This window comes from Solanum stenotomum, chromosome 10 (assembly GCF_019186545.1).
Source record: "Solanum stenotomum isolate F172 chromosome 10, ASM1918654v1, whole genome shotgun sequence".
NCBI lineage: Eukaryota > Viridiplantae > Streptophyta > Magnoliopsida > Solanales > Solanaceae > Solanum > Solanum stenotomum.
Window position 1 is genome coordinate 22,511,232 of NC_064291.1, and position 72,089 is coordinate 22,583,320.

Here is a 72,089-nt window from a genome sequence, read left to right on the forward strand (position 1 = left end):
GATTTAGGGATTATTATATATTTTTTCAGAGTCGCCACTTGGAATTGAGTTATGGTGTTCCTAGTCACCTTTCTGTTTAATCCCTAATAAAAAAGAAATGACTCTTTGTTTGGTCTGCGAACTAGAAATTCGGGTAAGGAATTTTGTTGACCGAGGGTAAGGTATTAGGCATCCCTCGAGTCCCGTGGTTCCAACATGGTCGTTTTTATTAACTTTTACTTATTTTAACGATTTTTTGTAGGCCATGATTTACTTATTTTTATTTGTTGAACTTTTACTTGGTCTCAACCTAGATGCGTAACCGCATTCTTGGTCTTGACATTTAGAGGAACAAATGCCTTCTTCCCATCACAGTTAATAATGTTGTCTCTGAGTCTCTACTTTAAATTAATGAAGTTAGTTATATTATTGGAAAAGGTACGTCACCGTATCCTTGAGTTTAATTTTTAATGTCTCAAAAAAAGATTTGTAACCACATTCTAAATTGAAACAAATATTTTTAACATGCTTAAAGTTCATTTAGTATGAAAGATGCTTACTCTTATTTTTGTGAATTCTAGATAACTAATCTTTTATTTCATTATTTTATTAATCGATGATATTTTTAATTCAATAGTCCTCATAACAAAGAATTTAATAAATTTGCAATAGAGTAAATTATAGTTTAACAACATAACATATTTGTGAGTGTATGTGGTAATGACCCTTTTATTATATGTAAATTAAATAGGCAATTGATATAAACATTAAGCTATGACAATGCTATAAAAAACAATAGCTTAGGCATGACAAAATTAAATAACAACAAAAATTCTTACATAATGATAGGATTTTATTCATCTTATAGGTATTTGCACATAGAAATAACATAAATATAACTCAAGATGTCAATATTCATTTCAATTAATTTATGAATGTAAAAAAAATATAAGAAAACATATCACATAGTTACATTAAATTGCATGAATAAATTAAATATTTAAGGAAAACTTATACCTCAAATGAAGAAGATAAGTACTGCAAAACCTTGATTGAAGCTCGATTGAAACACCCACAAATCTTTGTTTGTATGGATGTGTATTGTTTTTTCTTTTCTTTGGTTGCCGATGGTTGTGTATTTGGAGTATATGATTGTATGTTGTGGGTATTTTTTCCAAAATGTTGTGCATGTGTGTGTTGCTTTTTTCTGATTTTTCTTTTTCTTTCTTTTGTTGTGTGTCGTGTATATATGTTGTTCTTTGGTATTGTGTTAATATATATAGGGTATGTGGTACGTATTGGTAGTATATGGGTGTATGTGTGTGTTGTGTCTCTGGTCATCCCCCTGTGCATATATGATGGATGTAATTTATAGTGTAGAGGTATTCTTTTGTAGGCTTTTTCGTGGGTGTGTTGTTTCTAGTGAGTAGGAATGTGTTGTAGTAGTGGGTGCAGATGGTGTGTAGTGAGTGGAGTGGTGTGAGGGTAATTTGAGGTGAGTATGGGTATTGGGGTAAATGTGGGTGAAAATGGGTAGATTAATAAGCTTTATGGGTTAGTTTAAGTTAGTAATTGTTTTAAAATTAAATTATATAAAAAATATTAACTTACTTTCTTGAACTAATAGTTAAATATAAGATAAGTTAAATAGTTAATTAAAAATAATAAACACTAGCTTATTTGTTAAATTTAAATTAAATTAAAACATACAGTTTTTTTTGTAGTTATCAGATCTTTTAAAATAAACTTAATAAAATAAGATAAAAGTAAAAATATTTGATTTAAAATTTCAAAATATTTAAATTCTAAAAATGGTGTAAAGGTTTAGGTTCGGTAAAAAATTACATGTCTACAATGCATAAGTGTGTATATGAGAATAACCTATCCACAACACAAGAACTAGATCATGAGCATATTCATTTTACTCTAAAGCATGTACTAAACTTCATAAAACATGCATAATATCACATCTTACACTTTTTAAGGGTCAAAGCTCATATCAAATCAACACATCTAGAATGACAACATTATACATGGATATAATAATAATCATATCAAATCAACATATCTAGAATGACTACATTAGACATGGATATAATAATAATCATATCAAATCAACATATCTAGAATGACTACATTAGACAAGGATATATTCAAGTAGTTCAATTACTACAAGCATAATCTCATACTTCACCTCCTTGAGGTTCAAAGCTTACTTTCAATCATCACACCTAGGGTTCATGCACTAGATATGGACATCATCCTAACTCATACGATTCTATCACTTTACTCATTCAAACACTCATGAGGTAGATTAGGTGGGTAAAGTCCTTCCACAACAATTCTATCTATTAGTCTACCATCATCAAGTCAACTCTCCTCTTTGGGCCTTAACATACATAATTCATCATATTAGCTTTACCTTCAAATCCCTAGAAGTCAAAATACATAACTATGCGTCTTTACTCTTAATATCTCTACTCCTTAAAAGCATCCTATGAACCTAGATTACAAGGCATTCTAATCACATGTTTTATTATTAAGCAATTCTAGTCATAAATCATCATAAAGGTTCAACTTCAAGCTTTACTAGTCATGATCCATCATATATACTATGATATAATTCTATTCATGTCTACTTGCTTTTATTCTTGAACAATTACTATAGACATCATCAATTCTAGAAGATCATCTCTAAGTCTTCAATTTCCCTATTTAAGGCACAAACCCACATTACTTAAATATCATCAATTAAGCTAGGGTTAACAATGGAAAACATATAATATCATCATAATCACACGATTCAATACTAAATCAATCATAAACAAGTACTATCCACTCAATTGGAATCATACTCAACTTAACCCACTATATTGGAAGGAACCCAAACTTGAATTGGGGATTTCATCTTCACGATTGGGGGAAATATTGGGGGCTCCATGGATAAAATAATTTATGGATGAATAAGATATCATACCTTGATTATAAAGACCTCACAAAGCTTGCAACAATGGAGGAATTTGCCCTAACTTGCTTCTTCTTCTTCTTCCTCGTCTTCCTCTTCTTCCTCTTCTTCTTCTTCCTCTTCTTCCTCTTCCTCCTCTTCCTCCTCCTCCTCCTCTTCCTCCTCCTCTTCCTCCTCCTCCTCCTCTTCCTCCTCTTCCTCCTCCTCCTCCTCCTCCTCCTCCTCCTCTTCCTCCTCTTCTTCTCTTCCTCCTCCTCCTCCTCCTCCTCTTCTTCTTCTTCTTCTTCTTCCTCCTCCTCTTCTTCTTCTTCTTCTTCTTCTTCTTCTTCTTCTTCTAGAGAGAGAATTTCTTGGAGGGAATTGGGTTCTTTGGTGAATTGTATTTAATGATTAAGAATCCCTTAATGCTCTAATAGCTTCATATATGTGGTCTAATTACTAATAAAATTACACCACTTACTAACTAATTAATTCTATAATATTCCCTAACCCCAAAACTTAACCAACCTAAAGGAGTGCACTGCCTCACACATGAGACCCCGACCCACAGGCCGTGTTGGTCCTCCTTGGGTGGAGTACTGCAACACCACTTTTGGCGTCTCTTGACCCACAAACCCATCCAGGAGGCGTGGGTCCCCAATCGTGGGTGGCCCGTCCAAGGGGCAACTTTTGGGTACTTTTTAGGATCCTCCTCAAGGACCCTTGGTGGGTCCTTAGGGAGTCGTTCCTTGACGTGTAACCCCTAAACCCTTCATTCTAAGTACGGGAGGTCATTTCTACTACTCTAACCCCAACATCAAGCTCTAGAACCCTAACAGAAAGGTCTAGTTGACTTACTAAACTATGGGGTGTTACAACAAGGGAACCCTATACAATCTGACTATCTCATTGATATAGAATCTGGCCTAGTCCTCCACAGAATCTGTAGTCTTGACAGCTAAGAAGTGAGCTGAATTAGTAACTCTATCCACTATAACCCAAATGGAGTCATGTTGTCTGTGAGTATGAGGTAAACCAATAATGAAGTCCATGTTTATCAGCTCCCACTTTCACGTGGGAATGCTAATCTCTTGGGTCACACCTCCTGGTCTTTGATATTCTACTTTAACTTACTGTCAGTTAGGACACTTAGCTACAAAATCTGCGATATCCCTCTTCATGTTGTTCCATCAATAGACTTACAACAGATCACGGTACATCTTAGTGGAACCCGGATAAAAAGAGCGCATTCATGTCATAGTCTTTGAGAAATTCAAGTCATCTCCTCTGGCAAACATTCAACTCCTTCAGGGTGAACACAACATGAACAACATACAAGTAATGTGTCAAAATCTTTAGGGAAAACACTACGGCTGCAAGCTCGAGGTCATAAGTCGGGTAGTTATTTTCATGGACCTTCAGTTTCCTAGAAGCATAAGCTATGACCTTACCTTGTTGCATAAATACACAACCTAGGCCGACCTTGGATGCATCACAATAAACCACATAACCCTCTGAAACCTCTAGTACCGTCAAGACCAGAGTTGTAGTCAATATGGTTTTCAGTTATAAGAAGCTTTTCTCACACTCATCTGACCTTTGAAACTTGATCTTTTTCTGAGTTAACTTGTTTAATGGTGAGTCTATGGATGAAAATCCTTCAACGAACCTCATGTAGTAACCAGCCAAACCCAAGAAACTTCTGATATTAGTTGGAGAGGTTGGTCTTGACCAATGTTGTACTACCTCAATTATCTAAGAATAAGTTCGGATCCCTTCGTTGGATACCACATGACCAAGGAAAGCAATGGACTGTAACCAAAATTTACATTTGCTGAACTTAGTGAATATCGGGCGATCTTTGAGAGTTTGCATAACAAATCCTAAATGAGTCATATGTTATTCCTTACTCCGAGAATAAATGAGGATATCATCATTATAGACAATAAAGAATGAGTACAAATGTTGTTAGAATACCTTGTTCATTAAGTCCATGAAAGTTGCAGAAGCATTTGTTAGTCCAAAATACATAACTACAAATTCATAGTGGCCATACCGAGTCCTGAAGGTTGTATTTGGGATGTCACTATCTCTGACACTGAGTTGATGGTACCCGAATTTGAGGTCTGTCTTAGAAAAGCAACTAGCACCCTGAAGTTGGTCGATTATGTCATTAATCCTGATGATGCGATACTTATTCTTTATTGTGACTTTGTTTAACTAACGATAGTCGATGCACATCCTAAGAGTACCATCCACAAACAACAATGGAGCACCCTATAAAGAGATCTTGGGTCTTATGAAACCTTTATCTAGAAGGTCTTTCAAGTGTTCTATCAATTACTTTAGCTCAGCTGGAGCCATTCTGTAATGAGGAATTGAAATATGCTACGTATCAGGGAGATCTATTTCGTAGTCGATTTCCCTTTCGGAATGAACTTGATGAGTTTGGGATTTCGACTCATTTAGGGATAATTTATCATAGTATTAGTGTCCTTGATGCCTATTTTGTGCTCTAAACTGATGTTTTAATGCTAATTTACTATGATAAATTAAACCGAAATTATTCGCCGAGTGGTCTTGGCGATCGTCAGCTTTCCTTAACTTATGAATTTTGGTTGCATATGCAATTCTAGCTTAGTATTCTATGCTTGTTGATAAGAAGGTTGTAGAATTAAGGTTATCAATCGATGATTGTAGTGATTGGGTTGTTTTGGATTCAGCTTGAGAAAGTGTATCTTAATTTGGTCCTACCAATCTAGCTTGATAGAGTAGATTAATTGACATTTTGGGTTGTTCATAATTGGTATGCTTGTCGAGGTTCAAGAGAATTTGCTTGAATCATGATTGTTGATCGAGAGATTTCTATTGCATATAGAGTCTAGTCTACTCACTCAGATTAAATGGTTTTCAGTAATTAGTAATCACCAATATAGCAAAATGGGCAATTAATCAATCACATCCCGAAGGATCCTCTTCAACTTGATTACTCCCCTATTTTCGTAGTTGTTAATTTACAAACCTAATCCCCTCATTTAACATTTATTGTCAACCCCTGAAATTTACTTTAATTATTTTGACAAATTGTATTCCTACAATCGATTAGAACACGTCTTTCACTTCCGAATTAAAATCTCTACTGTATCACTCCTTGTGGGATTGACCCAACTCTTTGTTGGGTTTATACTAGATTGTGATTGCCTAAACTTAGAATTGGATGAATTGTAGTTAAGCGTTATCAAAAATGGTTCCCCTACCAGGGAGTGGTGTTTGTAATTCTTGTAGTGAAGTCTAGTTGTAATCTATTCTTTTTTTTAGTTGAATCAACTTACTTTGTTTTGTGTTTGTTGTTGGCTACTCTTAAACAGATGACGAGATGAGTGTGAATGGGAGAAACGGTAGCCAACTTGGACATCAAGATAACATTGGTAACTTGAACGATATGAATGAAGCTCAATTGAGCAGTGTGGGTGCTATTCGGTTGCCTCCGGTTGTGGGCAATGTCGTATTCCATGTGAGTAGCACGATGTTGCACTATTGCAAATAAAAGGCTTATTTGGAGGGCTGGCTCATGAGGATCCCCATGACCATATACAAAAAAATTTTGGACGTGTGTGGTCCATTTTTGTTCAAGAACATCTCCTAGGACTTAGTTCGACTTTGATTGTTCCCTTTTTCTCTAATGGGGGAGACAACTAAGTGTTTAGCCGACCTACCAAGGGACTCGACTACATCTTGGGAAGAGCATAATGAGGTGTTCTACATAAGATTTTTCCCACCTTTGAAGATGATGGCATTGGGAGATAACATTCAGTGTTTCAAACTTTAGATGGTGAACCAATCCATGAAACTGCTGAGGTTTCAGAAGTTGTTACTCCAGTGTCCAAGTCATGGACTCCCAAAAACCGTGTTGTTACAACATTTCTATCGAAGTTTAAATTCAGTCAACAAAGGTGTGGCTGATCAACTTGTCCAAGGAGGAATTATGAAGCAACCATTTGAAATGGTGTCAATTCTCCTTGATGGAATGACGAAGATCAACCGTACTTGGTACACTAGGGAAGATCAAGTGTCTCCCTTGACTTTTAGGATGACGAATGAGCAAATAAGAAAATACCAAGAGTGGGATGAAAACATGGCGAAAATGATGACCTAAATGGATCTTTTGTCAAAACATGACATGGGTAGTGGTTCCTAGGCTGTGAACGCAGATGGATTTAGTGAGGTGAACCACGATGCACACTTTGAGGCTATGTACAATGAGGAAGTAAATTTTCTAGCAAATCAAGGAGGAGGTTTTCGTCTAAACTATCCAAGGTTGGGAGGGAACCAAGGTTGGAATAGAGAGCGTGATAAAGGTTGGATAAACCACGATAGGGAATGACATGACCATGTAACTAACTGGAAGGAGCGAGATGATGACAAAGAGAGATATATACCTCCACATGAGCATCAAAAGACAAAAGAGCAAAGGGCTGACCCAGAGAATTTCCGCATTGAAGATATGCTTGCATGCATTCTCAGTAAAGTGGAAGGGCCGAATAAAGAGCTTACAAAAATGAAAGAGGACGTCTAAACTTAAAACCAAATGGTTACTTCTAACTCGGTTTCCATTAAGTAGATGGAAACACAAATGGGTCAAATCTTGACTCATTTAAACCCGAGGCCAAAAGGAGGATTATCGAGTGACACCATGGCCAACCCTAAAAATGAACTTTGAATGAGTATATTCATCGTGTCATGACATTAAATAAGGCGCTTCTTGGGAGGCAACCTATGTTTTTGAGCTGTTCTTATTGTTATTTAAATAACGGATATTGAATGTGTAGGTTGAAAAATCAAAATTTTGGGAAAATGAGCAATTAGGCAAGCCTAGGTACCAGTCGATGACTCGTCAAATAGGTTGGTGAGCCTAATCTGGATTGCCATTTGGACAAACTAGTTATCTATAGGTTCTGTAAAACTCGGCAGATAAAAGAACCATTCGACACATTGATGAATGGGTCGGCACCATAAGTGACCATCGCTGACTAGCGCGCGAAATGAAGGATCACGAAGGGCTAAATCGTTTTAACTTCAAAAACCTCCCTCATTTCATATTTTCCAACTTTTACACTTTCACAGCCGCATATTATATTTCTGTGCTAGATTTTCTTGCATTTGTGTGGGGGATCAATTACTCAGGGGAGTTTGTATTTTTTGCGTGTTTATTTTCTAGCCTATCGTCAGTTATCTGCTCTTGAGGTTAGTTTTCCGAATCCCATCATTAAAGGTTCATAGCCTTGAATGCAAGATCGTTGTCCTATTGTGTTGTTTGCATAATATTAGTGCTTGTTTGGAATGATTGTTGCTAATTTGTGCCTATGAGATCCCAAATTGTGTTTGTTGGCCTATATTTATGAGATCCCGTGTTTTTACTTGATTCAAATTGTGGGTTCTGTTGATTGGATTGTTGGGTCTAGTTTGGGTGAAGTCTGAGTAACCCTAATTGTGTCAATTCTCTAACTTTGCCCAATGATAGAGCGGTGACGTCATTCTTAAAGGCAAAAGACATCAATTGGTCAATTTTAGGCAAAATGGGGGAATTCTAAGTACCCTAAGGTCATGGGTAGTATGGGTCTGGGCTTAATTGCATAGAATAGGTGTAGAATTTTTTTATCATGGGTTGTGGGTTAGAAATTGATGATCGACGTTAAAATCTAGCACATTTGGCCGGCTCTGCGAGCTGGGTTGAGCTCGCCGAGTTTTTTGGCGCTTCACCTAAAGACCCTTGGATCGCCTTTTTATCCTTCAAAAATTGTAAAAATTATTCTCTAACATTTGACGATACTCTTGAGCTCTCTAAGTTCACTTCATGACTCATCGAATACCCCTTAAGATCTCCCTTTAGCGCCCAAAATTTTAGAAAATGTTTTGTAACATTCGGCGAGCTACTTTTAGTTTGTCAAATGGTGTCGACGATTCGCCGAAAGGCCCTGGACATCACCGACATATGCTGATTTTTGAGAAAATTTTATTCTGGAATATTCAGCGAGCCAGACATGGATCGCCAAATGGGTTCGGCGACTCAGCTTTCCTGCACATTCTTACAACTTTGAATTTTTTGAATTTAGTCTAACCTATTTGTTTGTGTTTTGTAGGAATGGCTAGAGCCAAGGTACAGGGAAGGAATCAACTTCCCCAAAAGTGTGCACGGGGCATTGTTATTAACGATGGTGTTGCATCCTTCCGGAATGCACAGACAAAACTTCCTCCAACATGGGGGAAAGGAAAGGGGAAGGGGCCCGTAAAATTGAGTCTGGCGGAGGAGAGCTCCGACAATATGGGTGTCTATGACACTCACCTCACCATATTTGAGTCAGATAGTGAGGGCAACTCAAGAGATAGATCACTGGTCTCTGCATCTAAGCTGGAAGATGATCAAACTTTCCAGACGAAGAGAGTGGAGCTACTCTCGAAATCTATGCATGATCCAACCAGGATCCCAGTGCCACCTACTCCTCATTTGAAGGGTTGGTTGGCGCCGTTGTTCACCGACATTACTCTGCGGTGGATTGAGGATAGTGTTCCTATAGAGAAGAAACTTGAACGTGGCTGCCACATATTTATTTGGGTTCATCAACAACACTTTGATGCTATCCCAGAATGAATCTATTATCAGGCATTCGAAGACTACATTATCTAGTTGTATCATGGATCAAGAGAGATTTAGTCTCAGTCTTATTATCGAGCAGGAGATGGTCATGAGGGCCAAGCAGAGTCAGACCTCTCTCCTATTTCCAATAATGTTTACGGAGTTGTGCAGGCGAGCCTGGGTACCATTGATTGAGCTGATGGATGTGGAAGTGACTCTCATTGCCTCTACTACCATCCGGAGGATAGAGTGGGAGTACATGACTGATGAGGCTGAGAAGAGGAGAGCTACACCTGTGGATACTTCTCCTGTAGTTGATGTGAAGATGTTGTCGACAGAGGCAATCCTTCCTACTCAGACTAGTGAGCCTACAAGTACCCCTGACACTTCTACTTCTGTCCTTTCTAGTTCTACTACTGCTCCCCCTCCAACTGCTGTTCTTGCTGCTGCTTCTTCTCGAACCCCGATCACCCGGGCTATGTTATATAAAATGGGCCACCTGGCCCAGTATGTTGATGCTCGTGCCTCCTAGGTAGAGGCCGATGTTCTTAGGCTTATTGAGAGGGTGATTGTTGTTGTCCTAGCCCCGATCGGGGTTGAGTTCAGAGAGCACAGAGATATGATTGATGCCTATAGACTGGCACTAGATGCCTTCACCGTACGAGTGGAGACTTATGAGGAGGGACAGGGTGCCTCCAAGGATGTGACGTCCTTAAAGGCCAATATTTTTGGGTTGAGCCGAGAAATGGATGAGCTAAAATTCACCGATGTCTCGATGTTATTCGGCACTGTGGATCTTCCGGAGGATCCGAGTATAGAGTACCCAGCCAGTTGTGAGATCCCTCGGCTACTACGACTGGAGATGTTATTAGGGATGATGCAGATATTGAGTCCGAGGCTGACACTGGTGAGGATGAGTTGGGTGTTCGTGATCCAGTTGTTTATGGAGATTTAGAAGACCTCGAGGGGGCTATGATACAGACAGTTGTGGAGGCATCATTGAGGGACGATTACTATGGGCTCCAGTAGAGCAAAAGATGTTATTGAGCCAGGCACTGATGCCCAGACTGAAGGAGTCACTGATATGTAGAGTTCACCGCCAACTTAGGTTGACAGAAGGATTTTGAATCTTTTCATTATCTTATTTAGACATGTTTTATTTATTTCATTGTATTTGAGGACAATTGCTAGATTAGTTTAGGGGGGTGAGGTATTTCCATACCTACCTCTTTCGGACTGATTTATGGATATAATTGTTGTTTGTGTTTTGTTTTAATTGCTTTCATGGATGCTGAATTTTGTTTGTCTATATATTGGTTTTTCATCCATTGTTTATAATGTGAATGTTGGCTTTGACCCGTATTAAAATGTTTAGCCACCTCTTGATGTTTGTGAATATGGTTGTTCTCTTACAATGTTGAGTATTGGTTGTGATCAATACTGATGACTTGAATACTGCTCTTGATTTCACGATATGAGTGTGCAAATCTGTTGTTTGCATAATCAAGGACACAACTTCCAATGCAAGTGTCTACGATCGTGCAATAGTATAATAACCCAACGAAGGGTTGGGATCATCCCAAGAGAGTGGTTTGAGAATTTATAGAAAAATAAAATTTCGTTCTAACTAGTCGTAGCTAAAGACATTAACGAGTAAAAAAATTTTAAATTAAAGGGGTGACACAAGAGTGTCAATTAACAATGGTGGGATTTTTGTCACAAGTAAGTAAAAAGAACAAAATAAACAAGGGTTTCTAAATAATGAGAGGGAATCCTTGGGATGTGACGGGAATACGGGTTAGGCTAAATTATTGGGTACATGCTTGTGATAGAAAATTTATAGAGTAATAGTGACTAGGCTAAGCTTTATGTGGGAATAAGTTTTCTCTCGAGCAACTTACTCCGTTTCGAATGGGTTCCTCTCGGACACCCACTTGCCGCAAGAAGATCAGCCTATGCCTTACCCCACTCACTCTCTCGAGCTGACTGTTAGGATATGGGACTAGGGTTCACTCTCTCAAGCTGAACCTCATGTCGACCCACTCCTTATGCCATCAATCTAGTAGTCTTGGTTTCGTGACTTCTCTCTCGAGCAAGACGAAAAGACATAAATAAACTTGTATTTACAACTACAAATTTGTTAAATTCATCCACAACTTCTAGACTAAATCACCATTAAACTACATCTAAACTATCATCAAGCAAGACCCAACAACATTCTTAACCCATATTCGGTAAATTATACCCCAAGAATGGGGGTTTTAACCACACATCAAGAGATAGAAATTTATACCTAAATGAGCTTGCATTCAAATGGGTATGAAGATTTAAGTCTTGTTGTAGGCAAGAATGAAGAAATCAAGAGACCCAAGTCCAACTCCTTGGAGATGAAACCCTCTTCTTCTTCAAGTTTCCAAAACCCTCTCAAACATAGAGAAACAATATCAAAAAGTACTATTATCTGGGTGAAAATTATAATAAAAGTTCCACAATAAAATTAAAACTCTAACTAGTATTTATAGTTATCACAGATTTGTGCTGCAACGGATCGTTCGGCGTCATTAGTCAAAATAGTCGATCAACTCTGTGATTCGCCCTTTGGTGTAGTTCATCGCCATATTGTACCAATCTTTAGCATCGTCATGCTGTAGGCCATTGGGCGGTATGGTACTACTTCACAGAACTGCTCGGTGATGCACCGACTGCTCCTTTTTTCCGCTGACTTGATCCTTTTCTTCAGGGCTCAGCACACTTGAACAAAAGGCGAAGTAAAACTCTTCGGCTACTCGCCAAGTGGACTCGGCTATCCTCAAGCCTTCATTTCTTCATTCTTTTCAGCCCTCTTCGTTCCTTTTTTGCGACATAGTGTCCATGCTCTCTTTCACTTCAAATACCTTAAACTTAAGGGTTTTCATCAGATATTGAGATAAAATAAGCATTTGAGGACACAATTTCTATTAAAATATGGCCCTGAATGAGTCCAATATATGGTTGTTGAGTTGACCTCTTGTGATGATCGTAGCATCTCATTGTGACTAAGCCGATTGTTGAGTTGACCTCTTGTGATGATCATTGCACGCAAGCTGAGAATTGTAGAGTCTTGTTTGATGATTGTCTTGAATGCCATGTGTGGTGAGATTTTCTTGAAATTTGTTCTTGGTAATACCTAGAACTTACCCCGTTAGTCCAATTGACTAATCTAAGGGAATGATAGAGATGATCTTAGGCACAATTTCTGAAAAGTGAACCAAAATTGGTTTACTTATTTTTTATTGCCTTGTGACAATGTGAACCTAGCTTGGCAACATTTGAGCCTACCCTTTTCATTGGATGAAACTTGAAAAACTTTTACCTCTTTGTCCCATCACTTATAACCTTCATGAAGCATTGGTTCGTTTGAATAGCCAACTTACGCAAAAAGCTTAAGTTGTGAGTATGGTAAAAAAGGAGGAAGGTCAAGAAGTTTGAGAAATTTGCCTTTGAAGGATAATGTTGAAAAAGAAAGAACCCCTTCATGTAAAAGCTGAAAAAGAGAGAAAATAGAAATGTGAAAGTAGAAAAAGATTGAAAAAGAAAAGAATTCTTGAGATAATGTTTGTGAAATGGATACAAGAAATGGGGTATCCAATGAGTCATGCTAAAAAAACATAGGGTGGATTGTGAAAATCATAAAGTGTGAAAGAGAAGGAGAAAGTTAAATGCGCACCATGCTTCATAAAGGTAGAAATCACTAAACCAAAATGATTATATTCCTACCCTCAGCCTCGTTACAAGCCTTGAAAGATCTTTGTAATCTTAAGTGAGCTGAAAGTGATGTTGGTTGGAAAATAAGGGCAAGCCTATTGGTAGAACCCTGCATGTGTTTATCATTCAGAGTGTGAGAGTTTCTTTTGATTCTGAAAATTCTAAATTGGAGATGAGTTTTGTGCGAGCATTGAATCATTCTTTGTGTGAGGGCATTGAATACTTTTGTTGAGCTTGAATTCTATTTGATAATGGCTAGTCAAAATTTCAAACTTAGAGTACACAATTGAACATTGCATGAGTAGTTTTGAACCTCTTGTGTACATTCATGTTGAGTCTTGAGTAGCACTGGTTGTAGACATCCTTGTTGAACTGATTGATCTTGTGTTTTACTTGAGGATAAGCAACAGTTTAAGTTGGGGGTGTTGATGAGTCTGGGATTTCGACTTATTTAGGGTGTATTATTCATAATATTGTGTTCTCGATGCATATTTTGTGCTCTAAACTGATGTTCTAATGTTAATTTGCAGCTATGAAGGAAAAAGAGCAAGGCAAGGACATACCGGGCAAAAAGCAGTGGAAAAGCTGAAAAAATTAAAGATAAGGAAAGTAGATGATCCCCAAGACCACTCGACGACTCACCGAGTGGTACTTCTGCTTGCCAAAAGTTACAGCATGCCAATCCTGGGGAAAAGCCAACTTCATGATGGAAATGGACCTTCGGCGAACCGTCGATTTGATCGACGACAGGGATTCTGATTTCCTAAAGTTAAAAGGTTTGAATGATTAAGAGGCAAGTCAGGATGGCGATGGAGAGAGACACTTAGTACATCACCGATCTAGTTGGTGATGCTCGACTAATACCGCCGATAGGTCCAAAAGCAGAAAATCTGGAAGAGTATAAATGCGAAATTATAAAAGATTTCAGGAGTTCTGAAATTTGGAGAGATTATTTTGAGTGTATGAGAGTTCTTACCTTATGTTTTTTTCCCAAACATTATTCTTAGAGTCTTTGATTATAATTTTAAGTGGGATTTGATTTCTAGTTGATTTGAAGTATTGTGAAGAATTGGAATTCATTACCCAGCTCATGGAGAACATAGTTGGTAATAGTTTTCTGCTTTTCATAATGTGTGGCTAAAACCTCCATTATTAGGGTTGTAATTATGTGATTAATTTTCTTAATTATCTTATGGGTGTAAGTAATTAATGAATTAATTGTTGTTTTGAAGTGGGTTCGATTGATAGTTGAGTTTTAACTCATGAATTGTATTGCAAATGCAATTCTAGGTTAGTATTTTATGCTTGCTTGAGAAAAAGGTTTTAGAATTAAGGTTATCAATTGATGATTGTAGTGATTGGGTTGTTGTGGATTTGGCTTGAGAAAGGTAATCTTAATTCGATCCTACCAATCTAGCTCAAGTGAGTAGATTAATTGAGGTTTTGAACTGTTCATAATTGGTATGCTTGTCGAGGTTCGAGAGAATTTGATTGAATTGTTATCGTTGATCGAGAGATGGATATTGAATCTAGAGTCTAGCCTACCCACTAAGATTAAACGATTTTCAGTAATTAGTAATCACCTGTATAGCAAAATTGGCAATTAATCGATCGCAACCCCAAGGATCCTCCTCTACTTGACTACTCCCCTGTTTTTTGTGTAACAACCTGAAAACTAGTAGGCTTAACTAGTGCTTGTCGTAGGGGTTAAATTCGTAAAATGTGCTTCTCGTACTTAGAATGAAGGGTTTAGGGTTTAAACGCCAAGGTTCAACTCCCCAAGGACCAACCAAGGGTCCTTGAGGGGGACCCTAGAATTACCCTTAAACCTGCCCAAAACAGTGACCCACGGATGGACCTACACCCCGTAGGGTGGTCCACGCTCCGTGGGAGAGGGTCTCGTGGGTCAAGGGAAAATTTTTAAAGTTCTAGACCCCAACCCATGCCCCACCAATACGGTATGTGGGTCAGTCCACTCCCCGTAGGTGGGGGTCGTTAATGGAGACATGTGAATTGTCTTAGGGGCGGTTAAGGTAGGGGTAGTTTAGGTAATTCCTATTTTAATTAGTATTAACTGAAGTCATATTGTATAGTTTTAATTCACCTATATAAGCCTTTTTAAGTTATTAACCAACCTATTCACTTCATAAAATCCCAAAACCCAAATCAATAACCAACATTTTCCCAAAATCCCCTCTCTAGAACTCCAAGGAAGAAGAAGAAGAAAGGTGAAGCTAGGGTTAAAAATGAAGCTTTTCACGTCAAATTCGTTGGAATTCTTCAATAAGGTATCGTAGGTCATCATCCATGGGTAGCTTTCACCCATGGAGCCCCTTCAAACCCCCCAATTTCAAAGCTAGAAAACCCAAAAGTTAGGGTTTGACTTGAATCTCATGGATTCCTTTCAAATTCGTTTTTAACGATTGATATGTTTTTTTATTGATATATTGATGATTTTACATGATTTTAAGTTGAATTCCTCAAGAATCCATGAATTACCCTATTTTCTCAAATTGGATCTTAAAGTGTTGGAATGGATTGATGCGAGTAGAATGTTATAGAATTATGAATGTAATGAATTGATTACTTGATTTATGTTATCATCTATGTCTAATGTAGTAATTCTAGTCCTTGAAGGGTAAAGTATGAGAATTATGCATGATTATGAGATTTACGTATATTCTTTATGAACACTTTGGGGGTAAAGTGAATATGACTATGATGTACTTGTGGTGTTGTTCAAATGCTATTCTCACACACACACACTTATGAATGAAGTTTTCATGATTATGATAATATGATGGGTTGATTGAAAGGCTATTCTCAATCATACACTTGTGAATGAAGATGACATGTTATGAAAGGTATTCTCACCGTATGGGAATTCTTAGGTTGAAAGGCTATTATCACCTATTGAATCTAGGAGCTATATTATGAATGAAGTTGGATTGAGTGTTGATACATTCTTCCATAATAATGTACTCAAGTAATGAAATGTTAAGTAATCCATGGGGAATAATGCTAAGCACCGAGTGGATATTGATTGAGATGGAAACGCATACCTGAGTTGAGGCGGGGTTTCTAGTAGCAATCTGTTGAGATGGATGCCCATACCTGAGTTGAGGCGGGGCATCTAGTAGCAATTTCATTATCCCATAACTATGTGCCTATATAGGTTATTCGTTAGTGGATCCACCTAAGTTAAAGTTACCGGTTTTACCTTAGGCAAGTAGACCAACCCTTTCGGTGTGGGAGACACCGGATTCCATGTTTAGATCATATGGTCTATGTCGGTTAAGGCTTACCCCCACAATGAATGATTATGAACTATGGGTTCTCAAGAAGCACTACTTGGTGTGGGTGGGAGTATGGGATCCCATTCATACACTGCACAAGTAGGATTTGAGAGTAGTTATGGTGTGTTCCTTTTATGTAATGATATATGCTTAATGTGGATTGTTTATATGAGTTTCTTTCCTTATATATGAGTATTACACTAAGGATGAAATGAAAGAATGGTAAGTATGATTATGGTGGCCTAAAAGTGATACTTTGTATAGATGGTATTATGGGATCTTATCTATGCATTGCACAAGTATAACTTAGGGTTACTTATGAGATGGTTCTATTATGCTATGATGATCTATATGTTAAATATGCTTATGACTTATGATTTTACACTAATGTGCATGATGATTCTCAAACTTGGTAAAGTGTATGCTTTTCAACTAAAATGTCCTTTTTAGCATGTTTTCAAGGTTTTTATGCTTGGCTATCATACTTCGTGCATTTTTGTACTAACCCATATTTTCATACATTTTCCCACAAGTGTAGGGTCCAATGTTTGAGGTGATCTTCATTTGGTCAAAGCTTGCATCGACTATTCTCCTAGCTTGTGGTGAGTCCTCATGATTCGAGGACGTATGAGTCATTTGTAGTTCCTTTCTAGTATTTTATTTTCAAACTATGTTGTAAGGGTTGTGTCCCTATTTTGATTCCAGTAATGTATTAGATGGCTATAATAAGACAAGTCTAGACTTCCTCTTGCTTTTATAAAAGACTTCAATTGTATGGATAAAATTTTAAAATTTTTTCATCATTTCTTTTATTCTATGTTATGATATGCTAAGGGGCTTGTATGAGACCTTTTGGGATTGAGTACACCTTGTCACATCTAGGGGGTACCCCTGGGTCATGACATTTTTTAGTTGTTAATTGACAAACCTAATCCCCCTATTTGACACTGTCACGACCTGAGGTTACCTCCTAGGAGCAACATGGCGTACTTGACCCCGAAGGGGTCTCATACAAGCCCTTAGTATAATCATAAACATAAAGTCATAGATTGATGCAGAAAATTTAAAACTTTTACAATCGAAGTTAACTTCTTTTTCATAAAGAAAATAAGAATCTAGACCTTGTCTCAATCACCATCTACTACAATAGAGAATACAAATAGGGTCAAAAGCCCTTTACAACAATAAAGTCTAAAAAGTAGAGAGTACAATAAAAGCTAGAAAGAATAACATCTTGTCCTCCAACTTGAGGACTCACCAAGCCTAGGGAATAGTCAACCCAAGCTTCACTTGAAAGAAGTAGTACGTCTCAACGATCGGAACCTACACTCATAGAATGTAGAAAATATGTGTTAGCACAAATAATGTACTAAGTATGGAAGCCATGCATAAAAATCCTTAAAACAAAAGGGACATTTAGTTGAAATCATGCCTTTATCAAGTTTAAAAGCCAAAATGTACATTTATAAAGACAAACCAATATACAAGCAACCCAAAGCCATACTAGTTCAATGCCAAGGTAAGGTCTCATAACCCTACCAAATGCTAAGTATCATATTTAGGCTAATAACAACATACATATCTTACTTTTGCCTCATCTATAACCAACATACATAAGTAAGGAGTCATTAATGTTCATAGATTGTAAAAAGTAAAGTCAACCTTAACATTCATACATATCTTTCATACATAATCCATAAGTCTTCATTACATAAGAGAACCTCACCATAACCCCTCTTAAAAAATACTTGTGCAATGCATAAGTGAAGTCCCATACCCTCACTCATACTAAGTAGTACCTCTTAAGAAGTAATAATAAAGTCCATGTTCTTATCATAGTTCATATTCATATCATATAGGGAAAATTTCATTAACCAACATAGACCACATGAGCGACATGGAATCTGGTGTTTTACCCCGACACCAAAAGGAGGTGTCCTATTTGCCTAAGGTAGAATGTACATATTAGCTTTCAGGTGGATCCACTAGCTAAAGACCTATGTGGGCACATAGTTATGGGATAAGGAGATTGCTTCTAGTAACCCTAACTACTAACGTGGAGGTTTCCATCTAATGAGATAACCATATTGGAAGCCCAACTACTAGCATGAAGAAACCCATCTCATACTCATATCCACTCGGTGCTAAGCATAATTTCCTTTAGAATTCATATTGTTCTTTACTTAAGTTCATGGTCATAAGAGAATGCACTAGGCACTCAACCAACATATACAAACCCTACGTATTGACCTTCAAGGCTAGGAATCACGATCAACCCTAACTTCTATAATTATCACATTAGATAGAGTGATTTCATGATTCAGTAACTTAATAAATGTAAATATAATCAATTGTCAAGCTTCCATGATCAATCAAGTCACTCCTCAGTTCACAATTTAAGAAGAAGGAAAAATCATGGATCCAAGGGAGATTTTCATCAAAATCCAATAATACTACATTAATCTAACCATAAATCATCATAATCAATCATAATTAAACAATAGAAATTGTTTTGGAAGAAGACCCATGACTTGAGTGAAACCCTAGGTTTTTTGGAAGTCTTAAAACATAGTTTGAAGGGGCTCCTAGGGTGATAGCTACCCAAGAATGAAAGGCATCCATACCTTGGCTTGATTTCCACACTAAATTGGACAAGAAAGGCTTGTTCTTGAACCCCTATCTTGACCTTGACCTTGCTCTTCAATGGAGTCCTAGAGAGAGAAATTTTGGGATAGGGAAGTTGGTTTCTAATTTGAGTCTTGTGAGTTATGAAGTGTTAAGTGGGGTTTAATGACTTAGAAGAATTTATATAGGTCTAAAATAACTAATAATAACCGTCCCCGCCCTTAATTAATTGATTAAGAATTTACGAAACTACCCATCACTTGGCCAAATTATGGAAGCTTTGGCAGACCCCATCCACGACCCCCCACCTACGGGGCATGGATGGTTCCACGGACTATACTGGTCACTTATGGGTTAGGTATGTGGTTTACCTTTTGGACTTGGTCCAGGCCTCACTCACAAGCCCCCACCTACGGGGTGTGATTTGGTCCACGGATCGTACTGCATGGTCGTAGTTTCCTTCAGAGATTAGGAAATTTGGGGTTGTTTGGGGAAGACTAAGTCTTGACTCACCACCACCTACGGGGAGTAAGTCCTCCCACGAGGCATGGGTGCCCATTTCGTGAGTCAAGCTGTTTTGCCAGCTTTTTGGGGCAGTCCCTTGGCCCTCTTCAAGGACCCTTTAGGGGTCCTTGGGGGGGGGGCATGTCTTGACGTTTAGGCACTACGACCTTAGTACTAACTTAGGGAATTTATATTAGGACACAAATCTTCATGTTAATCCTATTTAGGACACTAGACTACAAGTTAGGCTCTAACTTAGGTCATTAGATCTCGGGGTGTTACAGACACATGTTGTCAACCCCTGAAATCTAATTTAATTATTTTGACAAATTCTATTCCTACAATTGATTAGAACACCCCTTTCACTTCCTAATTGAATTCTCTACTGTATCACTCTCTATGGGATCGACCCCAACTCTTTGTTGGGTTTATACTAGATTGTGATCTCCTACACATAAAATTGGATGAAGTTTAGTTGTGTGTTATCAAAACTCTGGGAAGATCTTCTGGGAATACTTCTGGAAAATCATTTACTACTGGGACTGACTCAAGAGTTGGAGTTTCAAATTTTTAATCCTTAACCTGAATAAGATGATAGATATACCCTTTGGAAATCATTTTCTTTGCCTTAAGGTATGAGATAAATCACCCCATAGGCACTAGGCTACTACCTTTCCATTCTAAGACTAGCTCGTTTGGAAATTGAAACCGAACAATCTTAGATCTACAATCGACTGAGGCATAAAATAAATGTAACTAGTCCATTCCTAGAATCATATCGAAATCTACCATTTCTAACTGTAATACCCCGAGGCTACCCCCTTGATGTAAACACAGGACCTAGGATCACGAGTGACCCCAAGCTAACCCTGAGTTGGTATATCATAAGCATACTAAAACAACTGAATATAGAGATACTATATGAAAGCTTAAATTAGTAGATAACTGAAAATGGGGTATACACAAAATTGATCTGAATATATATAATACTATGTGTTTAGTGATACTAAACAATCACTAATAAACTAAGGCTGAATCTAATACTATGTCTAGAAAAGCCTCTAACTGACTAAAGTTGTTTGGACATGCCCCCAACTAACTCTAGCAAAACTCAAACTGAAATAAAAGACTCAATCTGAAGAAAAAAAACATGTCTATTGTCCTCGAAGTATGAAGACTCACCATTGAAGCTGCTAAATATGGAACAGGAACCGATCTATGCGTGATTTAGATTCTTAGTACTAGAACCTACATCATGAAAGAATTTAGTGCAGAGTATGCGTCAGTACTTGAAATGTAACTGAGCAATGATATAACTGAATATGAATGTAAATACTGCAAGGAAAAGAACTGAACTGAATGCATTGACCAAGTACATAACATGCTAAGACTGAATACTGAAGTATATTTTAAAACCTGGTCAAATGCACTAGAGTCTGACTATGGGAGCTACTATTGACCGACATAAAACCATGTGAGCTAAACATGGATTCTATTCTATACTCCCCATCGAGAAGACCCAATATACCTTGCCAGGGGTATAAAGGCATGATTGTTCGATGTATATGCCTCGTCGTGAGGACCTAATATACCTTACCAAGGGTATAGATGCATCAATGACGTGATCACTAAAGCTGATTCCCAATAGAGGGGACTTATAAAACTATGGGGCACGTAGTTTTAAGACTGTATGGGTACGCTGAACCCTAGTCCAACTCGGTGTTAAGTCTACTCCTAACTGAATAAGTATATGACACATTATGACTCAAATACTGAAATGTTGAATAGCTCAAAATACTAACATGCAAAATCTGAGAATGCAACATTTAAATAGTGACGATAAAACATTCAAAATTCGAGCATGTATATCTGTTTAACTGACCTAGCAAGTGTAGTTCATGAACTAAGAGAATCTACACAACTAGGGTTCTGAATTTCATGTAAAGAACTAAGCAACGATTTCACGAAAAGATGATAATCTTATAAGGAATACTATAACATCTAATTCACAACAAATCTCTAAAGTTCTAGAAACCCTAGGAGTAAACAATATATAGGGAATCAAGAATCTAACTGAATTTTAGGGACCTAGTGGACGAAAGGAACCCACTAGTGAAATCCCACATACCTCGTGACGAATCTACTGGAGAAATCCTTCAATTTTGGGGCTGGAACTGAAGAAAACTTGTTGTGTGTTCTTGAGAAAGCTATCGCCAATTTTCTTTTCTTTTTGTTCTATGTTCTGGTGAATAAAGGTTTTGGTTATGTTGTGACAAATTTATTAGGCTTAAACTGAGTAAAATGATGTAGTTGAGGTGTAAAATGACGTAGTTTAAGGGCTCCAACGCATAGTAAAAAGACCTAAATAACCCGAACTTAAAGGCTGACGAAGGCCACCAACGGAGGGACCTATGGTCCATGGGTTGACCTACCAACTGTAGGTAAGGGTCGTCGGTGAAATCTGCCCGACAAGATTTACTAAAACGAGTATAACCTTTTACTCGGAGATGGGATTTTAGCTAACTTGGTGGCGTTGGAAAGATGATTCAATTATCTTTAATTTGATAGGTTATGGGCCACATAATTCTTTTTGTGCTAAACAATAGGACCTTTTGAAGTTGACCCAAAAGAAATTTCCCTCTAACTGCCTGCTGACCCACACCTAAGGTCACAGCTACAGTCCGTAGGTCCAACCACAGACCATACTGGTTGACCATGGGTGGCATCAGAGACTATAAATATTTGGGCCTTAACGACAGAACCCTACCTATGGTCCGTAGTCCTACCTACGGTCCGTGGGTGGTTCCATTGGTACTGGCACAAGCTTTTCTGAAAACTCAGATTTTCTTCATTTTGAGACCTGAGGTGTTACATTATCTCCTCCTTGGGAATATTCATCCTCGAATGTAGTCTAAACAAGCTGAGTATGGAGGGAAGGAGCTGTAATCCCTACCACTGAGTACTAGAAATTGATATCTAACTGAACTGAGTTCCAAGAACATGCAAATATGTAGAAATGCAAGTACGACTGAAGGAACAAGGTAATAAGATTAAATTTACAAACGAGTAAACTGAGAAACTTAAGAGGAAACTATTATCTTAAGCTGAAATGGAATCGGAAGAAACGAGATGAGGGTACTTGGCCATCATGGCTTCTTCTGCTTCCCAAGTATCTCCCTCTATGGACTAACTTGTTCGAGTTTGTCAAATATCATCACCCCTTTCGTAGGTGATACTTTGAGGAATGTAACTAATCCATGCCTAGAATGATATCTAAATCTACCATTTCTAACTTTACAAGATGCGCTAAGGTGACTTTCTGAGAGACTGTGACAGGGCAATTTCTGAATACCCGTCTAGCTATAACTAGGTCACCAACTGGAGTAAATTCTGAGAAGGGTTCTCGAAGAGTTTCTGGAATGACACCTAAGATTACTGCTATAAAGGGAGTTACAAAAGAAAGAGTAGCCCCTAGATCTAACAATGCATAAACATCTAAATGGAAGACTCATAATGTACTAGTGTTCACATCAGGAGAATCTTCCTGGTCCTGGCGAGCCCAGAGAGCATACAACCTGTTCTGGCACTGACCGCCACTTGTACCAGATAACACACCCTACTGAGTTGGGCAACCTGTTAATACTGTTAGAGTTGTAGAGTAAGCCCCTATGTTGTTAACTCCTTGCCCCTGCCCAGCAGAAGTGTAATTCTTCAACCTATGACCAGACTGACCACATACAAAGCATCTTTCCTTTCCTGCAAGACACTTGCTCGGATGGTTTTTACCACACTTTGGACAAGTTGGGTAGGTCTTATTTCCTGAAACACTCCCCTGAGACTTAGAGCCTACTGCCCTACTATTTTTATCCTGTCGAAACTATGAGTTATTTCCACCACCCGATTTCTGCTAAGAGTACTCATAGTTCCATGTTCTAGCTTTCTTGTAGTCCTTAGCTATTTCCTTATGCTTATATACCTCAACCTGCTAAGCATGCATCATGAGCCTAGAGATATTCATATCCTCTAACAACATAGCATTTCTACACTCTGTCTTCACTAAGTCAGATACTCCAAATAGAAACTTACTCATTTGTGCCCTTGGATCAGCACCCATATGTGGAGCATACCTGGAGAGTTGGGTGAACTTAAGTCCATACTCTTGAACTGAAATTGTACCTTGTCTCCAATTCATGAACTCTTATGTTTTAGCTTCTCTCAACTCCGTTAGGAAGAACTTGTCCAGAAAAGCTCCTGTAAAACACTCCTAACTCAGTGGAACTGAATCTGTACCCCTGTTTTCTTTCCACTGAGCAAACCAAATGTGAGCTACATCCTTAAGCTGGTAGGATGCCAACTCTACCCTATTAGTACCAGTCACTTCCATCACTTCAAATATTTTATTACCCTCATCAATGAAGTTATGTGGGTCCTTACCAACTTGCGACCCAAGAAACTCAGGCGGATTCATCCTACCAAAATCTCTAACTCTAGCTGCCACTGATCTACCATTTCTATTAGTAGGATCTGAAACCTGTTGATTGTTCTGGTTAGTCATACACTGAGCCAAAAGCTGAATCACATTACGGAACTCTTCATTTGAAACCTCATGGTCTGGGACTAGAGGGACTGTGTTAGCATTGCATGCATTAGCACTCCATGAGTAAGCTCTACGAGGAGGCATGATCTGAAATGCTTAACGTCAAACTAGAAACAAGAAGTTGGATCATACTTTACGCACGATAAGAGTAGCAAAGAAAGTGAAGTTTTCCTAATACACTTTGTAGCCTCCCTCCGATTAAATGTGGTGCACTTCACACCCATGAATATGACTCTACTTAGTGCGACTTCCATACATACTAGGACGCTTAAATCTAATGCTATGATACCAAGTTTGTCACGCCTCGCGGCTACCCCCTTGACGTAAACACGGGACCTAGGATAACGAGTGACCTCAAACCAACCCTGAGCTAGAATATCATAAGCATACTAAAACAGCTAAATACATAGATACTATGCGGAAGCTTAAAATAGCAGATAACTGAAGGTGGGGAATACTCAAAATTGATCTGAATATATATAATACTATGAGTTTAGTGATACTAAACATTCACTCAAAAACTAAGGCTGAATCTAATACTATGTCTAGAAAAGCCTCTAACTCACTAAAGTTGTGAGGATATGCCCCAGCTAACTCTAGTAAAATTGAAACTGAAATAAAAGACAAAATCTTAAAAAAAACATGTCTATTGTCCTCAAAATATGAAGACTCACCACTCAAGCTGCAGAATACGGATCAGAAACTGATCTATGAATGAATTGGATGCTAAGTACATGAACCTACATCATTAATGGATGTAGCGCATAGTATGCGTCAGTACGTAGAATGTACTGAGCATGCAGGTTATGGAATATAGCTAAACAAACATATAAACTGAACAAAGCATAACTAAGCAATGATATAACTAAATATGAATGTAAATACCGCAATAGACTGAAAAGAACTGAACTGAATGTAATGAACAAGTACATAACATGTTGAGATTGAATACTGAAGTATAACTTAAAACCTGGTCAAATGCATTAGAGTCTGACTATGGGAGCTACTATTGATTGACATAAAACCACGTGAGCTAAAGGTGGAGTCCGATGTATACGCCCCATCGAGAGAACCTAATATACCTTGACAGAGTTATAAAGGCATGACTGGTCGATGTATACACCCTATTGAATAGACCCTATACACCTTGCCAGGGGTATAAAGGCATGAATGAAGTGATCACTAAATCTGATGCCCAACAAAAGGGACTTATAAACCTACAGGGGCACGTAGTTCTGGGACTCTACGGGTACCTAAACCTTAGTCCAACTCAGTTTTATGTCTACTCCAAATTGAATATATATGTGACACATTATGACTCAAATGCTGAAATGTTGAATAGTTCAAAATACTGACATGCAAAATTTGAGATTGCAACATTTAAATACTGGCAATGTTACATTCAAAATTGGAGCATGTATATTTGTTTAACTGACCTAGCAAGTGTAATTCATGAACTAAGAGAATCTACACAACTAGGGTTCTGAAGTTCATGCAAAGAACTATGCAATGATTTCACGAAAACATGATAATCTGATTTGGAATACTATAATAGCTAATTCACAACAGTTCTCTAAATTTCTAGAAACCCTAGGTTTCAAAAATATATAAGGAATCAAGAATCTGCTGAATTCTAGGGACCTAGTGGACGAAAGGAACCCACTAGTGAAATCCCACATACCTTGTGATGAATCTCTTGGAGAAATCTTTCAATTTTGGGGCTAAAACTGAAGAAAACTTGTTGCGTATTCTTGAGAAAGCTATCGCCAATTTTTTCTTCTTTTTGTTCTAAGTTCTGGTGAATTTTGGTGAATAAAGGTTTTGGTTATCTTCTGACTTCGTTATTAGACTTAAACTGAGTAAAACGGCGTAGTTTAGATGTAAAACGTCGTAGTTTAAGGGCCCCAACGCATAAGGAAAAGACCTAAATGACCCTAACTTAAAAGTTGACGAACACCACCCACGGAAGGACCTATGGTCTGTGGGTCAACTGATTTAATGTTTCAAGCACACCTCATCCAATTCTAGGTGTTCAACGATCGTAAATCAATATAAAACCCAACTAAATGAGTTGGAGTCAGTCCCACAGAGAGTAGTTTTATCTCAAGTTCGACTATGAACTTATAACGGTGACGATTGCAGCTAAAATAATAAATGTTTTAGGAAATTGTGATCAAGTTCGAAGATGCAATCACTATTCTGAGCAAGTAGATCTTCAACTACAAAACCACTTCAACAACTAACAAGGAACAATCAAATAAAGAGATAATGCTTGGGGTATTGACTAACCAACTGAAGAGTTCAACTCAACGGGTGTACATCATTACCAACAATGTTAATTCGTCATGGGTAGAATGGACTATAGGTAAGGCACTTTTCTCTCGAACAATTACCTTCTTTTCACTGAGTTCTCTCAAACCTCAATGCTATCCATAAGAAGACTAGCCCAAAATCTCATCAAATCTACTCTTTCGAGCTAGATAAAAAGAATGAATCTCAAGTTTCACTTTCTCAAGCTGAAACCATCAAGAACCACTAGCTATGGATGCCAAATTAATACCTTAGCTCTATACTTCTCTCTCGAGAAAGCATAAAAATCTAAAGTATATTACATTAAACATGCAATATTGGAGTTAAAACCACACTAATAACTCAGACCCACTTAAAATTAACACTAAAAGTCACTAATTAATAACGCCCATTAAGTCAAACGCAACAATTGGTCACATTGTCAAACCCCAATGTTGGAGTTTTAGCCAATTATAGTAAAAAGACGAAATTCGATACTTGCCGAATTATCCATAGCTGGGTAAATGTAATTCGAAGGTCAAAAGTAAATAATATCTTTTGTATTACAAAACCCAATTGAAAAACCTTGCTAAAATTACTTGAAATCAACAAAAGCTATGGTTTTGTTTTCTATCTCTTGTTCCTCATAATTTTTGAATGCTTTCTCTCTCCTCCAAAAATCAATTTATACTAATATGAGGTGTAGCTTTTTGGGGTCGATCGGTGAGGAAAGTCGGGCTTCGCCGACCATTCAGCGACTCGCCGATCATCCTTTCTTCTTGCCTTTGTTCTTCACGATTTCCTCGTCCAACCACTGTAATTTTAGGCGATCCAGATTGTGATCACCATTCTATTCCATGATATGCCCTTTAGTATTTTAGCTCGTCAATTTGAATTTACCTAGATCTCCATCAGTACTTTTAGTGACATAGTCATCCTTCGCTGATGCAGTCGGGGAATCACCGATAGGAAATACAGTTCGCCAAAGTACTTCCTATTTCAGGCTAAGTGTTTTTTAAATTTAGGTGATCCAGGAGTAACTTAGCAATCTGCCGAGTTCTCTCGGTGATCCGCTGAGTTCTCTCGGCAATCCGCTGAGTTCTTTCGGCGATCATCAGGCTTGTTTTTCTTCTCTCTTTTTCAGCTTGTGTTGTCCTTCTTGCCTATTAATGTTCTAGCTTTGTTCCTCAACCCATGTACCTAAAAATCAAGGATTTAACTTCAGTTATTGTCACAATTTGAGCATTTGGGGACATTAAATCTCTATAAACAAGGCCCTAAATGAGTTCAAATCTCGGACTCATCAACACCCCCAACTTAAACTTTGCTTGTCCTTAAGTAAAACTCAAGTTCAGCAGCTCAAAAAGGATGTCTCAAACAGTGCTACAAAAGACTCAATCATGAATGCACACAACAAGACTCAACTTACTCATGCAAGGATCAATTGTGCACTTAAAGATTCAAGTTGTGACTCACCATTATCAAAGATTCTCAAGTTCACAATACTTGCTTCAAATGCAAGTTCAAGCTCCGCAAAGGTACTCAAATGCCCTCACTATAAATATTATTCCATATTCACACACAATTCTTCAACAATTTATAGTTCTGGAATTACATACAACTCTTACACTCACAAAGATGAACACATGCATGACTTCACCCATAGGTTTTCCCTTATTTTCCAATCAACATTCTTTTCAGCTCACTCAAGATCAAAATGGTCTTTTCAAGTCTTGTAACTGGGCTGAGTGTAAAGGTATGGTCATTTAGGCTTAATGGTTGCTATCCTCATGAAATGTGGTATGAAGAACACTTTTCTTCCTTTTCTTCAGAATTTTTACTCATGCTCAAAATTCACCCCATTATTCAATTTCCAATGGAATACCGGATACCCCATTTATTTCGCAACTTTCACAACTTTTTCATTCCTTTTCTTTGCTTTCTTCTTTTCTTTTCTTTTTTATATGGAGGGGTTCCATCTTTTTCAAGACAATTGCTGGAAGGGGTTTTTTTCACACTTCTTGATTTACCTTCTCTTTTCACCACACCCCCAACTTAGGATTTTGGCCTAAGTTGGCTATTCAATCAAAACAAACTTCATGATGATTATGGGTGAATGGATAAAGAGGGGTCACAATTGATCAAGTTTCTTCTAAGAAAAGGATAAGGCTTAAATGGGGTTTAAACAAGGTTCACACGTCTCACAAGGTTGGCTACAAAAGAGGTATATTGTCAAATTGTTTCACCCTTCAAAATTGTTGCCTAAGATCATTTCAAGTGCTTGCATCATTTAGGAAACCGGACCAATAGGGAAAATTCTAGGTGTCATCACACAAGGTTCAAAGTAAGATCATCACACAAGTCATTGGCACCAATATCAAACGAGACTCCACACTTTCGCTAGTGTGCAATATTCATCACAAGAGACTCCATTCGATAATAGGTTAGTCACAACGAGATGCAAAAAATCCACATATTATCTATGCAACTTCATTTGGACTCATCATAGCCGCACATTCATTTTTGTTCGATTAAGAGCACTATTCAAGTTATTTGTATTTATAATAATCGATACTCAAATAACTTTCGAAGGAACACATGACTCGATGATCAAACACCTACCACCCCCACCAAAAGCATCTGACATTGTACCCAATGTGAGTAGAGAACAACGAATAACAAAAAGAAAGGTAAATTACTGGCACTTAAACACATAGAGTAGGGTGATAAGAAATCTTCACTAGGTGCCCAGTTGGCCAAAACTTGTTGGAGTCGCCAAACTTCTTGGCGAGTTGCCCAATAGTGTGGAGCTCGCCAAAGTTTCCAGTGTGCAATCAGTCCGTGAAGAGGAAAAAAGGCGAACATGAGGGTTCGCCGAATACATCGGCGCATCACCTAAAGGAATTGAAACCTCACTGCATGATCCAATAGGCTGAACTATCAGAGCTATTGCAAAAAGCTGGTGAAAGTCAGGTCACCCAATCACCTCGACGGGTTGCCGAGTGGTGCGAGAATTCTAACTAATGTTCCAGTGTCTCAGCCCATTGTAAACGCCAGAAAGGCGAACAACTTCATAAGCGCCGAACAAACTCGATGACTCACCGATGGAGTCTTACCTCACAAAATTACCTACACCTGCACATTCAGCACACATTATTCAAATACTAGCACATGGGTTGCCTCCCAATAACTGCCTTATTTAATATCGTGGCTCGATGGTGAAATGCTCTCAAGCATCTTCCAGATACACCACTTCAATCAGAGAAATTTCGTGGCACTCTCCAAGGTATAGTTTCAAGCGTTGCCAATTCACTTTTAAGGTAGGGTCTTGTTTACCTTCGACTTCAATTGATCCATTAGTGAACACCCGAGTCACTCTAAATGGGCCTGACTATTTGGACTTTAGCTTTCTTAGAAAGAGTCTTAGTCGAGAATTGTACAGCAACACCCAATCTCCAACTCGGAATTCCCTCTAAAGGATTCTAGAATGATGCCACTTCTTCATCTTTTCTTTGTAAGGTGCTGAACTTTCATAGGTTCTAAACCTGACTTCCTCCAATTCTTTGAGCTAATCTACTCTCCCTTTTGAACTCTTAGCCTAGTCTACATTCAGAGCCTTCAAATCCCACAATGCTTTGTGTTCTAATTCAATCGCTAAATGGAAAGATTTCCCAAAGACTAGTTAATATGGAGACATATCGATTAGGGTCTTATAGGTGGTGTGACATGCCCACAGAGCATCATCTAACTTTCGAGACCAATCAGTCCTATTTGCATTTACTGTCTTAGCCAAGATATTCTTGATCTCCAGATTTGAAACTTCTACTTGGCCACTCGTTTGAGGATGATATGGTGTTGCTACTTTATGCCTCACCCCATATTTTCTCAATGCGGATGCAAACATCCTATTGCAAAAATGGGATCGGCCATCACTAATAATAACCCTAGGAGTACCGAACCTAGCAAAGATATAGTGTTCAATAATTGAACAACGCTTCTCCATTCATTGTTTGGTAGTGCCACGACTTCTACCCATTTAGAAACATAATCTATTGCCACCAAATTGTACTTATTACCAAACAAACTCACAAATGGAACCATCAAATTTATTCCCCAAACATCAAATAGCTCAACTTCCAAAATAGGTTTTAGAGGAAGTTCATGTCTCCTGGATACTCCACCTTGTCTTTGACATTGTGTACACTTCTTAACAAATTCAAGGGCATATTTGTAAAGGGATGGCCAGTAGTAACCACTTTGGAGGATTTTGGCAGTTGTACGCACTCCACCATGATGACCCCCAACCAGTGAAGAATGACAAGCATGGAGAATTCCATTGAATTCCTCTTTTAGTACACATATCTGAATGATATGGTCTGCACACTCTCTGAACAAGTATTGTTCATCCCAAAAGTATTTCTTGACATCGAACAAAAACCTCATTTGTTAATTGAAGTTCAGTTCTTCTGGTATCAGCCCACACACTACATAGTTAGCAAAATCAGCATACCAAGAAGTTTGTTGTAGAGTCACCGTGAATACTTGTTCATTGGGAAAGGCATCATTTATGTCTACCTCTAGCTCATCATTTTCCTTGCTTTCTAATCTTGATAAGTGGTCAGCCACCTGATTTTCACAACCTCTTGTATCTTTGACTTCAAAGTTAAATTCTTGCAATAATAGCACCCACCTTATCAACCTTAGCTTGGCATCCTTCTTTGCCATCAAATAACACAGAGCAGCATGATCAGTGTGAACAACCACTTTAGTTCCTAGAAAGTATGCCCGAAATTTCTCAAACGCATATACCACCGCAAGTAATTCTTGTTATGTAACTGTATAGTTATGTTGAGCACCATTCAGTGTTTTTCTTGCGTAGTAAATGGGGTGAAATAGTTTGTTGTATTTTTTCCCCAGCGCAACACCTAATGTCGTAGCACTTGCATCACACATCACTTCAAAGGGTTCTGACAAATCGAGACTAATGATAATCGGAGTGGAGATCATTTTTTCTTTCAAACACTTGAAGGCCACCATACACGCATCATCAAAGTTGAATTTCACCTCCTTCTCCAAAAGTTTGCATAGAGGGTGTGTAATTTTTGAGAAGTCTTTGATGAACCTCCGGTAGAAGCCGGCATGCCCCAAGAAACTATGAATACCTTTCACCGAAATTGGTGGTGGTAACTTCTCAATCACTTCAATATTTACTTTATCAACCTCCAGCCCTTTTTGTGACACTTTGTGACAAGAATTATACCTTCCCTAACCATGAAATGGCATTTTTCCCAATTTGGGACCAAATTTGTCTCAACACATCTTTGAAGGACTTGTCCCAAGTGTGCTAAACATGATTCAAAAGTATCTCCCATGGCCAAGAAGTCATCCATGAAGACTTCTATTGAATATTCCACCATGTCAGCGAATATAGATAGCATGCAACGTTGAAACGTTGCTGGAGAATTACATAACCTGAACGACATTCGTTTGAAAGCAAAAGTTCCATATGGGCAGGTGAAGGTAGTTTTCTCTTGGTCTTCCGGAGCAATAGAGATTTGATTATAACCAGAGTACCCATCCAAAAAACAATACCATCCCTTTTTTGAAAGTCGATCAAGCATTTGATCCATGAAAGGTGTGGGAAAGTGATCGTTTTCATTTCATGAGTTTAACTTTCGGTAATCCATGCATACTCGCCATCTGGTTACCGGTTTAATAGACACGAGATCCCCCTTTTCATTTGGGACTACCGTGATGCCTCATTTTTTTTGTACACATCGTACCATACTTACCCACTTGGTATCCGCAATAGGGTTGGTCACACTTGCATCCAACCACTTTATTATCTCCTTTTTTACCACCTCTTGCATCGGTGGGTTCAATCTCTGTTGATGTTCAACACTCAGTTTACATTCACTATGCAACTGGATCTTGTGAGTGCAAATGCTGGGAGGAATGCACATTATGTCAGCGATAGTCCATCCTATAGCTTTGATATGTCTTATTAACACCTTAAAAAGTAATTTTACTTGACATTCAAGAAAATCAGTTGCAATGATTACAGGTAAGGTGTTGTTTGTCCCCAAGAAAGCATATCGGAGATGGGAATGAAGCACTTTCAACTCAAGCTTCGGTGGTTCCTCCATTGATGACTTTACGGGAGGACTCTCTTGATTTTTTAGATCAATGTCCAGCTTCGATGGAGGTTTTGAATATTCCCTCAAACCCGAGAGAGCAGCTACTACCTCTTCGTAGCCTTGAACATCGAACTCATTATAGTTTGCAATCACCTTCTCAATTGGTTCACTCATACACATCAAATGGATCACACTAGCCACCGTCTCATCAATAACATCAATAGTAGAGACCATGCGAATATCGCTTGGCTGCTTCATTGACTTACACACATTAAGGGTTACTTCATCTTTATTCACCCGAAACTTCAATTCCCCACTTTCAACATCCACCAACGCTCTTCCGGTTTCCAAGAATGGTCTTCCCATAATAATAGAAATTTCAGCATTGATCTCGCAATCAAGAATGACAAAATCAGCTGGGAAAATGAATTGGTCAACCTTTACCAAGATGTCTTAAAGTATCCCCACAAGGTGTTTAATTGATTGGTCTGTCATCAAGAGTCTCATTGTTGTGGATTTTGGTTCACCCAACCCAAGTTATTTGTAGATTGTGTATGGCATTAGGTTGATGCTTGCTCCTAAATAACATAGGGCCTTGGCAAATTGGAGCATGCCGATGGTGCAAGGGATGGTGAAAGCTCTGGGATATTCTTTCTGTTTTATCATCTCATTAGTCATAATTATGCTACAACAATGAGAAACTTCGATTGTCTCAAAGTTCAAGCTTCTTTTTTTTGTGACTATCTCCTTCATAAACATGCATAACCTGGCATCTGAAACAATGCCTCCACTAGAGGGAGATTAATCGATAATGTCTTGAACATCGATAAAAACTTCTTGAACTTCTCATCCTCGCTCTTCTTCTTGAGGCGTTGGGGAAATGGAGGAGGTGTTTTGCGTAGAGGTTACACCATTTTTTAGATTAGTTTGCTTTTCTCCAGCTCTTTTTGTGACACTTTAGCAAGGCTTTTGCCACGGTCCAGGGGTACCTCTTGATGTAACACAATGAACTTGACCTCGAAGGGGTCTCATACAAGCCCTTAGCATATCATAAACATAAGTAATAGAAATGATCGGAGTTAAAACTCTTTACAATCGAAGTCTTTTCATAAAATCAAATGGAAGTCCAGGCATTGTCTCATTAAACTATGTAATACAATCAAATATCAATAAGGGTCACAGCCCTTTACAACATAGTCTCAAAGATAAAGTAAGAAGAAACTAGAAATGAATAACTCTCGTCCTCGAAACAGGAGGACTCACCAAAAGCATGGAGAATAGTTGATCCAAGCTTTGATCAAGAAAGAAGCACACCTCAACAACCGGGACCTACACTTATAGTAAAATGTAGAAAATATGGGTTAGCACAAAATTGCACAAAGTATGGAAGCCATGCATAAAATTCCTTAAAACATGCAAAAAGGGACAATTTAGTCGAAACCATACATATTCTCTACTTTAAGAGTCATCCTGCACATTAGTGTAAATACATAAGTCAAACCAATTCATAAGCAGCCCTAAGCTATACTTGTGCAATGCATAGGCAAGATCCCATAATCCTATCTAATACTAAGTATCACTTTTGGGCCACCATAATCATACATATCATACGTTGACCTCATCCATAGCCAATACTCATAAACACGGAAATATTCATGTTCATTGAATTGTGACAAAGAAAGTCTCATAGCCACAATCCATTTCATACATGCATAAATTCATATATCTTCATAGCATAAGAAAACCACACCATAACCCCTTTCCAAAGCCTACATGTGCAATACATAAGTGAAGTTCCATACCCCCACTCACACTAAGTAGAACTCCTTGAGAAGTCATAAGCATAGTTCATGTTCATGTTCTCGTCATAATTCATAATCTTGTAATGTAGGAAAAATAACCTTAACTGACATAGAGCATGTGATCTACATGGAATCCGGTGTCATGTCCCACACTAAAAAGAGATGACCTACTTTCCTAATCTAGAACTAAATGTATTAGCTTTTAGGTGGATCCACTAGCTAAAGACCTATGTGGGCACATAGTTACGGGAAAGGGAGATTGCTTTTAGAAACCCCAAACCTATTGAATTGACGGGGGAGCTTCCATCTCATAAGGCTACTTTAGATGACCCGGCCTTTTGAATTAATGGCGGGTCCTCTACCTCATATTCCATATCCACTCAGTGCTAAGCATTATTTCCCAAAATTTCATGTTTAGTCTTGAATTGAATTTACATGCATGAAGGAGTATCTTACCCTTTATTCAACACAACCCATAAAATAGCTCACAGTTTCAAATAGGTGAGAATGGACTTTCAACCTTAGAATCATCATTAATATGTGAGAAAACTTTCACATTATGATCACGTTTTTTCATGAGAATCACCTTTCAATCAACATAACAATATTATCATAATCATGGACATTACATGCATAGTCATGTGTAAGGGTATAGGGAGAATGATCTTTCAACAATACCACAATTACACCATAGTCATAGAATCTTCACTTTCTAAGTGAATCATAAGCTCATACACAATTTTCATCAACATGTACGAACCCTCATAATTTACCCTTCAAATACAATGAATCACATTCAACCCAAACATCTAGATTTACTACATTAGATATGGAGAATATCATGATTCAATAAACTCAATAAATATAGACATAATCTATTCACATGCTACTATAATCAATCAACCCACATCATGAAGTCACAATTTAGTAATATGGGGAATTCATGGGTTCTTGGGGAGATTTCATCATAAATCATCAATTCAATCATACCCCAACATAAATCAGTCATTGAAAATGTTTCAGAAAGGAACCCATGACTTAGAGTTAAACCCTAGGTTTTTGAGGAAATTGAAAGCTTTGAAATAAAGTTTTGAAGGGACTCTATCAGTGAAAGCTAACCATAGATGAAAAGCCACCATACCTTAGGATGATTCTTTAAATAAATTGAGGAAGAAGCTTTGATTTCTTTTAAATCGTAGCTCCATTTCTTCTCTTCTTCTTCTTTGGGTTATAGAGAGAGAAATATTGTGAGAAAGATGAACTTTTGATTTGATTTGTGTGTTTGTGAAAAATGACTTAGTTTAGGGAAATTTGACCTAAAAACAACTTATATAGTACCCCTAAAAATACCCAAAACGACTCCACTTTAATTGGACTAAAAAAGGAACAGACTTAACTATCCTTCATTAAGTGACCACCCCCAGGTGTCACGAGACACCTTCACAAGCTATGGTGAGCACCACGATCCGTGGTCCCACTCATGAAGTTGGGGCAATAGCGAGGCACTTGGTGCCACAAGCTCACAAGCCCAAGGAATTCCCACGGGGGACTCCATAAGCCGTGGTCAAGATCACGAGTCGTGGTCAAGACCACGAGCTGTAGTCAAGATCACAAGTTGTGGTCCCTCTCGTGGTTGATGTTTGCTTAATCAAGACACAACTTCCAATGCAATTGTCTACGATCGTACAATAGTAAAGTAACTCAACCAAGGGTTGGGGTCGAATCCCAAGGGATTGGGCTTGAGAATTAATAGAAAAATAAAATTAAGTTGTAATTAGTCATAGTTAAAAACATTATCGAATGTAAACATGTTAAATCTAAGGGGTGACGCAGGGTCAACTATCAATGGGGCTTTGTGACAAATAAACAAAAACAGCAAAAATGCAAAGAGTACTAATCAAGGAGATGGGATTCTTGGGATGTGATAGTAATACGGGATACTCTAACTATTGGGTACATGCTTTTGATAATAAATTCGTTGAATATTTGTGACTAGACTAGACTATAGTGGGGTAAATTCTCTCTCGAGAAACTTACCCCGAATCAAATGGATTCCTCTCGGACACCCACTTGCCACATGAAGAACAGCCTCCGCCTTAGCCCACTCACTCTCTCGAACTGAGTGTGTGGGAGAAGGACTAGGGTTCACTCTCTCGAGATGAACCTCAGGTCGACCCAATCCCACCAACCATCAATTTAGTAGTCTTAGTTTTACGACCTCTCTCTCGAGCAAGTAAAAAACACAAAGGTGAAATCATATTTGCAACTAAAATTTCATTAAGTTCCACCACAACTACTAAACGAAATCACATTTACACAAAAAATAAACCATCAACAAGCAAGACCTAACAGATAATATAACCCATATTCACAAAATCACACCCTAAGAATTGGGGGTTTAGCCAGACATGTAAAATAGATAGAAATTTATACCAAAATGAGTTTGCATTCAAATGGGTATGAAGATTTAAGCCTCAAAACAAGCAAAGAAAGAAGAATCCATAAGACCCAAGTCCAAATTCTTGGAGTTGAAACCCTTTGAATCTTCAAGTTCTTCAAAACCCTCTCCAAACTTAGAACTCAAAAGTCTATGTTAAAAATCTATATTAAAAATCTGATATTAAGCTACAACTCTCAACGAGTATTTATAGTTTTCATATATTTGTGTTGCAGCAAATCACTCTGCGACATTAGTCGGAATCCCCGATCAACTCAGCGATTTGCCCTTTGGTGTAGTTCATCACCGCCTTGCGTTAGCCTTTAGCATCGTCGTGTTTTGGATCATTAGGCAACCTAGTACTGCTTTGCGGAACTACTAGGTGACACGTCGACTGCTCCTTTTCACCACCAATTTGATCCTTTCCTTCAGGGCTCAGCACATTGGAACAAAAGGCAAGGTGAGATAATTTGGCAACACGTCGAATAGTTTCGGCGATCCGCATATCTTGATTTTTCCGTTCTTTCAGCTTCCTTTGTTTCTTTTTGCTCAATTATGTCTATTCCTTTGTCTCCAAGTCTAAATACCTGAAACTTAAGGTATTTTATTAGTTTTTGAGACAAAACATGCATTTGAGGACACTAGACTTATTAAAACATTGCCCCAAATGAGTCCAATTTGTGGACTCATCAGTGGTCCTTCAGGCAGTAGCTATGCTACTTGGGGACTTAATCTCACTCACCCAAGGCATTTTCACGAGGGGCTCCATGAGTCGTGGTCCCTCTCATGGACCTTGAGGCAGTAGCTAAGCCACTTGGTGGCTACTCCTCAATGGACAAGGCAACTCCACAACACCACTGGCTGTGGTGATGGCCATGAAGTTGGGGCAGTGTTCTCTAAGATAGGGCCACCCTTGGCCTTTGCCTTTGGCTCGGACCCTTTGCCTTGGAACTTGCCCTTTGGCCTTGACTCATATAGCCTCTGTTCAAGTATAGATGGTCTACTAATCTACTGGGAGTCATTTTTTTTAACCCTTACTTTTATGCTCTAGTTTAATCTATTATTTTCCAGAGTGTTACATTATCTTCCCCTACGGAACATACATCCTCGAATGACGACTTAGACATCTTATGCAAGTAAAGACTCAAGACTAGCAGCCCATCATACATGCAACATTAAAATAGTGAACAATTCAAAGGAGGAAACATCAAGTCCATCTCAAGACGTAATCCATGCAACACAAGGAAGTAGGAGCTACATCCACAACCCATTATGCACAAAACTCATTATTTCACATAATCATAGAAGGAACTACCTTCTCCAACTAAAAGCAAGATCAACACAACATTATGGAACCAATATGTCATTTCATCAAAAGCATAACTAAGCATGTTCATCAAATCATCTCATGAACTCAAATATACAATCATCATACTAAAATGCACAACAACATGAAGAATATATAAATCATGAAAACTCATTTTATCCTAAACATGAATTCTCACAAGAACATGCATATCATAAGGAAAATCATGAAGAACAAATAGCACACATGACTCCCAAAACATCAAACTCAGGAGAACTACTTACCTCAAACTTGGATAAGAGTAGAAGGAAAAAGATGAGGATAGCGGGACTTCATATCGGCCTCGACCTCCCATGTAGCACCCTCAACTAAATGATTCCTCCATAAAATCTTCACAGAAGCTATTTCCTTATTGCTCTACCTTTTGACTTGCTGGTCTAAGATCTCTACCGGAACCTCTTCATAAGAAAGATTCTCATCAACTCCCAAACCTTCTAAAGGAATGATGGATACCGGCTCACCAATACACTTTTTAAGCATAGAATCATGAAATACCGGGTGAACTGGAACCAATTCATTTGGCAAGTCTAACTCATAGGCAACTTTCCCAACATGTTTCAGATTTGATATAGGCCTACATACCGGGGACTAAGTTTCCCTTTCTTGCCAAACCTCATCACACACTTCATAGGTGAGATTTTAAAATAGACCCAATCATTAACTTCAAATTCTAGATCCATCCTTCTAACATTGGTATGAGACTTTTGCCCACTTTGGGCCATCCTTAACCTCTCTTTAATGAGTTGGACTTTCTCAATGGCCTCATAAACTAGTTTGGGACCAATCAGAGCAATTTCACCTACTTCAAACCAACCAACCGGAGATCTATATCTGCTACCATATAGGGCATCAAAGGGAGCCATGGCAATACTAGAGTAGTAACTATTGTTGTAGGCAAACTCTACTAACGGTAGATGGTCATCCCAATTACCTTTGAAGTTTATAACACATTCGCTCAACATATCCTCTAAGGTTTGGATGGTGTGCTCCGCTTGACCATCCATTTGAAGGTCAGAAGTCGTTAGTGCCAAGCCCCTTTTGGAATGCCTTCAAAAAGTGTGAAGTAAATTGAGTACCCGGATTTGAAATAATAGATAAAGGAACCCCATGCAACTTCACTATCTCCTTGATGTACATCTTGGCAAAGTCTTCCACCAAAAATGAAATTTTGACGGGAATAAAGTAGGTGGATTTTGTGATTCTATCCACAATTACCCAAATAGAATCATGTTTCCTTCGAACGAGGCAAACCCATAATAAAATCCATATTCACATCCTCCCACTTCCAAGTGGGGATATCAATATCTTGGGACAAGCCTCCCAGCCTTTGGTGCTCGGCCTTAACTTGTTGACAATTCGGGCATATGGCTATAAAACCCGCTATATCCTTCTTCATACCATTCCATCAATAGACTTCACGTAGATCACAGTACATATTTGTGGATCCCAAATTAAAAGCATACTGTGAACCATGAGCTTCTTCTAGAATTTTCTCTCTGAAGCCATCCACATCCGGAACACATATCCGACCTTGGTACCTAAGCATCCCGTCTCCCGCTTGGGAGAAAGCCTCAACGGACTTGTTGAGTACCAACTCTTTCAACTCAAATAATATAGGATCAAGGTCTTGCTTAGACTTTACGTCCATCACAAAGGATGATTCAGAACCATTATGGACCATGACACCACCCTTGGTGGAATCCACTAGTTGAACACCTAACTGGGCCAACCTATGTTCATCATGAACTAACTCCTTCCTCTCATCCTCTACATGGGCCACAATACCCATGGACAATCGACTAAGGGCATCCGCAACTACATTGGCTTTGCCGTGGTGGTAAAGGACACTCATGTCATAATCCTTCAAAGTTCTAACCACCTTCTTTGTCGGAGATTCAAGTCTCTTTGGCAAAACACATATTGGAGACTCTTGTGATCGGTGAACACATCCACATACACCTCATATAGATAATGTCTCCATATTTTTAAGGCAAATACTACCACAGCTAATTCGAGACCATGGGTTGGATAATTCTTCTCATGGATCTTGAGTTGCCTTGAAGCATAGGCAATCACTTTACCATGTTGCATAAGCACACATCCCAAACCCACTCTAGAGGCGTCACAATATACAACAAAACCATCGGTACCCTCCGGTAAGGTCAACATCAGAGCAGAAGTAAGTCTATCTTTCAACTCTTGGAAGTTTTTCTCACATGCCTCCGACCACACAAACTTAGCTTTCTTTTGAGTGAAAGGCGTCAACGGAAAAGCAATGGAGGAGAAACCATCAACAAACCTCCTATAGTAACCGGCCAAACCCAAAAAGCTTCTAATATCAATAAGAGTTAGAGGTCTAGGCCAACCCTTGACCACATCCGTCTTCTTAGGATCTACCTCAATACCGTTGCTCGACACAATATGACCAAGGAAGGCTACAGACCTTAGCCAAAACTCACACTTACTAAACTTCGCATATAATTGGTGGTCTTTAAGGACTTGTAATACAATCCTCAAATGGTTCATATGATCATTTTCACTCCTTGAATATATCAAAATATCATCGATAAACACGATCACAAAACATGTCAAAGTAGTGTCTAAACACTCTATTCATTAGGTCCATAAATGCTACTGGGGAATTTGTCAACCCATATGACATAACCAAAAATTCATAGTTGCCATACCGGGTCCTAAAGGTCATCTTAGGAATGTCAACCCCTCTCACCCTTAGTTGATGGTAACCTGAACGAAGATCTATTTTGGAGAAATAGTTAAACATTGAAGTTGATCAAACAAATCATCAATTCTTGGAAGAGGATACTTATTCTTTATTGTCACTCTGTTCAATTGACGATAGTCGATACACATTCTAAGAGACCCATCCTTCTTTCTAACAAACAATACCGGAGCACCCCATGGTGAGATACTCAGTTGAATAAAGCCTGTGTCTAACAAATCCTTTAGTTGCTCCTTCAACTCTTTCAACTCAGCCGGAGCCATTCTATAAGGAGGAATGGAGATAGGTTGCGTATTCGGTAAAAGATTAATGCCAAAGTCTATTTCCCTCTCGGGAGGAATACCTGGCAAATCATCGAGAAAAACATCCAGAACCAACTATAGAGAAGGGGTTTCGAACTCAACATCCATAACCCTAACAAGATGAAGATCATTTTCCTAGCTTTAAAACAAGAGACAAATTGACCTCTATGGATCGAATTTCCCCCCTTCCACCCTAAAATAGACTTATTTGGAAATTGAAACTTTACTCTCTGAGTCCTACAATCAATAGAGGCATAACATGCATGAAACCAATTCATACCCAAAATTACATCAAAATCTAACATGTCTAACTCCACCAAATCCACCAAGGTAACTTTATGGGACAAATAAATAGGACAACTCCTATAGACTCTTTTTGCCACTACCGGGTCACCAACTAGGGTAGAAACCGAAAAATTCTCTATTAACACTTCCGGGAGTATTTCAAATTTCATGGCTACCAAAGGTGTCACAAAGGACAAAGTGGCACCGGGATCTAACAATGCATATAAATCAATAGAAAAGACTTGTAACATACCGGTCACCACATCTGTGGAGCTCTCTTTTTCACCTAGGGATTGAATAGCATAAAAGTGGTTTTTCTTGCGAGCATCAGAATTTGAACCGTTAGGAGGAGTTTGCTTATCTTCTCTCCCCTTGGCCGCAAGTGTTGGCAATTCTTCAATTGATGACCACTCTTACCATAACCATAGCAAACACTCATGTCGGCAAGACATTTACCATCATGTTTCTTACCGCACTTAGCACAAGTAGGCCTCACCATGGAAGATCCACCACTATTGCCTCTTTGAGGCTTAGGGTTAGAGACCCTATCTTTGTTGACCCTTGGATTACTAGAGAAGCCTTGGTTGGAGAACCTTCTCTTGAACCTTGTCGACCTTCACCCTCAGATTTACCCTTGGAAGAATTCCCATCATCTGTCACGACTTGAGCCTACACCCCGGAAGCGACACGGCGTATAAGACTCTGAAAAGTCTCATACAAGCCTCATAGCATTCATAACATTCGATATAAGGAAACTGGTATGAAATTAAAACTTTCTTTAAAACTATACAATCAAAATACTCATTTAAAAGATTCAAAAATAGCGGAAGTCTATTGTCTCACATGGCCATCTAAAACAACATCTTGAAAACTATAGTAGGGACACGCCCCTTTACAATCAACAGTCTAACAATAGTCTTTTACATGAAAGAAAATGAAACATCAAGTACTTGTCCTCGATCTATGAGGACATACCACTTAGTATTGAGAATCTCAAATCCAAGATTCAAATAGGGAGAATCAAATCGAGTACCAATCCCTACACTTCATAAAGGTAAAGAAAATGGGTTAGCACAATTAAGTACTAAGTATGATAGCCATGCAAAAACATGCTTAAAACAGACATTTCATTTGAAAGTCAGGATATATGCCATTTTGAGAAAACTTCATGAACATAAGCATAAGAGGCATAATACAAAACATAATCAACATACAAGTCATTTCTTCACATTATGGCATAATTAACATATAAGACATTTCATTAACTTAAGCTTCCACCTCAAGTAACCCTCAAGCTATACTTTGTGCAATGTAAGAATAGCGTTCCATACCACTATTCACACTAAGTACCACCTCAAGGTCACCAAAAGTGAACTTACCATTCAACCTTTTCATCTTTACACAATAATCATACACAATAGACATAAATTACATAAGTCATATCATCACATTAGGACCATCTTCTAGGGAAACCCTAAGTCATACTTGTGCAATGTATAAGTAGAATCTCATACTACTACTCACACTAAGTACTCCTTTAGAGTCACCATAGACAAGGCACATTCATACTCAATAAGTCATGACAAGGAAGTGACTAATAATACAATCTAAGTATAGCATGCATCATTACATTAAATACATAAGTCAACATTCCCCATTAGCTTCATTAAGAATACCTTCATTCATTAGACATTAAACCAACATTCTCATTACCATCAACATAAGAGAACATTCATTCATTTAACATTATAAAGGAACACACCATGACTACTCTCAAAGTCTACTTGTACAATGCATAGATGGCATCCTATACTACCACCCATACTAAGTAGTACATTCTTGAGAAGCCATAGTTCATTAACATTCTTTGTAGGGGTAAGCCTTAACTGACATAAACCATGTGAGCAATTCATGGAATCCCGGTGTTACCCTCACCGGATAAGGGATTCCTACTTGCCTAAGGTAGGACCATTGTTTTCATCTTAAGTGGATCCATTAGCTAGACCTATGTGGGCTCATAGTTATGGGATATAGAGATTGCTACTAGATACCCTACCTCAGCTCAACGATGAGCATCCATCTCAAGAGATTGTTACTAGATACCCCGCCTCAACTCCCGGATGAGCATCCATCTCAATTCATATCCACTCGGTGCTTAGCATTATTCCCATGGAGTACTTAACATTCATTACATTAGTCATCATTATGGGATAAGAGATTATTACTAGATACCTTGCCTCAACTCTTGGATGAGCATCCATCTCAAACCCAACATTCATTCATTAGATAGCTCATAGATTCAAAGATGAGAATAGCCTTTCAACTAAGAATCCCATATTGTGATAAAGTCCTTTCACAACATGTCAATATCATTCATTAGAGTACAATTGAGAATAGTCTTTCAATCAACCCACCATCATTGACATAACTATAGAAACTTCATTCAATAGTTATTCATGTGTGTGTATGTGAGAATAACCTTTCACATAAACCATCATCATTCATAAGCTTTCAATACTAACATAATTCCATTCTAAGCATGATCATAATACCTTTATTGAGGTCACACATATACTTCATATCATAATCATACATAAGCCTTCATGAAATTTCCCATTAGGGCTATGAACCAATATCAACCAATATATCTAAGATACTATAATAGATAAGGAAATTGACATGATTCAATAACTAATCAAATATAAACATAAAAAATTCAACATACTTACGTAATCAACCAATTCCCAATCTCAATTCACAACTTAAGAATTTGGGGGAAAACATGGGTTCTAGGAAGAAATAATATTAATTCATCTTTAAAACCACAATTCATTCATAATTCAATGCAATAAATCCATTGAAATTTTTTTGGAATCGAACCCATACCAAGATTGAAAACTAAGGTTTTGGGGAAACATTGGAGACTTGTAATCACTTTTGAAATTGGCTCCTTGAAAGAAACTAAGTGAAGGATGAAGACTACCATACCTTTAATGGAAGAATCCCACGAAAATCCCTTGAAAAACTTGAAGTCTTGACCTTGGAAACTTGAATCCTTCACCTCCAATGAAGGTTTCTAGAAAGAGACCTTTTAAGAATAGAGGTTTCTAACTTTGGGGTGATTTGAAATAATGAGTTGAAAATATGTTTTAATACTTTAAAAACCCTTATAATATCTTAATTAACCTAAAATAACCATCCATTAACTAAACTACCCTTGCTTAAGCCGAACCGAGACAGCTTTTACAGGTGGTGACTCACGACCACCACCCACGAACCGTGGGTGGGACCACGATCCATCTTGGCTGTCTGTGGTCTGGGTCAGAGAGTGGTCACTTGGGGCCCTAACCTACAAAGCCCATCCATGGAGCGTGGATGGACCTACAGGGCATGGACCCCATCCATAGGTCACCCTTATTTTGGCAACTTGGTTTTTTTTTGGGGTCTTGGGGGTTAGGCTTAGGGTCCTCCTCAAGGACCCCTAGGGTGGTCCTCGGGGATTCATACCTTGACGTTTAACCCCAAAACCACTCAACCATGGTTTGGGACAACATTTTACACCCTCAAACCTCACATCAACTCAAACACACACTAGTTAGGCTCTAGTTTCACCTATTCATTTTACGGGTCGTTACATCGTCGGTCCTTGCTCTCTTCACCTCCCTATTTACATGCTTGAGCTTTTGTTCCTTAATTTTATCGGCATGGACCATGAGACATGAAATATTCATACTTTGGATGAGCATTGCCGAACGACATTCATTCACTACCAAGTCGGATACCCCCATCACAAATTTGTTCATCTTGGCCCTCGAATTCGCCACTAAGGTTGCAGCATACTTGTACAATTGAGTGAATTTAAGGGCATACTCTTTCACACTCAAACTCCCTTGTCGAAGATTTATGAACTCTTGCATTTTTCGTTCCCTCAACTCAAGCAGAAATAACCTATCAAGAAATACCGACTTGAACAATTTTGAATCTACTGGGCCCACTCCTATGGATCTCTCACCCTTCCATTGCTCATACCATACTTGAGACACATCCTTTAATTGGTAGGCGGCTAATTCCGCCTTCTTTTGGAGACACTCCCACATTATCAAGCACATTATAGACCTTATCAACGAACTCTTGTGAATCCTCTTCAACTTTGGAGCCATGGAACACAAGATGGTTCATCCTAGTAAAGTCCCTTATCCTTGAAGCGGTCGTACTCACATTGGGGTTCACATGAGTCCTAGTATCCCTATTGACTTGGGCCGTCATGGTTTGGGTCAATACTTGGAGAATCGGCCTTATTTCCACATTTGTCATAACCCTCACATCAATAGGAGCTTGAGGATATTAGGTACCTTGGGGAGGAACTCCCAAATTCACATTCTCCTCGTCCATCCTTCTTGTGTTCGCCCTTCTTGTATTCATATCCTAAAGACACAAGAGAAGGGTTAGGAAAAGTATTTCATAGAGTTAAAACAATAAGGCACGACTAAAGAGTAATAAAAGAAGTGAAATTTCCTAAGCATCTTATAGACTCTCATTCATAAGTGTGGCATGATTCATACTCATGAACTAGACTCTATTAGATGTGGTTTATGAGACATCATCCTAGAATCATTCTAAAACCTTGTGCTCTGATTCCAAGTTTTTCACGACCCAAGGGTACCCCCTAGATGTAACACAACATACTTGACCCCGAAGGGGTCTCATACTAGCCCTTAGCATATCATAAACATAAGTAATAGAAATGATGTGGAATTAAAAAAATTTACAATCAAAGTCGTTTCATAAAATCAAATGGAAGTCTAGATATTGTCTCATTAAAACATCTAATACAATCGAATATCAATAAGGGTCACAGCCCTTTACAACATAGTCTTAAAGAGAAAGTAAGAAGAAACTAGAAATGAATAACTCTCGTACTCGAACCATGAGGACTCACCAAAAGCGTGGAGATTAGTCGATCCAAGCTTTGATCAAGAAGGAAGCACACCTCAACAACCGGGACCTACACTTATAGAAGAATGAAGAAAATATGTGTTAGCACAAAATTGTAATAAGTATTGAAGCCATGCATAAAAATCCTTAAAACATGCAAAAAGGGATAATTTAGTTGAAACCATGCATTTTATCAACTTTAAGATTCATTATGCACATTAGTGTAAATACATAAGTCAAACCAACTAATAAGCAACCCTAAGTTATACTTGTGCAATGCATTGACAAGATCCCATAATCATATATAATACTAAGTATAAATTTTGGGCCACCATAATCATACATATCATAAGTTGACCTCATCCAAAGCCAATACCTTTTTTTTCTTTTATTTTTAATTTCTTTCCTTTTTTTTAGCCAATACTCATAAACAAGGAAACATTCATGTTCATTAACTTGTGACAAGGAAAGTCTCTCATAGCCACAATCCATATCATACATGCATAAAATCATATATCTTCATAGCATATGAAAACCACACCATAAACCTTTTTCAAATCCTATTTGTGCAATGCATAAGTGAAGTCCCATACCCCCACTCACACTAAGTAGAACTCCTTGATAAGTCATAAGTATAGTCCATGCTCATGTTCTTGTCATAATTCATAATCATATAATGTAGGGAAAATAGCCTTAACCGACATAGACCATGTGAGCTACATGGAATCTGGTATCATGTCCCACATCGAAAAGAGATGTCCTACTTGCCTAAGGAACAACTAAATGTATTAGCTTTTAGGTGGATCCACTAGCTAAAGACCTATGTGGGCACATAGTTACGGGATAGGGAGATTGCTTCTAGAATCCCCAAACCTATTGAATTGATAGAGGAGCTTCCATTTCATGAGACTACTTTAGATGGACCGGCCTTTTGAATTGACAGGAGGGCCTCTACCTCATATTCCATATCCACTCGGTGCTAAGCACTATTTCCCTAAATTGGATGTATAGTCTTGAATTGAATTTACATGCATGAAGGAGTATCTTACCCTTCATTCAACACAACTCATAAAGTAGCTCATAGATTAAATAGGTGAGAATGGACTTTCAACCTTAGAATTATCTTTAATATGTGAGGAAAACTTTCACATTATGATAATGTGTTTTTATGAGAATCGTCTTTCAATCAACATAACAATATTATCATAATCATACACATTACATGCATAGTCGTGTGTAAGGGTATAAGGAGAATGATCTTTAAAAAATACCACTATTACACCATAGTCATAGAATCATCACTTTCGAAGTGAATCACAAGCTCATACACAATTTTCATCAACATGTACAAACCCTCATAATTTGCCCTTTAAGGACCATGAATCACATTCAACTCAAACATATAGAATTACTACATTAGATGTGGAGAATATCATGATTCAATAAACTAATCAATATACACATAATCTATTCACATGCTACTATAATCAATCAACCCACATCATGAAGTCACAATTTAGTAATATGGGGAATTCATGGGTTCTTGGGGGGGATTTCATCATAAATCATCAATTCCATCATAACCCAACACAAATCAATCATTGAAAATGTTTTAGAAAGGAACCCATGACTTAGAATGAAACCCTAGGTTTTTGGGGAAATTGAAAGCTTTGAAATCAAGTTTTGAAGGGACTCTATAGGTGAAAGCTACCCATAGATGAAAAGCCACCATACCTTAGGATGATTCTTCAAAGAAATTGAGGAAGAAGCTTCGATTTCCTTCAAACCCTAGCTCCAATTCTTCTTTTCTTCTTCTTTGGGTTTTAAAGAGAGACATATTAGAGGAACATAAACTTTTGATTTGATTTGGGTGTTTGTGAAAAATGACTTAGTTTAGGGAAGTTTTTACTTAAAAAAAACTTATATGGTACCCCTAAAATTACCCAAAATGACCCCAGTTTTATTGGACTTTAAAAGGAAAAGACTTAACTATCCTTCATTAAGTAACCACGCCCAAGTGTCACGAGCCGTGGTGAGGACCAGGATCCGTGGTCCCACTCGTGAAGTTGGGGCAGTAGCTAGGCACTTGGTGATAGAAGCTCACAAGCCCAAGACATTCCCATGAGGGGCTCCACAAGTCGTGGTCCCTCTCGTGGTCCTTGAGGCAACAGCTATTCTACTTGGGGCCTTAAGCTCACTCGCCCAAGGCATTTTCACGAGGGGCTTCACGAGTCGTGGTCACTCTCTTGGACCTTGAGGCAGTAGCTAGGCCACTTGGTGGCCACTCCTCAATGGCCAAGGCAACTCCATGAGGCCTTTCACGAGCTGTGGTCAAGATCACTGGTTGTGGTGATGGCCGTGATGTTGGGGCAGTGTGCTCCAAGCTAAAAGCAGCCTTGGCCTTTGGCTTTGGCTTTAGCTTTGCCCCTTTTCCTTGGCACTTTCCATTTGTCCTTGACTCCTATAGCCTCCATTTCAAGTCTAGATGATCTACTAATCTACAGAGAGTCATTTTTTTATTTTTAACCCTTACGTTTAGGCTCTAGTTTAACCTACTATTTTCTAGAGTGTTATAGCTTTGTTGGATGAGTATTTCTTCTTCCTCAATACCTTTGTCTTATTCATGTGCCTGAGCTTCGTCATTGCACGTCACATCACCCACCACTACCTTTATACTAGGCGTAACCATAACTAGACCTCTATCACCATTTTCCTTTGTCAAATTTGGTTCCAATTGTGCTAAAAGTAAACTCAACCAACCTTCAAGTAGTTTGATTGCATCCGCGTGAGAGTTCACTCTATTGTTCAATGACAAAAAATCAGATTTCATCCCTTTTAACAAATCATCCGAACTTTCAACTATGTTGAGGATGTGCGACAATAAATTTTCCACTCGGGAACTACTTGCACTCCCTTTCGACTTTGGGCTCTCACACGATTGAGTGTGGTCTTCTTCATGCTCATACTCTCTTTTCCCATAATCACTTTATTCAGCCCATTCTTGATAGTATCTTCTTTGTGAGAGTTCCAACCTTGATTCCCACCCTGCTATAAATAACGTGGGTGGAAACCCTCCTCATATCTATTTGAATTCCAACCTTGATTATACCCTAGCTTTGAATAGCCTAAGGAAGAACCCTCCTCAACTCTAAACACTCCACTTGTTCCCTTGGGCTTTTTCACATTCTCTGACACATGTGCTTGCAGTAGTTCCATTTCGGCTATCATCTTTTTGATGTTCTCATCCCTTTCTCTTTCCTTATGGAGTTGCTTATGAGTCATTCTAAAAACAAAAAGGTAAAACTTGGTCTTCTTGAGTGTACCAAGATTGATTTATTTTCGTCATGTCATCAAGAAGAAATAAAGTCACATCAAATGATTGCAACATTATTCCCCTTCGAACCAATTGGTCAGTCACTCCTTTATTTACCGAATCAAACTTTGGTAAAAATATTGAAGTAGCAAATAGTTTAATAGCCCGTGAGTTGGGCATTGAAGTAGGAGTTTCATGGATAAGTTCACCCTCCAATCGCTTAAAACCTTGAATGTTATCTTTGAGTTTCATCATCCTCGATAGAGTAAAGAATCTCACATAAAATGTCGCGGTGAGCTCATCCCACGATGTCATAAAATTCTTTGGTAACTCATCCAACCATTTGCTAGCCACCCCCATCAGAGATAGTGGAAATAACATGAGCCAAATTTATTCTTGCGACACATTCTTGAATGAAAACGGGTTGCAAATATCTATAAAATTTCTCATATGCTCATGCGGGTCTTCATGAGTCAACCCTCCATAGAGTCCCTACATTTGGAGGAGATGAAGAGTTGTGCTCATGACATCAAACATAGCATCCTGTTAAGCTAACGGTAGGCAGATTGCACCAATTCCACCCAATTGGATTAGATTGTGCACACTATTAACATCATCAACATCATCTTGGTGACCTGCCTGGCTACCATTCATCTTTATCTCACTAATTATATCTTATGCTCAGCACAACCAACAAAAACACAAGACAACCTAAATTGAATCAACTACAGTTGACAAATTCACAAATTAAACTTTGATAAAAGAACTCTAAGCAACGCTACTCCTCGGCAGCGGCGCCATTTTGATTTAACGTTTCAAGCACACCTCATCCAATTCTAGGTGTTCAACAATCGTAAATCAGTATGAAATCCAACTAAATGAGTTGGGGTAGATCCCATAGAGAGTAGTTCTATCTCGAGTTAGACTATGAAGTTATAACGGTGACCATTGCAGCTGAAGGAATAAACGTTTTAGGAAATTATGAATCAAGTTCAAAGATGCAATCCCTATTCTAAGCAAGTACATATTCAACTACAAAATCAATTCAACAACTAACAAGGAACAATCAAATAAAGAGATAACGCTTGGGGGATGTCTAACCAACTGCAGAGTTCAACTCAACGGGTGTACATCATTACCAACAATGTTAATTTGTCATGGGTAGAATGGACTAATGCACTTTTATCTCAAATAATTACCTTATTTCCACTGAGTTCTCTCGAACCTCAACACTATCCATAAGAAGACTAGCCCAAAATCTAATCAAATCTACTTTTCTGAGATAGATACAATTGCTGAATCTCAAGTTTAACTTTCTCAAGTTGAAACTGTCATGACCCACTAGCTATGGATGCCAAATTACTACTTTAGCTCTATACTTCTCTCTCGAACAAGAATAAAACTCTAAAGTATATTACATTAAACATACAATATTGGAGTTAAACCATAGTAATAACTCAGACCCACTTCAAATTAACACTAAAAGTCACTAATTAATAACACTCATTAAGTCAAATGCAACAATTGGTCACATTGTCAAACCCCCAAGGTTGGGGTTTTTCCCAATCATAGTAAAAAGATGAAATTAGATACCTGCCGCATTTTCCATAGCTGGGTAAATGAAATATGAAGGTCAAGAGTGAATAATATCTTCTCTATTACAAAACCCAATTGAAAGACCTTGCTAAAATTACTTGAAATCAACAATAGCAGTGTTTTTACTCTCTATCTTTTGTTCCTCAAATTTCTGAATTCTTTCTCTCTCCCCCAAAAAATCAATTTATACTAATCTGAGGTGTAGATTTTTGGGGTCGATCGGCGAGGAAAGTTAGGCTTCGCCGATCATTCGACAACTCGCTGATCATCCTTTCATCTCGCCTTTGTTCTTCACATTTTCCTCGTCCAACCACAATAATTTCAGGCGATCCAGATCATGATCTTCGTTCCAATCCGCGATGCGCCCTTTAGTACTTTAGCTCACCAATCTGCATTCACCTGGATCTCCATCAATATTTCGCAAACATAGTCATCATTCACTGATACAGTTGGTGAATCACCGATGGGAAATGTAGTTTGTCGAAGTTTTTCCTATTTCAGGCTCAGTGTTTTGTTAATTTAGGCAATCCAGGAGTAACTTGGTGATCCGCCAAGTTCTCTCGACGATCATCATTCTTGTTTTTTCTCTCCTTTTTAGCTTGTGTTGTACTTCATGCCTATTAATGTCCTAGCTTTGTTCCTCAACCCATGTACCTGAAAATCAAGGATTTAACATCAGTTATTGTCACAATTTGAGCATTTGGAGACATTAAATCTATAAACAAGGCTCTAAATGAGTCCAAATCTCTGACTCATCATTGACCTACCAACCGTAGGTAGGGGTCGTCGGTCAAGTCAGTCAGACAGGGCTTCACTAAAACAAGAAAAACTTTTTACTCATGGATGGGATTATTGCAAACTTGATGGTGTTGAAAAGATGATTCAATTATCTTTAATTTGATAGTTCATGGATCACCTAATTTCTTTATGCTAAACGATATGACCGTTTGAAGTTGACCCAACATAAATTTCCCTCTAACTAGCTACTGACCATCACCTATGGTCAAACCTACGGTTCGTAGGTCCAACCTGGGATCAGAGACTATAAAGATTTGTGCCTTAATGATGAAACCCCACCTATGGTCTGTGGTCCTACCTACGTTCCATTGGTACTGGCACTAGCTTTTCTGAAAACTTGAACTTTCTTAATTTTCAGACCAGAGGTGTTACACTAACTCTACAAGGGCTGATAAGGTGACTTTCTGGGAAACTTTGACAGGGCAATTTATAAATACCCGTATAGGTATAATTGGGTCAACAACTGGAGTAGAGACTGAGAGAGTTCTGAGAGAGTTTGTGTACTGACAACGAAGATTACTACTATATAGGGAGTTACAAAAGATAGTGTAGCCCTTGGATCTAGCAATGCATAAACATCTAAATGAAAGACTTGTAACGTACTAGTGACCACATCAGGAGAATCTTCCTAGTCCTGGCGAGCCTTGAGAGCATACAACCTATTCTGGCACTAACTACCACCTTTACCAAATAGGGCACCTTGCTGAGTGAGGCTACGTGCTGGTGCTGCTAAAGTTGTAGACTGAGCCCTACTACCTCCCTGTCCTTGCCTGGTAGAAGGGAAATCCTTCAACCTATGACCAGACTGGCCATACCCTAAACACCCCTCTCTGCTAGCAAGACACTCACTCGGATGGTTCTTACCACACTTTGGGCAAGTTGGAAATGTATGGTTACCTGAAATACTCCCCTGTGATTTAGAGCATGATGCTCTCCCTTTCTGATCCTGTTGAAACCTGGGGGATGGAGCGCTAGCTGAGGAAGGTGCTGGGGTTGTAGACCTCTGTTGAAACTAGGAGTTATTTCCACCGCCCGACCACTGGTAAGAGTATTTATAGTTACCCATCCTAACCTTTTTGGTATCCTTTTCCATTTCCCTAATCTTATCTCCCTCAACCTGCATGGCATGAGTCATTAGCCTAAATATATCCATGTTTCCTAATAGCATAGTATTCCTGAACTTGGTCTTAACCAGATCGGATACTCCCAACAAGAACTTTCTTATTTGTAACCTTGAATCAGCAATCGAATGTTGAGCATAGATGGAAAGTTGAGTGAACTGCAACCCGTATTCTTGGACTGACATTCAACCCTTCTTCAAGTTCATAAACTCCTGAGCCTTTGCCTCCCTTAACTCTCTCGGGAAAACCCTGTCTAGAAAATTTCCAGTAAAATAGTTCCATGTCACAGGAGATGCATTCTCGCCCCTGTTTTCATTCCACTGCGTGAAGCAAATATGAGTCCTATCCTTGAGTTGATTGGATGCTAACTCAACACTCACATCACCAGTCACTTGCATTACTCCAAGAATCTTCTTAACCTCATTAATTAAGTTTTGTGGGTCCTCACCAACCTTTAACCCTAGAAATTTCAGCGGATTCATAAGAACAAAGTCTTAAACCCTACCTGCAGCTGATCCACCAGTGGGGTTTGCAGGAGCTTAGTCCTGGTGATTGATTTGATTAGGTACGGTCTGAGCCAAAGTTGGATCGCATTGCGGAACTCTACATTCGTAACCTCATGGTTCGGGACTAGAGAAAATATATTAGCATTACGAGCATTAGAATTCTGTGTAGTATGATCCAAAATGTATAACGATGGATTAGGATGGAGAAGTTGAATCACACCTCACGCACGATAAGATTGGAAAAAGAAGCGAAGTTTTTCTTAGAACACTTTGTAGACTCCCCCTTATAGATGTGGCATGTTTCACACCCATAAAAGAGACTCTACTTAGTGCGGCTTTTAGACACCCTAGGACTATTGAACCTAATTCTCTGATACCAAGTTTGTCACGCCCCGACGCTACCCCTAGAAATAACACAGGACCTAAAATCATGAGTAACCCTAAGCTAACCCTAAATCTAGCATATCACAAGCATACTGAATAGATAAAAAAGATAAGCAGAAGCATAACTAATAACTGAGTCAAAACTAAGGACTTCAAATGAGAATAAATTTGAACGTATCAAGGGGAAACAACCCAAAAAAATTGAATACTGATTCTATGTCTCAAAGCCTCTACTACTGATCAGTTGTTGGGACAAGTCCTCAGCTAACTCTAAAAATACTGAAAAGAATGAAAGTAACTAAATAAATCAAGCATAACGAAATGTCCTCGAACTATGAGGACTCACCACTTAAGTTAATAAATATAAGCTGAGAGTCGAACTAAGCGTGATTTGGATGTTGAGTGCTTGGAACGACATCATAAAATGATGTAACACAAAGTATGTGTTATTACTTGGAATGTACTAAGCATGCAGGATATAGATACTAATTTGAACAAGGATATAACTGAGCAATATAATAATGAATATGGAAATAGACTATACGGAAGTGTAACTGAAATCTAAGCTAAATGCAATGACCAAGTTCTAATCATGTAACTAATATGCTAAATTGAATACTGAAGTGAATGTTGATAACATGGTCAATGCAATAAGAGTACGACTGTGGGAGCTACTATTAACCGACATAAACCACATGAGCTAAACGTGGAGTCCGATGTATACGCTCCATTGAAAGGACCCAATATACATTGTCAGGGGTATAGAGGCATGACTGTGGCGTGATCACTAAAATTGATCCCCAACAGAGGGGACTTCTAAACTTATGTTTGGTACGTAGTTTTGGGACTGTGAGGGTACGCTGAACCCTAATCCAACTCGGTGCTAAGTCTATTCCCAACTGAATGAAAAGATAAAATGCACTGAACTATTGAGTAGATCAAAATGTTGAAATTTCATCTGGGAATGCACATAAATATACTAAAAGTTATGGCATTCAATTTCTAAAGCATGATTTTCTAATTGATCTGCCTAGCAAGTATAATTCATGAGTTGATAATTGATACAAGCTATGGTTCTGAATTATATACATGCAAATTACACTAAATCACCAAGAATCATGTTATTTAGATCATGGTAACATTAATAGCTAAAATCACAATAAATCTTCAAAATCTAGAAACCCTAGGTACGAACAGTTTATGAGGAATAGAATAACTGATTGAATTCTAGGGAGCTAATGGGTGAAAGGAACCCACTAGTGAAATCTCACATACCTAGTGATGAAATCTATGGAGAAACCCTTTGGATTTTGGGGCTGAACTTGAAGAAGACCTCTTCCTGTTCTTGGGAAAACTGTTGCTTCTTTTCTCTTTTTTTTTTTGTTCTATGTTAGGTGATTTTAGGAGAATGAGGGTTTTAGGTAGTTTTTGACTAGTTTACTATGCTTAGACTGAGTAAAAAGACGTAGTTTAAGAATTAAACGATATAGTTTAATTACCAAATGCATGGGGAAAAGGACTAATGTGACCCTAACTTAAATGCTGCCAAACTGGATTTTAGATAGGCTTCACAAGCCGTCATGATAACCAAGGCCCGTCTAGCAGTTCGTGAAGATGCGCTGCCTGACAGATCTTCCCTAAATGAGCATAACTTTTTATTTCGGGCTCAGAACTAGGAAAACTTGGTGGCGTTGGAAAGAGGACTCAGAGACCTTTAATTTGATAGGTCGTGGACCACATAATTCATTTTGTGCTGAAAGATATGGTTGTTTGAAGTTGACCCAAACCTCAAAGTGTTTTAAGCCTTTTTAACAAGCCACTTCACAGCTCTTGTGAACCTCCACATACCATCTAGTGTTTTGTGGTCCTTCACAGTAGCCATGGTGGTTTTGTGTCCATCTCACGTTCCACTTCACGGCCCGTGTGGAGCTCCATGGATCTTTTAATGGTTTGTGGTCTTTCACTTTTCGCTGGGTGCACAACCATGAACAAGGTGATGGGTCGTGGTCCTCTTCACTGCCCATGGACCCCATCCGTAGTTTGTCCTTATCTCTTGTTCAATCCTAATCTTATTTTTGAGGTGTTGCACAAGGCCCCGACTATACCCAAACTGTACAACAAAAGTAAACATCCTATGATAGCCCTAGGATAAGATGGAGCTTAAAAACACACGACTGAACCCGAATCCTAGTGGGTGGGTCGATCAGAATCCCTACCTGAACCTACTCGCACGAGACAGAAAGTAGCGTCCCTAGGCAATGGGACGTCAGTACGAATAAAAATATACTGGTATGTAAAGAGAAAATTAGAATCATAAGTAAATACTGCAAAAGATTAATAGAGATACCACCTGAAACTGAAACTCAAAAAATCTCCATGGCTGACATTTGGCCTCCTACTATTTAAATATGCATGGTATGCTTGTATAATTGTATATCATGAATACATATATATAGATGCAAATTCATGAAATACCCAAACAAATTATAGCAATGGTGGTGCTTCTCGGTAGCTAACCGACACCATATTCGCCAACTAGTAGCCATCAATATCTCATACGTATAAATATAGGCAATAGGCTCCATACCGCCCAATTATAGCTACAGAGTAGAATGCATAGCATATCATGTAATGGATTCATAATGTATATATGTTACCGTTTTTATGTTGCCAATTTTGGCCCATTTGTACTCTTGTTCTCATAATGTCGTAATCATTTTCGTATGACATGTAACCATCTCATGGGACCTCATATGTTCTTCTGAATAAGCTTGAAAACTTAATTCGACATTTAGAAAGATATCCTAACCTTGAAGATGTTCATAACAAGTTTAAGGTGATTTACTTAGTTCATATACATGGTTACAAGATAATATATAAAAGAAGTATTTCATAAATTAAGTGTTCTAATATTTTAAACATTTAAGTTATATTTGAGTGTGTTGAAAATCGTGTGTTACTTTAAAGATTTTTCATAATGAACTCTAGTGGGGAAAGAGGGTTGGTTATAAATAATAAATTTCTCCCGTAATATTCTCAAGTCACACTACTGAAAGAAGAATAAGAATTCACACATATGTACATATAATCAACGAAACCAATAAAAGAACACGTAGATGTCGAATATCCTATTTAACCGAATGAGTGAAATATCAAAATACTAGAATAATGTAAATAATTCAGCGGAGATCCCAATGTCCTTCATAGAAGGTCTTTCTAGCAAGAGAATAGCAAACTATAACATTTGGTGTTTTAGGAATTTCCCATGAGTCGTACTAAAATGAAGGATAGAGCTTAGCCTTAACATACATTTCCGATGAACGCTCAATTGCCCGTAGTTTCTTCACAAAAGTTGTTCCTTCCGTCCAGAGCTTCGCAAACACTATATACATAGTTGGTATGCACCTATATACAATTCATAATTGAGCTTAAATTAGCAGATTTTCCATATGGCCCCAACTTGACGAAACGTCCGTAGAACTTCATAAAAACAATCATAAAAGAGTGTCGAGATGATAACCTTAGAAAACCAAGTGTAAACCTTGAAGAAACACCAATAACTACCAATCTATATCTTCAAAAACTAGCTTCAAACGCATCTAATAGAAGGGGAAAATGATTGCCATGTAGATCACGTTTCTAGGCATAGGGGTAACCTTTAATGGTAGAAATCGCTAAAAACTAACCTTCATCATGCAATACCTCCAGTAGAAACCGTGCTTCAGCTTTGTTTCTGGTTAGGAAGTTAAAAGAAATGCTTTTATGGATTAAAACTTTGAGTAATCTGACATACCATATTTTTGACCCAACCCAGTTCGCGAACCAAATTCTGCCCAGGCAGTCCGTAGTAAAACCCTCATAACTTTTTACTCTGATATCGGCTGGATACGTGTTATATGTGTTGCAAACTAGACTCGTAGGCCTTTGATTTGATAGGTCATGGGATTTGTAACTCTTTATATATATAAGGAGTAATTATCCAAGACATTTGACCAAAAGTTAAAAAAAAATTATTAGAGAAACTTCAATAACTTTTGCCGACCTTAGTTTCGCTAATTTTCTTGACTTCAAAACTTAGCATAGAACCATTGTGATATTGTAATACCTTGTAACATATTATTCTTATCATGTTAGACACTCATAGGATTATCCCCATGGTATGGAATAATTTAAACCTTTTAAAAGGGTGAAGTGTTACTCGAGCCATTTCTTTAATCCCGAACTTTGTTTGAGGGGTCCCTTTGACCTAAAACATTAGTTTAGTTCCTTGATATTGCCATCCATTTTCAATCTTCATCTCCAATGTACTATACCAATTCATAAACAACTCATTTTACCACGTCATACTACGCCACATATATTATGCAAGAATAGAGAAAAAAGTATGGGATCTTACATTCTCTCCCCCCCCCCTTATGAACATTCACCCGCGAATGGATCTAGACAATCCCTTGGTTGAGTTTTTTTTTCATATGACTTTATTTGCGAGTCTATATTTGTTAAAGTTGCAAACCTAAAGTTAAATTTTGAAAATTCCAACTACCAAGCTTCGTATAGCTATTTCGTAAGAAGAGATATAAATTTCACTTTCAAGCTACTTAAAATCTAATTAATTCATTGGGAAGAAATAATTGTTAATTATCAAAATGTAACTCACCTTCAATCGTAAACAGTTGGGGGTACTCTTTCCTCATTCCCTCTTTCACTTCTTAAGTCATTTCCTTGACGTTATTATTTCTCCACAACACTTTCAACGAAGCCAATTTTTTAGTTCGAAGCTTTCTTACTTGGTGATCATAAATAGCTATTGGTACCTATACATAAGATATATCTTCATCAATGTGAATATTCTCAATTGGCAAAATACATGAAGGATCTCTAATGCACTTCTGCAACATAGATACATGAAATATTGAATGGACTGTTTCAAATTCTGAAGGCAAATCAATCTCGTATGCCACCATATTGATCTTCTGAATAATCTTTTACAGTCCAACGTACCTAGGACTAGGCTTCCCTTTCTTTCTGAATCGCATGACACCTTTCATAGGAAATACTTTCAAGAAACCCCAATCTTCTACATCAAACTATAAGTTCCATCGTCGAACATTACATAAGACTTCTGCCAACACTGTATTGTATGAAGCCGATCTCTAATAAGCTTAACCTTTTCAATCGCTTGTTGAACTAGATTGGGACCTAAAAGCTCTGCTTCCCCGAGATCAAACCAACTGATCTGTGACCTACACTTCCGCCCATATAGTGCTTCGTAAGGGGTATCTGAATACTAGCTTGAAAGTTGTTATTATAAGCAGACTCGATAAGAAGTAGATGTTGATCCCAACTTCCTTTAAAATCCAGCACACAAGCACGTAACATATCCTCAAAAGTATGAATATTACGTTTTGCATGTCCATCATTTGTGGATGAAAAGTGGTGCTAAGATTTACCTGAGTGCCTAGACCCTTCTAAAACTATCTCCAAAAATGTGATGTAAATTGAGCCCTTCGATCTAAGATAAGAGATAATGGAACTCCGTGAAGGTGAACAATCTCCTGAATGTAAAGCTTGGCATAATCTTTAGCTGAATATGTTGTCCTAACTAGCAATAAATGAGCAGATTTCGTCAGCCTATCGATAATTACCCAAATAGAATCATACCTTCATGGAGTGCGAAGCAAACCAGTGATATAGTCTTTATTTATCATGTCCTATTTCCATAACGGAAGCTCAATATATTGGGTTAGGCCTCCCGGCCTCTGATGTTGCAGCTACCATCTCCATAATATCTTTTTCATGCCATTCCACCAATAATCTGTCGAATATCCCGATACATCATCGTCGTTCTGGGGTGAGCTGCATACCTAAAATAATGGATCTCTAAAAGAATCTTTGAATGGAGCTCTCCAACTGCCAGTACATATAAGCGACCCTGGCAGAATCTAAGGACTCCATCTCCAGTTAGCTCAAATAAAGGTTGTTGCTGTTGTGGAATTCTTTCCCTCAGTTTCCTAAGCTCAGGATCTTCATGTTGTCACCTTTTCACTTCAGTCACAAAGGAAGATTCTGCCATATTCTGAACGACAACACCACCGCCTCTTGTATCTACCAAGCGTACTTGCAAATTAGCTAGCTGGCATAGGTCTTTTGTAATTTCAGCCTTATCAGTATCAAAATGACTTAGACTACCCATGGACTTCTGACTGAGTGCATCAGCAACAACATTAGCTTTGTCAAGATGATATAAAATGTCAACATTATAGTCCTTTAAAAATTCTAGCCATCTCCTTTATCATAGGTTCAACTCCCTCTACTTAGGTAAATACTGAAGGCTCTGCTGATCGGTGAAAATATCAATATGAACAATGTATAGATACTACTGCCAAAGATCATGTGTAGGATAATTCTTCTCATGTTTCCGCAAATATCTAGAGGTGTATGCGATAACCTTACCATGCTGCATAAGAATACAACCTAGGGAAATTTTTGAGGCATCACAATAAACCACATAGCCCTTGTTTCCAACTAGAAGAGTTAGGATAGGTGTTGTGGTAAGCCTTTTCTTTAGTTCCTTAAATCTTTGCTCGCATGCCTCGGTCCACTAAAACTTAGTTGCCTTATGTGTCAATTTTGTCACTAGTACAGAGATAGAAGAGAATCCCTCCACAAACCTTAGGTAATACCCTGCCAAGCCTAAAAAGTTGTGAACCTCTATTGGATTCAAAGGCCTCAGCCAAGTTATCAATGCTTCAATCTTTTTTCCATCAACCTTAATACCCTCACTAGTATAACATGACTAAGAAAAGCTACTAAAGTTAGCCAAAAATAACATTTAGACAATTTAGCATATAACTTGCAATATTGGAGAGTCTGCAATATAGCTCGCAAGTCTACATGCTCAGCTTCTAACCATGAATATATAAGAATGTCATCAACAAACACAATCACAAATTCATCCAAGAATGGTTTGAAGACCCGATTCATAAGATCCATAAAGCCTGTTGGGGAATTTGTAAGCCCGAAAGAGATGAAAGGAATTCAAAATGTCCATACCTCGTCCTAAATGTTGTTTTTGGGATGTCAACTTCCCTTACTCACAGTTGATGGTAACTAGACCGCAAATCGATCTTGGAAAAGCATTTGGCACCTAGTAACAAGTCGAATAAGTCATCAAACCGTGAAAGAGGATATTTATTATTAATAGTGACTTCTATAGAAAAATCAATTTCCCTTTCTGGTGGAATTCCTGGAAGATGATCAAGGAATACCATCGGAAATTCATTCACAATATGAATTTACTGAAGAGTTGTGGGCTCCTTATCAATATCCATTACATGAACCATGTGGTATATACAACCTTTAGCAATCAACTTTTGAGCCCTAAGGTATGAAATAAACTTACCCTTGGGTGTGGCTGCATTAACTTTCCACTCAAGGACTAGCTCACCTAGAAAGTAAACTTTGACTATCATTGCACGGCAATCAATATTAGCATAGCAAGCTGCCAACCAATCCATACCCATAATAACATCAAACTCTAGCATAATCAACTCAAGTAAATCTGTGGAGGTTGGACAATCATTAATTAACATTTTACAACCTCGATAGACATGACAAGCTAAAATAGAGTCGTAAATCGGCATAGACACCTCAACTGATTGTGGAAAAAACTCAGATTTCATCTCAAGCTTACTAGCAATAAATGGAGTAATATATGAAAATGTAGAGCCAGGGTCTATCAATGAGTAAACAACTTGAGAAGATATCGACAATATACATGTGACAACATCAAGGGATGCCTCTGAATCATGTGTACCTATGAGTGCATAAAAGCAGTTGAAGCCACTGATCGAACCTAATGTATCTCATCCACCTCTCGCTCTACCACGAACCTAAGCAAACTGTGGTCCTGGTCATGAGGCATGGACTGAGGGTGAAGAGGTTGTTGTGGGTCCTGAAGGCTAAGCTTGCTCACCTCTGCTCAATCGTGGGCACCGACTAATAAAATGTATTGTCTGTTCACAATGATAAATTACACCTGAACCTTGTCTTCAATGCCCAGTGTGCGGCTTACCACACTATGTACATAGAGGAGTGGGATGTCTTATCTGTACGAAACTCTTCTGTCGACGACCCTTAGGCTGGGTTGAGCTCTGACCTAGTCCTGACTTACTATAACGATCAAACTAATGTCTCTGCACCTATGGTGAGACACTACCGGCTGGCCGATATGGATACCGATGGAATGGGGCTTTAAAATAAACATGTGGCTCCCTATAGGACCCTATAGTACGGGCCCTCTTACTCTACTCCCTATCCCTTTGGGTATCATGAATCAATCGAGAAAGGTCCTCCGTAGTCTGAGTGAAAGCCTATATGCGGGAAATATCCACATCATCTGATAGGGATGCTACCCTACAATCTCTGATCAGATGATCTGCCAAACCATCCACATAATGATGGACTCTCGCTCTCATGGTACGTACAATATCTAGTGCATATCTCGCCAAAGAATTAAACATGTTGCTATAATCGATCATACGCATATTTCCTTACTTCAGATTGATAAACTGGTCAAGGCTAGTCTCTTGAACCTCCCGTAGCAAATAGTGGGCTAGAAAGGCCTCAGAGAAGTCCTCCCACTCTATTAGCGGAGCATCTGGTCCTCTAGATCTCTCACATACCTCATACCAAAGAATGGCTACACCACGAAACCGAAAAGAAGCCAACTCCACAGCCTCTATGACGGAGGCATGCATCATCCTCAATACTATATATATATATATATATATGGTCTATAAAGTCTAGGGGATTCTTAGTAGAACAAGATCCCATAAATAACGGAGGAGCCAAATGTAGAAACTCTCGTAGCTTTGAGCTTCCTGACCGATCTCTCTGAGTATCTACTTCTGACTCTAATTATTGCTCATGAATAAAAACCATCCTAGTAAACAACTGAATTGCCTCCCTCATCCCCCACTCCCTAGTCTCTAATGGAGGAACAATAGGTACTAGAGGTCCTGTGCCCCTAGCTTCCTCAAGTACCAATGGAACTGGTGATGTTGTGGGTACTGCATCTCTTTGAGCGTCAACAGGTTTCGAGGAGGCTGGTACTAGGGGTACTGGTGATTCACTATTGGCCTTTGAAGGAAATCTATCCCTTTGACCTGGTGGGGAACAACTAGTACTTTCCGTTGGATCCATACCTATCTCTCGATGTGCCATCTGTGGAGCGAGTGGAACCTATTAGATAAGAAACATAAAGCACGATTTGGATATCATATGTTCTTATACTTTTTCACTATAGCATGATCTATCAGTTGAATGAAATTAACCATTCATAAATTCCATGTATTCTCTTAATTATAAGTGTGGTGCACAACATATTCATAAACAAGACTCTACTAGACACGGCTTATGATCCCCTGGGATACGAACTACTCCTATACCATGTTTGTAACGCCCCAAAATAGGGAGGCATAACTGGCACTCGATAACCTATCTAGTCGAGTTAGACACTGAAACATACTAGCAACCAAATTGTGAGACAAAATGATCAGGTATCACAACATCTGGAATGAGAAGCCTGGACCATGAAGGTCATGACCTGTATGACAATAACCCATACAAATAATGGTAGACAAGCAAAAAAATAAATAAAGATGTACTAGCTAGCCGACGAGGCCGCAACTGAAGACATACCTACTTACACACACATATATATACATGACAATAGCCTCTACGAGTGACATAAGAACTGTTGTGACAAGGCCCCTAGTATACCCAAACTGTACAACAAAAGTAAACATACTCTGATAGCACCAAGATAAGATGGAGCTTACCAACTCACATCTGAACCCGAATCGTAGCGGGTATCCCTGCTTGAACCTTCTCTCACGAAACAAAAAGCAGCGTCCCCAGGTAATGGGACGTCAGTACGAATAAAAATGTACTAGTATGTAAAGCAGAAAGTAGAATCATAAATAGCTACTGTAAAGGGGTAAAAAAGATACCAACTGAAACGCAAATAATATCTATGGCTGATATTTGGGCTCCTACTATTTAAATATGCTTGGTATGATCCTATGTCAGTGATTATATATATATATATGCAAATGCATGACATAGCCAACAAAATTCTAGCAATGGTGGTGCTTCTCGGTTGCTAACCGACATCATATTATTCAACTTGTGGCGATCAGTGTCTCATACGTATAAATATAGGCAATAGGCCATATACCTCCCAATTATTGCTCGGGAGTAGAATGCAAAGCATGTCATGTCATGGATTCATAATGCATATATGTTACCGTTGTCATGTTGCCAATCTTTTCCCATTTGTACTCTTGTTCTCATAACCCCATAATCACTTTCGTATGACATGTAACCATCTCATGAAACCTCATATGTACTTCCCAATAAGCTTGAAAACCTTCCTCAACCATTAGAAAGATAACCTAACCTTGAAGATGTTCATAACAAGTTTAAGGTGATTTACTTGGTTCCGAGATAATTTATAAAAGAAGTATTTCAAAAATCAAGTGTTCTAATAGTTTAAACATGTATTAAAAATCTTGTGTTATTTTAAAGATATTTCATAATAAACTTTAGTGGGGAAAGGGGGCTGGTTACAAATAACAAAGGTCTACCATAATATTTTTAAGTCACACCACCAAAAGAAGAATAAGAATTCATACATATGGACATATAATCAACGAAACCAATAAAATGACATGTAGATGTTGAATACCCTATTTATCCGAATGAGTGAAATATCAAAATACTAGAATTATGTAAATAATCCAGTAGAGATCCCAATGCCTTTCATAGAAGGCCTTTCTAGCAAGATAATAGCAAAATATCACATTTGGTGTTTTAGGAATTTCCTAGGAGTCGTGCTAAAATGAAGGACAGAGCTTAGCCTTAACAAACATTTATAATAAATGCTCGAATGCCCGTAGTTTCTTCACAAAAGTTATTCCTTTCATCCTAACCTTCGTAAACACTATATATACATAGCTGGTACACCCATATAAACAATTCATAATTGAGCTTAAATAGGTAGATTTACCATATGGCCCCAACTTGACGAAACATCTGTAGAACTTCGTAAAAATGATCATAAAAGAGTCCCGAGATGATTACCTTAGCAAACCAAGTGTAAACCTTGAAGAAACACCAATAACTACCAATTTATATATTCAAAAACTAGCACCAAACACAGCTAATAGAAAGGGAAACGATTGCCACATGTAGAGATCACATTTCTAGGCACGGGGGCAACATTTAATGGTAGAAATTACTAAAAACTAGCTTTCATCATGCAATAACTCCATTAGAACCCTCAATTCAGATTTCTTTCTGGTTAGGAAGTGAAAATAAATTCTTTTATGGGTTAAAACGTTGAGTAAGCCGACATACCATATTTTTGACCCCACCTGGTTTGCGACTCAAATTCTGCCGAGGTAGTCCATAGTAAAACCCTCATAACTTCTTCCTCTGATGTCGGTTGGATACGGGGTTTTGTGTTTTGCAAACTAGACTTGAAGGCATTCGATTTGATAGGTCGTGGGCTTTGCAACTCTTTCTATATTAGGAGAAAATATCCAAGACATTCGACCCAAATTTAAGAAAATTTTATTAGAGAAACTTCGATAACTTTTGCCGACCTTAGTTTCACTACTCGAGCCATTTCTTTAATCTCTAACTTTGTTTGAGGGGTCCCTTTGACCTAAAACATTAGTTTAGTTCCTTGATATTGCCACCCATTTTCAATATTCATCTCCAATGTACTATACCAAGTCATATACACCTCATACAACCACGCCATACAATGCCACATATATTATACAAGAACAGAGAAAAAAAGTATAGGATCTTACATAATCACATAGGAGAAGACCCAAATACCCCTTTAAAAATAACTATCGGACAAACCTATGATTGCGACCTGCAGACTGTAGAAATTCCTACATACCATACTGATCAACCTTAGGTTAGGTGACTGGGCCTAAAATCAAAGGCAATTCCTATGACTCATTTCTTCGAACGGTAACACTTTCTATGGTTTATAGACCTCTTCCATAGACCTCAACTTTCAACTCAAAATTTCACTAGGTGTTGGACCCTTCTACGGGACCTTACTATAGTCTATAGAAAAATTCAACGGACCGTCCTGGTCAATCATCGAATGAGTTACTGGAACTTGATTTCCAAATTATCTTTCCCACTTCCTAAGAGACTGGTCTATGACCCATTGAGCTTTCTACGAACTGTAGACTTGTCTTGTGGACTTGAATCACTGGCCATCTTTTCTCCATCTTTTCTTTTTTCCAAATTCTGAGGTATTACAACACGACTCCAAGGCTTTCAATGTAATTCTGTGCAATTCGGTATTTTAACTTTCAGTTAAGGCCTAAGTTATATTTTAGTCAACATTCTAAGTAAATGAGCTTGGATGAGAATTTTGTCTGCGTGATTAGCTCCAAAATGTTGAGTTTGGTCTTTAACAACCCCTCGTTTGGATCCCAAGGTTTCTAGGCTGATTTCGAGTTCCCTTGTGGATTTTGTCTTAAAATGGAGTTTAGGGGTGAGACCCACTTTTTGTGGAGATAACCTCATATGGAAATTTCAACTGCTACATTGATTCCAGAATATTGAATTTCGTAGGGTTGCATATCTCGTTTGATGTGAATATATGTCATACTGACATTTGATTGATTGAGATCTATCATCATCCCCTATTTTGTTGACATTATATTGTGCACATGTATTAACATGAGATTGAGTATGAGTTGAGGTCTGACAAGTGAAGATCATTCATGTTGAGATCAATTTATGATTGTAAATTGGGCACATGGAGATCATCTGTCCTGAGAATTATTTGATTTTATGAAAGTGTGTTGAGATCATCCACGCACACATGTGGAGATTATCCATGTCAGTATATGGACCTCACGAGTCCTCATTGGTCACGAACTCTTGATGTATTTCCGAGAAGTATCGTGTATATACGATTGAGAGAATACTTGACATGTGAGAAATATCATTTCATGGTGTTTCATTGTATTACATCTCATAACATCATTTTTTTTGTTTGATTATGTGCTTCGTTGGTGGTTGGGCATTACGTGACATTTGATTATCCCTATTTGATGAAACTTGACTGATAAGTTATGTAGACTTGTAAAAGTAAAGATGATTTTCTTATATACTCATGTCACTATTTTTTCATTATCGGTTTATGAGATATACTAGGTACACGTGGTTTCATACTTATACTACATTTGTTGCGCTCTTTTGTGGTGCCGATCTAATTTCAGATACGAGCGCATCTCGTTGAACTTTTTCAGTCCGAGTTTGGATTTTCTTGGACTTATGATGAGCTACTTGTTTGTTCCTTGGCACACACCTCCCTCTATGTCCTTATTTATTCTGTTATTTTAATATTCAGATAGAATATTTCTTGCATTTAGACTTATCATTTTAGTTTCAGACTGCACCGTATTTTAGAAGCTCTTGTGTTTATGACACCAAAACTTTGGATGGTATTTACGTTTTTCGCATTTTATACTTATGAAAGACTTGTGTTTTGAAATATTTTGCTTATGTTTTATCTTTTCACCTTATTTATGTAGTTAAATTAATAAAACTAGTGGGTTGGGTTACCTATCGGTTTGGAACATAGGTGTCATAATGACATGTGAATTTGAGTCGTGACAGAGGGAGAACTATGTGCTAACTTTGAGCTATTGGTAATCCGCTAATGGTATGGTGATGGTGATTCACCGGAGAAGGCAAGCTTAAACTCTGAAAAAGTTATATTTAAGTGTACTTCAACTGTACTAAATATAAATTGTATATTTGTAATACAATTTGAATTCAATATTTTACATTATGATGGATTCAATATTGAAATGTTTGAAATTCACATTTAATACTTATAATGCATTTGTATTAAAAATATTTTAGTTATATATTCACCGCCTGCATTGAAACATATATATATATATATATATATATATATATATATATATATGCGTGTGTGTATGTATATACATATATCTACATATATGCATACATATAACTACATACGTATATATGGCTTAAGTCATCTGTGGGCTCCTAAAGTTGTCCTCATAATTCACTTGGACACCTCAACTATGACTAGTACCTATTAGACACTCTAATATTAAGGAATATGTACTTATTGAACACAAAACGATAATAAAGCTTTTAAAATGTGGTGTGTGTAATTCACGCACATTGTCTTGAAAAAGTAACCAATAAGACTTCAGCATGTGGCACATGGGTCCAGTCTAATGAATTTTCATTTATTTTTAATTCCAAAATTTAATAATTCAAAAGTTGATTAACAAAGAGAAAGAAAAAATAATTCCTCCCCCCACTCCCCACAGGAACCCACCGACCTTTCTTCTTCTTCCCCTAATGTCGGCACCTCCTGCGGCAACAGCAACAAAAAAGAAAGAAAAAATCAAATCTCTCCCCATCCATCTAATTATTTTCCCTTTATGCTTCTTCTTCATCCGTTGTCACCCACTATTTTCTATTCCCTCGAAGAGATTAACTTTTGTTTTTCTTCTTATAATAAATTATGAGCTATGAAATTAAGTCAAATACAAATAATAAAATAAATTATGAAGCATGATAGATTAATGGAGTGATTATTGTGATTTTTGTGAAAAATAAGTTGACTTGATAAATTATTTTGAAATCAATGACGAAGAGAAATCATGAGGATTCAAATGAATTATATCAAATTTTCTGATATTATTTTATAACTTTAATGGCTGATGATGTTTGTTGATCGAAGTGACCGGAAATAGAGTTGGACGGAAGTTGCCTTTATAACTCTGATGTCCGATTTTTTTTTCATTCTTGCAAATTCGATTAGCACTTAGCAGATTCAGTTTTTTTTTATATAAAAACCGAAAAATAAAAATGAAGAACCAAAACAGAGTTTAAAATGATTAAAATGGGGCGAAGAAGAAGACATTTGCTGATATAACCTACAGGGGTGGGGTTCGGGTGGATTTTTTTTTTTTTTTTTGGAATATTATAAGACATCATTTTGAATAAAAGTTTATTTTTAGTTATTTTAATTAATGCAATGCCATGTGTCATAAGAAGGAAAAAAGGTACAAGTTTATTATTAATAAAAAAATATAAAAAAGTTGGGGACACGTGCTTCAATGCAGTGAGATGCACTTATTTTGCCACATCAGCATTTTGTGCTTAATAGACACATGTTTTAAATGATTTAGGTGTTCAATAGATACAAGTCATAGTTGAGGTGTTTAAGTCAATTATGAGGACAACTTTAGGGGGCCGCAAATGACTTAAGCCTACATATATCTATATATATATATATATATACACACATATATATCTACATACATATATATATACACATATATATCTACAAACACACACACACACATATATATATCTTATTAACAATGTTAAAAAGTGTATTTTACGTTAGTTTTAAATATTCAAATTAGTTTATATGTTACTCTATTAAAATTGTGTTAGAAATATATTATATATTTACTAGATAATTTATCTACTGTTAGCGCGGTATCCATGACCCATTAACATGATGAATGATCAATTTCTAATATCTTAATATTAAAAATTTGGTATTGTCACATATATTAAGAACTTGAAATATTGTAAAATTCTTACTCTTTAATGAATTTTATCTTCTACATATTTTCAATTATAATATTTGTTGTTTGATATAATTGATTCCTCAATATTGAATATTTTTCATAAATTAGTCAGTTATCAGGTTCTCTGTATTTTGGTAAATGTGCGTGCAAAGTATATTGTACTCAATTTGATGACCTATTATTCATTCTTTAGCCAATAGAAGCTAGTTTTCCTTGTTCTTCTATGTCATTGTACATAAGCATTAGGGGTGCACAAAAACCGAACCAACCTATAAATCAAACCAAAAGAAGTGTTATTGATTTGGTGCTATTGGGTTATAAGATTAACGGTTTTTAATGGTTTTAGAAAAAAAAATATTATGTTATCGATTCGACATTAGTTTTAAATATTAGGTTACTGGATAAACTGATAACCCATTAAGACTGTAGTAATTTACTACTTTTACCTGTATATAAATATTAAATATTAATCTCAATACCTTACTATATATTGTCTTTGTCCATTAGCCTTAAATTCACACTTAATAATGACTTTAAGTTCACAACTTCACATTATACAAAACGTCAAAACCTAAAGTAAGAACCTTATTCCTCTTAATTTTTCTTTGTGTTACACTAGATAGTTTTTTTCATGTTAGTTATTATTGTTTCAATTTTATGAGCATTTGTAAAGTTACATTATTGTCTTTTCGCGTCAAATATATTAGAAAATCATATAATTGTTTTATAAGCATTGTCTCATTGGTTAAATTGAAAAACCAGACTGTTAAGGACAAAAATCGATAAATCAAAAACGGTTCAAAAAATTTCTTATTGGTTTAGGGTATTTAAAAATCGAAAACCGATAAATAGAACCGATAGTATATAAAATTGAATCAAGCCGACCGATGCAAACCCCTAATAAATCCCTAAATATGCCATAATAAATCTATCATGTGAAAGATATCAGAACCTCGTATTCTCAAATATGTATTCCTTGATTATTCTAGAGCTAGTAAATCATAAAAAAGATCTCAGTAAGTTTTTAAAACTTCTTTTAACCATATTTTAAAAACTGAAAATATTTTGAAATACATTATTTTTTATTAAAAAAAAAAGAAATTAAAACTATTGAATTATACACAATCAAGTCACATGTTTGTTATTCTGGATGGCACAAGCTGGAAAAAAAAAAAGGAAATAAATGCAGTTACAAGTAATTAGAAGAATCAAGAAAGGTTTCAAGTAGTAGTAGTCTTAATAACCGAGATTCCCCAACTTCGTCATGTATTAACCATTAACAAAGAACAGAAAAATAGCAATTAAAATATTTATACTTTTCTAAATAAAGAATGTGAAAGGTTAAGAAGCAATATGTGAACAATACATGATAACATCTATCTATCTATCTATCTATACTACTTTAAAAGCATGAACTCTCTTACTTGAATGTTAAATTATTATAATACATCCAATATCAAATATCCAATTAGTTTATCTTTCACCTTTTATATATATTACATATATTTAAATATTGTATTATAAAATATATTAAAAGCATACACATTTTCACATTGAAGGGTTGAGACTTTTTCGAAGAGTTGTGATTTTTTCAAAAGGTTGTGACTTTTAAGTTAAGACTTCTGCTTGTGATCTTTTCAAAGGGTTGTGACTTTTCAGAAGAGTTGCGACTATTGTAAATGGTTATGACTTTTCCAAAGAGTTGTGACTTTTTGGAGTAGTTGTGACCTTTCTAAAGAGGTGTGACTTTTCTGAAAAGTTGACTTTTTGAATAAAGCACAATAAGCACATGTTCATATACATTTGTTGGCTATAAATAGAGGAGTTCCCTTATATTTTTAAACTATGAATTTTTGAAGTTTTCTATTTTCCCTTCTCCTTCTTAAAATACCCAATTTAGTATATATTGTTTATTTATTTATATTATAATATAAAAAATATATTTAAAGAAGACACCATTTCACATAGAAATATTGTGACTTTTTCAAAGGGTTGTGACATTCCAAAGAGTTGTTACTTTTCCAAAGAGTTGTGACTTTTCTGAAGGGTTGTTACTTTTT

General features: G+C 37.6%; 1 pseudogene; it reads right to left on the reverse strand.

Annotated features, from left to right (window-relative positions):
• Positions 1-3,429: 3,429 nt before the first annotated feature.
• Positions 3,430-39,750, reverse strand: LOC125842822 (uncharacterized; annotated as a pseudogene).
• Between the last annotated feature and the right edge of the window lie 32,339 nt (positions 39,751-72,089).